The sequence below is a fragment of the Sorex araneus genome, chromosome 5, assembly GCF_027595985.1.
Source record: "Sorex araneus isolate mSorAra2 chromosome 5, mSorAra2.pri, whole genome shotgun sequence".
In the NCBI taxonomy this organism is placed as follows: Eukaryota; Metazoa; Chordata; class Mammalia; order Eulipotyphla; family Soricidae; genus Sorex; species Sorex araneus.
Window position 1 is genome coordinate 154,976,441 of NC_073306.1, and position 72,089 is coordinate 155,048,529.

At 38.5% G+C, this 72,089-nt stretch overlaps 1 pseudogene; it reads left to right on the forward strand.

Moving 5' to 3' along the window:
• Positions 1–32,160: 32,160 nt before the first annotated feature.
• On the forward strand, positions 32,161–49,459 carry LOC129405025 (uncharacterized; annotated as a pseudogene).
• The last annotated feature ends 22,630 nt before the right edge of the window (positions 49,460–72,089 follow it).

The window sequence follows — 72,089 nt, forward strand, 5'->3', positions numbered from 1 at the left end:
ACCCTCCCATTTCCAAAACATAGCATGCCCAAGGTCAAGGTGAATCAAGATGATTCCAGACACCACAGGGCAAGGTGTGTAAATTCATAATAAGTCTTTAGGGAGAAAAGAAAAAAGACTTGAGATAAGTAATTCCATTTGTCCTATAACCCATTTCATTTCAATAAAGTATTCGACGGTTCTAACACTTGGATTCATGTCTGGTGTTTAAGAACACCTGAAGACTAAATTTGAGCAACCCTTTAAATCCTAGGGTTTTATAATCTGCATCTATATAGCTTGAGTCGACTTTATTTTTTAACATAGTTTTTTTTGTCTACTTTGATTTTTTTTCAATCATTTTAATATGGAGGCAGAGAGAGCTCTGGAAAGAATGCGAGTGGGAATTCAAACACCCAGGATCCAGTTCTGTGCCTGCCACTAATTAACTCTGAGATCACAAGCAAATTATCTCAAATTCTTTTGACCATGTTCTCGTTTTCTGTAAAATGAGGGTTTGGACTGGAGCACTGCATTTTCTTCCATCATTAGAACTGAGTATGTGTTTACTGACATGGACAAGGGCCAAGAGCCCTTCTCTCATCGTTTGCTCCTTTTAGAAATTCTGACTTTTTAGCCTGTAAGGAGTGCCTAGCCCCCAAAGGTAGGGGTCTTGTGTATGATCCAAGGTAAGGGTCATCTCTAAAGTCCCGGCAACATTTAAACATTACATCTGTGGACCCAGAACAAAATGATCCCTCTCCATGTCCTGCTGATTTAGTGAAAAGTGGGATGGATCCTGGAATTTAAGATAAAAAACACACATATTCACAAACTTTAAATGGTGTCCGGAACAAAGGGGATTTGCAGAGCTGGGAGGAATACACAAAACATGCTTTTCATACTTCTCAGGTTCAAATGGACGTGTTGCAAATGGGATGGTATTTGTCTTTCTGAAATTAGCACAAATTGCATATGTTTGTTTGGGAAGTTAATTATATCACATACGCTGGTGACAGTGACATATCAGCAAACTGTTTTTATAAAGTGCAGCAATGCTCTTTCACCAAGCCACAGCTGAGGGGCTGAGTCAAGCTAAAGCCCCAAGTGACTATAAACCAAACAATTATTTTTTTAATCCTAATGTGTTTGCTTCCTAATGACCCATAACCTGAAACTCACACTAGGCGGGACGGCAAAACTTTCCTTTTTCAATGCTCCAGGCCCCAGCAGGGCAGAGCATACCCTGGAAGACTAGTTGCAGGCCACCGAAATGCAATTTGAAACATCAGCAGCCTTTGATCAGAGCAGCCTGCTTACTTTTAATTGTTTCCAGAATGCTGGTTTGAAAATTTGTTAGATTACACAGCACATGCAATGGGAATTGAGGGCTGAGTTCGCTGCCTTAACTCTTGGCTCGAAAGGAGTTGTGCTTACTTCAGTTACATGTAGGAAGCTGAGCTTTTGGCCTCACCACGTAAAGGTGATTTGAGTTGCTGTCTCTTTTCACCCAGATCCAAAATAACAAGAAATTAACAGAGAGTCTGTTTGGAAAAAGTGAAACTCTAGGCGCTTTCTCTCCAGCTGTACTAACCTCAATCAAAGGTTGTGCCTTTCTTGTCCTCCTTCTTGGTAAGTTTTAATGAATCTGGGTAGCATCAACTTATCTCTTAACACATCTGGACAGTCAAAATACAACTAGCATCAAAGAAATCTTTTTTTCTGAAACTAGGTCGATAAAACTATTTTGATAGTTATATGTAAGAACCAGTCACTCCTGAAACAAGGTTAAATGAAGACATGCTGGGGGAAAAAGCAGCTCAGATAGAGAAGGGAACACCAAGTAGAGGATGTTGGGAGGACCCGTTCAGGTTGGAAGATGCTAACTAAAAGTAGACTATAGCCCGAACATGAATGCCACTCAATACCTCTATTGCAAACTACAACACTCAAAAGGTGAGAAAACAAAAGGGAATGCCCTGCCACAGAGTCAGAGTGGAGTGCTGGGGGATGGGGTAGGGGTGGTGAGAGGGATGCTGGCATCATTGGTGGAGGTGAATGGGCACTGGTGGAAGGATGGGTAAACAATCTCTGTATGAGTGAAAAGCAAACACAAAAGTTCATAAGTTTTTAACTACATCACAGTGATTCTCTAATAAAAAAAAATTTTTAAAGTAAAAAATGGTGGCAGACAAAAACAAAAAAAATAAAGTTCTTTAAGTTCTTGGTTGTTAAAAAAAAAAAGAAGTCAGTATTCTCTGAATAACACGGTCCCCTTCTTAGTCTCCTGCCCTCTTTGGGGGTGAGCCCACCCTCACACTCTATGGATACTCCGATGTTTGCTTCATTTCCAGCCTCGTATGCGGCTCTTAATTTATTTTAACATTTTTAATATTAAAAAAAACACAATTTACAGTTATTGATAATTGATATATGTGCATGACCAAATCAAAACAACAAATTTTCTTTACCACCCCGTAACCCAGCCTCAGTGGGAATGGGTCCAGACTTCGAATTCACTAAGACCACTGTCAAGGTCTTAGGCATCATGTTGAACCACTTCCTGTCCCCCAGAGCCTGTCACTAAGCATTATTTTTTCCACCTACACAGCTTTTCTAAATGCACCCGACTCTTGTCCACAAAGCCCTAGGACAGTTCAGTCCATCCTATTTATATCTCATTTATATACATTCCCCAGGGAAGGGGCAGAGGCCAGGAGGCAGGCAGTGTTCAGGCAGCATCAGCTCTTACCTGTGATACTCAGCCAGTAGATGGAGGTTGAACCAGGGCCCAGGGGTGCTGTCTTGCATAAGCCCTGCAGTGCCTGGCACACCTGGTCTACCCCAGCTACATTGGGGACATTGAGGGACACACCTAACAGTGTTCAGAGACTTCCAGGACTGCACCTGACTATGGTGAGGGCTACATGGTGCCAGGAAGAAACTGGGCCAAATCCACATGCCTGATAGCTTTACTATCTTTGAGCCTCTTGTTCTATAGTTAATGTCAAAATGGTCATCATAGCCCTGTTTAGTTGCATCAATTCCAAGTTAAAGTTAGTTGATATACTCTATAACCTATACTTTAAAATCCTTAACATTTCCTCTAGACTAATAAAGGTCACCCCTACTCAGTCCTAGACTGGATTCTGAACTTTGATTTCTGCCTCTTCTACTAGAAAGCTGGAGTGATAGATTTCTTGGACACTATTTGATAAAGCTCTCATATCCTTGATCTTCAGCATCTGTCCTTTACATAGTTTTGATTGCTTTAAATTTTTACCTCAGCTTCAAAAATTCAGTTCCAACGTGATACATTTTTCTGGATCTTTAAACGCCTCTATTGGGGCTGGAGTGATAACACAGTGGGCAGGGTGCTAACCTTGGACACAGTCAATATGGGTTCGATTCATGGCAACCCAGATGATCCCTGAGCACCATCAGGAGTCATCCTTGAGGGCAGTGCCAGGAATAACTCCTGAGTAACTCATGGTATGACCCTAAAAAGAGTAAGAAAAAAAAACAATAATAACTCCACTGTCAAAATAGATTATCTTTTGTACTCTCACAGAATCTAGTAGAAGCAAGCATCTGCACAACCCCTGATTATACGTGACTTTCTCTGTCATAACACCCAGGGACTTGGGTTGGTCCCAGTTCTTATTTGGGTTGCTTAAGTTGCTTGGTCCCAGGCAAGGTCTGCTGTTGTTCGATCTAGACACTGTGTTAGTCTGTAGTGTATCTTATCAGATGGACTTTGAACTGTTTCAACTGAGGAAACAATCTAATACAACTTTGTAGTCCTAGAAGTGTCTGTCCATAAAATTGTAAGTACTATTGTAGATTTGACAGAGCTATAATGTTTTGCTATTTTTCGTCTAGTGAGCAAAATTCTGAAGGATGTAGAGTTAATTCAAAAATTTATACATGGAAATTTAATAATAACATCCAGAAATCCAGGAATCTGCTCAGCACTGGCAGATGTTTTATTCCTGATGACTAAACTGCTTATTTCTCATTTAAAACTGAGTTAACTATTGACTGAGATACACTATGATGTGTTAGATTTTGTTGCATTTCTACATACAAACTGATTCAGGGAGAAAAATAATTAAAATCAGATAAATCTTTAATTACCAGTCCTTCCACTCAATTAAATTTTGAAATACTTATTTATTTGAATTAGATATCTTCAAACACGATTGACTTTCTAGATATAGCTAGTACAACCCAAACACTAAAAATAAAATAAATGTTATTTTCACAAGACCTAAATTGGATAATTTAGAAAATGAGACTATTGCAATTTTTAAGTTAATATATTAATAAATCTCAATCACACACCTATTGTCTAACATGCTTCTCAGCTAGGGGAGATTTTGTCTTAAGAGATAATTGGAAAGTTCTGGGAACACTTTAAATTTGAATGTCTGGGAGAAAAGATAGGGTCCAGAAATTCTGCTTAACACCCTACAAGGATAGAATAGTACCAAGTGACATTTTTTCTAGAACTGAATGCCAATAGAGTTAAGGTTGAATAATCCTCACTTAAACTAGAAAATAGAGATGCTAGTGCATGTCTATTTTAATTAACTCTGTTACAGGAAATAACTTGATGACAGAAAATTCCAGATCTATTCAAAATATTGCCCTATGTTTACCAAATTTTGCCTCTGTGTGTTTGTTTGAAGTACTCATTGCACTGCTACAATTATCCCATGGACAGACTTGGAGAGCTTTTTCCTTTGTCAAGTGAGTGGGTCATTGCCTGGCAATTCCCATAATTTGTGCTTTCTTAATCCACAGGGATCACTCCCCTTTACTGGGTAACAGTATATAGTGAATGAAGGAAGCACAGATTATTCAGTCTGGTAGCACAGAGTCTAGACATCTATAAACATATGTGTATATATTACTTTTTAATGAAAATAATGCTTGCATGTGTTAAAATATATTTTAATGACAAAAAATGCAGATGAGGGGCTGGAGCGATAGCATAGCGGGTAGGGCGTTTGCCTTGCACGAAGCCGACCCGGGTTCTAATCCCAGCATCCCATATGGTCCCCTGAGCACCGCCAGGGGTAATTCCTGAGTGAAGAGCCAGGAGTAACCCCTGTGCATCGCCGGGTGTGACCCAAAAACCAAAAAAAAAAAAAAAATGCAGATGATGTTTATATTCAATGCTTCCATGTCAACAGACAAACTTCCCATTTTAAAAATTGAATATTTTCTTATTCTAATAATATGGCTACTTAGGCTTATAGCAGATATTGTTACTGAAATAGGAAATAGCATTAAAAGTTCTATAGTCCAACTATTGACAAAAAATGAAGGCCTTTTACTATATTTTTAGTCCGTAATTTAAAAACTTAAAAAAATGATTAAACTTACAAAAACAGTTTTGAATTGTGCTTTCTTTACTCAACATTTTATCATAAAAAGTCTTCTATACATGTCATTTCACTACTGAACAAATTCCATCATGTGAATGGACTATAATTTATTTAATAAATCTCTAAAAGTTGGATGTTTGGGATTTTTCATCTATGTTTTGCTATAATAAATAACACCATGATGAACATTCTTGCACATAAATTCTTAGCCCCTTCTCTGATTATTTACTTGGGATAGATTCCATGAACTGAAATGTTGGGGTCAAAATGAAGCCATTTAAGGTTTAGGATTTCAGTGATACAATTCATAAAACAGAAATAATAAACTATGGCCTCTCCCAAGTCCATAGTATAAAAGGGTCACGGAACAGTGACTTATTAACATAAACCATAGACCAGGCATCTGACTGTGAAGTTATCTCTACATGTGCAAACTTAGGTGGGGAAGAGAATACACAAAGCATTATTACCAAAATAGACATATTCATGTTTATTTTTCTCTGATTCAAAATCTAGGAGTAATATAAGATCTTTTTTAGGTGGACCATGGCAAGCAAATTGTTGTGAAGACAACTGTGAGTATAAGTCCCTCTTTCTGTAACGAAATCACAAAATAAAAGTGCATTATCCAATTTCCCTTATTGTAACATGCACTGCTTAGTACTACTTGGAACAATTTAGTGAAGTCATCTCAGATATTGTGCTATTTTACTTTTGTTTTAATATGTTTTGCTTCTTGTTCTAATGACAGTAATGAAATCGCTCTCAACTCCATTTTCCATATCAGGATCCCGGAATCTGAGGGTATTTAGTAAATTGGCCAAGGAAACTGAGATGTGATGTTCATAGCACCACATACAGTAGTTTAGAAAGATAATAGAGACCTATATCATTCGCACTTTCTCTTCTCTGTAAAGGCAAAGGCTATCCATCTCTGCAGTTCACTAAGTTACACGAAGCCCTCCCCTAAGATTTGGCAGGCAGAAGTCTCTGACCTTGTTTGCAGTGTAGTTGATAGCCAATGGAAATATGTTCAAATTCGTGCTTTAGAGATCTATCTGCTGGACAAGGATATAGGAACGGCATTCCAGTCAGTTAAAGCATTAGTAACATTCTCAGTACCTGAACTCCACTGTCCTGATGCTGAGAAACCACCTTATTTCAAGAGTGCCATCATCAAATGCAAACTGTGTACAGGCTGTCAAATTCAAAGAGCTACATAGAGGCTTAGCGGGGATTTGTTTGGTTTTTAAATTGGTAGCACTCAGCATGGTTTCTCTTCTGAAATTGACCTTCACAGATTTTTCTCCTGGCCAAATATATATGAGAAGTATGTTGGCTATTGGATCTTCCATTATTCGTCCTGTCAGTATAGGGCACTGTGACTTCCTCAATGGTTTCCCTCCATCTACTCATTTATTTCTCAATTGGGGTGAAGAGGACATTGTCCATTTCTAGCTGAGTTCTTCAGGAATTCCCAAGGATACGTTGACATAGGACATTTTGTGAGTGTAAAATCTCTAATAATTTTCTGACTTATTATATCCACTACAGCCTTCAGTTTCACACATCTGGTTTAATTAATCCTAGGTTTCTTCCTAAACTTTACTTTTCTTGGGGGGTCATACCCGGCAATGCACAGAGGTCACTTCTTGCTCTGCACTCAGAATCTACTCTTGGCAGTACTCAGGGGACCATATGGGATGCTGGGAATCGAACCTGGGTTGACTGGGTTCAAGGCAAACACCCTACCTGCTGTGCTATTGCTCCAGCTCCTTCTTCTTAAACTTTAAATTCTTTCACAAAGGCATCTCATTTATCTCTTACTTTTACTAGTTTCAAAGAACACCTGTGATACTTATTAAAAATATTTTTCAGGAATCACCTCTTTCCCCCGAATAATTGCTTTCTGATCACAGTTTGACCTTTTATAGATATAAGTGTTTTTTTTTTTTAATTGAATCACCATGTGGAAAGTTACAAAGCTTTCAGGCTTAAGTCTCAGTTACACAATGCTCAAACATCCATCCCTTCACCAGTGCACCTAGTCTACCACCAAGAACCACAGTAAACCTCCTTCCCACCCCCCACCCCCCACCCCCCACCCACCACGCCCCAGCCCCCCACCCTGCCTGTATAGCTGATAAATTTCACTTTACTTTCTCTTTACTTTGATTACATTCAATATTTCAACAAAAATCTCACTATTATTGTTTGGAGTTTTCCCCCCCCCAAAGTCGGACCTGCTGGAAAGGAAGCATTTGATAATTTGTTTTCCATTGCTGAGAATGAAGAGATATGAGGTCGTGTGGCCACAATAGGTTTTGGATTTCTGTATTTCAGTATTTTAGTAACTAAGTCCAGAGAAATTTCTGCCAGAAGTTGCGTCATTGCTAGCTCATACCTCTCTGCTACTCTATATTCCACATATGAGTGTAATTTTTCTATGTCTGTCTCTTTATTTCTGCTCATATTACTCAACATGATACTTTCCATGTTGATCCACTTATATGCAAATTTCATGACTTCATCTTTTCTAACAGCTGCATATTATTCCATTGTGTAGATGTACCAAAGTTTCTTTAACCAGTCATCTGTTTTTGGGCACTCCGGTTTTTTCCAGATTCTGGCTATTGTAAACAGTGCTGCAATGAACATAGAAATGCAAATGTCATTTCTACTATACCTTTTTGTCTCTCCAGGTTATATTCCCAGGAGAGGTACTGCTGGGTCAAAAGGGAGCTCAGTTTCTAATTTTTTGAGAATCATTCATATGTTTTCTAAAAGGGCTTAACAAATCGGCATTCCCACCAGCAGTGAAGAAGAGTCCCTTTCTCCCCACATCCATGCCAACACCAGTTGCTTTTGTTTTTTTGGATGTGGGCCAGTATCTGTGGTGTGAGATGATATCGCATTGTTGTTTTTATCTGCATCTCCCTGATGATTAGTGATGTCGAGCATTTTCTCATGTGCCTCTCAGCCATTCAAATTTCTTCTTTAGGGAAGTTTCTGTTCATTTCATCACCCCATTTTTTGATCGGGTCAGCAGTTTTCTTCTTGTGGAGTTCAACTAGTGCCTTGTATATCCTTGATATCAACCCCTTATCAGATGGGTATTGGGTAAATATCCTTTCCCATTGTGCAGGCTGTCTTTGTACTTTGGTCACTGTATCTTTTGAGGTGCAGAAGTTTCTTAGTTTAAGGTAGTCCCATTCATTTATCTCTGTTTTCACTTGCTTGGCCAGTGGAGTGTAAGCTTTGAAGATATTGTTGGATACAATGTTGTGGAGGGTTTTGCTGACCTTGTCTTCAATGTACCTTAAGGATTCTGCTCGGATGTTGAGGTCTTTAATCCATTTTGATCTGACTTTTGTACATGGTGATAGGTGGAGATCTGAGTCCATTTTTTGCATATAGCTGTCCAGTTTTGCCAGCACAATTTGGCAAACATGCTTTCCTTGCTCCACTTCACATTTCTTGCTCCCTTATCAAAGATTAAATGATCATATATTTGGGGTGGTGTGTCAGGATATTCAACTCTGTTCCATTGGTCTGCAGCTCTGCTTTTGTTCCAGTACTATGCTGTTTTAATTACTACTTGTACTGAGATATTTGATCATTTGAGGTACAATTGTGAACGGGATTGCTTTGTAGGAGAATTTGAAGTTGGGGAGGTTGATTCCTCCCATTTTCTTTTTCCCAAGAATTGCTTTAGCTATTCATGGGGGCTTATTGTTCCATATGAATTTCAGGAGCACTTGCTCCATTTCTTGGAAGAATGTCAAGGGTATCCTTATAGGGATTGCATTGAATTTGTACAATGCTTTGGGGAGTATTGTCATTTTGATAATATTAATTCTTCTAATCCATAAGCAGGGGATATCTTTCCATTTCCTCTTGTACTCTTATTTTCTGAAGTAGTGTTTTGTAGTTTTAATTATACAAGTCCTTTACCTCCTTAGTTAAGTTGATTCTGAGATATTTGATCATTTGAGGTACAATTGTGAATGGGATTGCTTTTATCATGCCACTTTCTTCTCTCTCATTATTTGCGTATAGGAAAGCCATGGACTTTTGGGTGTTGATTTTATAGCCTGCAACTTTACTATACAAGTCTATTGTTTCTAAGAGTTTCTTGGTAGAGGTTTTAGGGTTCTCTAAGTATGGTATCATATCATCTGCAAATAGTGAGAGTTTGATTTCTTCCTTTCCTAAGTGAATGCCCTTAATACCTTTTTCTTGGCTAACTGCTATTGCAAGTACTTCCAGTACTATATTGAACAGGAGAGGGGAGAGTGAGCATCCTTGTCTCATCCCTGATCTCTGAGGGAAGGCTCTTAGTTTTTCCCCATTGAGGATGTACTTGCTGTAGGCTTGTAATAGATGGCTTTGACTATATTGACGGAAGTCCCTTCTATACCCATTTTGGCAAGAGTTTTCATTATAAATGGGTGCTGGATCTTGTCGAATGCTTTCTCTGCATCTATTGATATGATCATATGGTTCTTATCTTTTCTTTTGTTGATATAATGGATTATGTTGATTGATTTCCAGATGTTAAACCATACTTGCATCCACGGGATGAATCCCACTTGGTCGTGGTGTATGATCTTTTTGATGTGATGTTGAATTCTGTTTGCTAATATTTTGTTGAGAATCTTTGCATCCGTGTTCATCAGGGATATTGGACTGTAGGGTTTTTTTGTGTGTGGTGTCTTTGTTTGCTTTTGGTAGTAGGGAGCTATGAGCCTCGTACAAAATGTTTGGGAGGGTTTCTGTTTTTTCAATTTCCTGAAAAAGCTTGAGAAGAACTGGCAACAGGTCCTCTTTAAATGCTTGGAAGAATTCGCTAGTGAATCCATCTGGACCTAGGCTTTTGTTTTGGGGAAGACTTTTGATTACAGTTTCAATTTCCTTGATATTAATAGGACTGTTCAGGTATTTGTGGTCTTCTTTATTCAGCCTTGAGAGATTATAGGAGTCCAGGAATTTATCCATTTCTTCTAGGTTTCTTGTTTCATGGCATACAGCTTTTTAAAGTAGTCTCTGATAATCTTTTGAATTTCTTTGGTTTCTGTTGTGATGTCCCCTTTTCATTCCTGATTCTGTTTATAAGGAGTCTCTCTCACTCTTTCTTTGTTAGTCTTGCTAATGGTTTATCAATCTTGTTAACTTTCTTGAATAACCAGCTCTTGGTTTCATTGATATTTCGGATTGTCTTTTGGTTTTCCATGTCGTTGATTTCTGCCCTAAGTTTTATTATCTCTTTTCTTCTGCCTGATTTGAGCTACTTTTGTTGGTCCTTTTCTAAAATCTTAAGCTGTGAAGTCAAGTTATTTATGTGGGCCCTTTCTTCCTTCCTGAGGAATCCTTGCAGAGCTATAAATTTTCCCCTTAACACGGCTTTAGCTGCGTCCCACAGTCATTGTTGAACATCGAGTTGCTTAATTTCCAGGTGTTTGATTTGGTTTTCTGCGTCTGTGTGTGATTAAGTTCTATCTTCAGCGCATCATGGTCTGAAAGGATAGCTGAATACAATGCCTATCTTCCTGATTCTGTTGAGCTATGTTGTGTGGCTTAGCACATGGTCTATTCTGGAAAATGTTCCATGTGCACTGGAAAAGAATGTGTATTCCTTTTTGGGGGGGATATAAAGCCCTGTATAGATCTATTAGCCCTATCTCTTCTATTTCTTCCTTCAAAGCCAGTATTTCCTTGGTGGGTTTTAATCTTCTTGATTTATCCAGGGGTGATAGGGCAGTGTTGAAGTCTCCAATTACTACTGTGTTGCTCAAGATGTCCTTTTTAAGGTCTGTTAGCAGTTGTAGGAATTTGGCTGGTCCCTCACTGGGTGCGTACATGTTTAGGAGTGTGATTTCTTCCTGCTGTACATATACCTTGATTAATAAAAAGTGTCCTTCCCAATCCTTTCTAATCTTTTTCAACCTGAAATCTATGCTGTCCGCTACCAGTAAGGCCAGCCCAGCTTTTCTGAGAGAGTTGTTTGCTTGCAGGATTGTTTTCCATCCTTTGACTTTGAGTCTGTGTTTGTTCTGGTTATTCAGATGCGTTTCTTGCAGGCAGCAAAATGTTGGGTTCAGTCTCTGAATCCATTTTGCCAGTCTGTGTCTCTTAATTGGTGAATTTAAACCATTGACATTAAGAGAGATTATTGTTTTGGGATTTTGCACCATCTTTCTGTAAGGGTTTGTTGTGCTTGTAGGGGTTCTTCTTGTCTTACAACAGCCCCTTTAGTCCTTCTTTTAGGTTTGGTTTTGAGTCTATGAAGTTCCTGACCTGTTGTTTATCCACAAAATAGTGAATCAGTTTGAATAAGAGTTTAGCTGGATAAAGTATTCTTGGTGAAGCGTTCATTTTATTGAGTTTTTTCATTATATCCCACCACTGCCTTTGGGCTTGGAGGTTTCCTCTGATAGGTCTGCTGTGAATCTAAGGGGTGCTCCTTTGTATGCGATTTCCTTCCTTGACCTTGCTGCTTGCAGTATTGTATCTCTATCCATGACGTCCATCATTCTAACTATGATATGTCTTGGAGTTTTTCTGTTAGGGTCTCTTTTGTTTTATTTTTTTTTTAATTTTAATTTTTTAATTTTTTTGTAGTGAGTCACAGTGAGGGTACAGTTACATATTCACACAATTTCGTGCTTGTTTTTCCCTCATGCAATGTTCGAGAACCCATCCCTCCACCAGTGTCCATTCTCCACCACCAATGAACCCAGTATCCCTCCCCCGCCCCCGATCCCTTCTCACCTCTGTGGCAGGGCATTCCAATTTGTTCTCTGTCTCTATCTAGTTTTGGGGTGTTCTGTTTTGCAGTAGGGGCACTGAGTGGCCATTTTATTCAGTCTCTAGTCTACTTTCAACATGCATCTCCCTCCCCGAGCAGGATCTCCAATTATATTTTACTTGGTGTTCCCTGGTCTATCTGGGATGACTTTCCCCCAGCATGTGAGGCCAGCCAGCTTCCAAGCTATGGAGCCAACCTCCTGGTATTATATACCTATCCTTGGGTATTAGTCTCCTACTATGTTGTTTTATATTCCACAGATGAGTGCAATCTTTCTATGCCTGTCCTTCTTTTTCTGGCTCATTTCACTTAGCGTGATACTTTCCATGTTGATCCACTTATATCCACTTATATGCATCTTTTCTAACAGCTGCATAGCATTCCATTGTATAGATGTACCAAAGTTTCTTTAACCAGTCATCTGTTCTTGGGCACTCGGGTTTTTTCCAGATTCTGGCTATTGTAAACAGTGCCGCAATGAACATATAAGGGCAGATGTCATTTCGACCATACTTTTTTGTTTCTCTGGAATATATTCCCAGAAGTAGTATAGCTAGATGAAATGGAAGCTCAATTTCTAATTTTTTGAGAAGCGACCATATTGTTTTCCAAAGGGGCTGGACCAGTCGGCATTCCCACATGCAGTGTAGAAGGGTCCCTTTCTCCCCACATTCTCTCCAACAGCGGTTGCTTTTGTTCTTTTGGATGTGTGCCATTCTCTGTAGTGTCAGGTGGTATCTCATGGTAGTTTTGATCTGCATCTCCCTGATGATTAGTGACGCAGAGCATTTTTTCATGTACCTTTTAGCCATTCGTATCTCTTCCTTGGAAAAATTTCTGTTCATTTCTTCGGCCCATTTTCTGATGGGGTTGGATATTTTATTCTTGTAGATTTCAACCAGTGCTTTGTATACCTTTGATATCAATACTTTATCGGATGGGTATTGGATGAATATCCTTTCCCATTCTGTAGATTGCCTTTGTATTCTGGTCACTGTGTCTTTTGTGGTGCAGAAGCTTCTTAGTTTAATGTAGTCCCATTTGTTTAACTCTGTTTTTACTTGATTGCTTATCTCTGTGTAATCTTTGAAGATACCTTTAGCTTCAATATCGTGAAGGGTTTTTCCCCGCTTGTCTTCAATGCACTTTATAGATTATGGTCTGATATTGAGGTCTTTAATCCATTTTAATCTGATTTTTGTGCATGGTGTCAGGTCGAGGTCTAAGCCCATTCTTTAGCATGTGGTCCAGTTATGCCAGCACCATTTGTTGAAGGGGCTTTCTTTGCTCCACTTCACATTTCTTGCCCCTTTATCAAAGATTAGATGCTCATATATTTGGGGTTGTGTGTTGGGATATTCCACTCTCTTCCATTGATCTGTGGCTCTGCCTTCGTTCCTGTACCATGCTGTTTTAATTGTTTGTAGTAAAGTTTGAGGTTGGGGAGGGTGATGCCTCCCATCATCTTTTTCCCAAGAATTGTTTTAGCTACCCATGGTCGTTTGTTGTTCCATATGAATTTCAAGATTACTTGATTCATTTCTTTGAAGAATGTCATGGGTATCCTTATAGGGATCGCGTTGAATCTGTATAATGCTTTTGGGAGTATTGCCATTTTGACAATGTTGATTATCCCTATTCATGAGCAGGGGATATATTTCCATTTCCTCATGTCCTCTTTTATTTTATGAAGTAGAGTTTTATAGTTATCTTTGTAGAGGTTGTTAGGGTCTCTTTTAGCTGGCACCCTTCGGGCTCCTTGAATCTGGATGCCTGCATTCTCCAGCTCTGGGACCTTTTCAGCAATAATTTCTTTGACTGTGGCTTTTTCATTGGGGTTGGTTCCCTATCCTTCTGGTACTCCAATGATTCTAATGTTGTTTCTCTTGAGATCATCCCCTAGGACTTTGATTCGTCCTATAGCTATTTTGAGGTCTCTTCCAATTGTTTGCTGTTGCCTGTAGGCTGCCTGCACCTCATCTTCAAGCTCACTGATTCTATCTTCCGCTGCAGTCATTCTATTGTTGAGAGAAGCCACGAGTTTTTTTTTTTTTATTTCATCTACCGAATCCTTCATTTTTTTTTTTGTAGGTTTTTTTTATTTCTGCTCTCATTTCTTCCCGTATTCTGTCAGCTGTCTGTTGTACTGTTTCTGTCAGGTCCTCCTTTGACTTGCCAATCTTTCCATTGAGTTCATTGAACTTCTTGAGGATTTCAACTCCGAATTCTTCATCAGAGAGCTCAAGTTTGCAGGAAATGCCTATTGAGGTTTCTGGGCTCCTTTCGTTGTCCTCTGCTTGTGGTGGAGATTTGCGCTGTTTCTTCATGTTGTTGTGGTGGTATAGAGCAGGGACTTTAAAGATCAGTATCCCTGTTCCCTCTTGTTGTGAAAAAGGATTCTGAATGGGCTTGGTCAATGGTGCTTTTCTTTTTATTTTCCCCTTCTAGAACATGGCCTCCCACTCAGATGTTCCTTTAATCCTTATGTGAAGTCTTGTGTTTTGTTCCTACTGTTTATGGATAGCTAGGATGTTACTCTTGGACATGACATAGGTAATGAAGGCTGAGATGTAATAACATATTGATGGGTTTTAGGAGAATATCTGCAGCCGAAAAGAGGCCACACCCACTTTGCCTAGGCCACACCATTTGACAATTAGGCCACGCCCCTTCCCCCACAATAGCACACACCTGTGCTGGAAGAGCGGTGGCCCGAGGTGCTTGGGGGCTGCGTGCTGACCACTGGGCGTCAGTACAGAGGGGTGGGAATGCTGGGGTGCTCAGGGGCCAATGAGCAGGCTGGGACACAGGAAGGGCAGGTCGAGGGAACGTCACACACCTGTGCCGGAAGACAGACCAGCTGCGGTTTTGGGGGGCAGCGTGCTGGCCACTAGGGCAGCAGTCCGGAGCGGGGCGGGGGGAAGGCTGGGGTGCTTAGTGTCCGAGGAGCAGGCTGGGATGCGGCAGATATGAGTGTATTATAGATATGAGTGTTTTATAATTACTGTAATTAAAAATTTTGAGGAACTCCAAGTCTTCTTAAAATGCAGTCTTAATATAAACAGATCAATGTAAACATTCTTCTAAACCTCTTAGCTATTCAAATTGTAAATATTGTATCCAATTTCCCATCTCCCTTGTGTCTACCATTTAGAAGGAGATGAGCTGAGCATTGCCAATGCAAACAGCCCTCAAACAAGGTAAAGAATGGTGTGCAGGAAGGCGAAGTGGCCTTCACCTTCACCAAAACCTTGACAGCTACGGTCTTGTAAGTATGGCTTTACTTCTCATTTAGGCTTTCAGAAACAGTCACCACAATTGTTTTCACACATATGGTGTTCCTGTCCACTCTCTCTCTTCATAGTTGAATTAGCATCACTTTTCTTCCAAGCTGTCTTTTACCTGCTTGTCTCCCTGTCCATCAGGAGAGTCTTTGCCATCCTTTCCTAGCAGTATAAATCTCTCAGAAAGCAGGAAGAGGAACACGGAGGACCATGTCTATTCTCAACGTCATTCTTCCCCATTAACCCCCCTTAATTTTGTTTCCTATTTGTTCAGCAAAGTAATCTGTAAAAGACATTTTCTTAGATGAAATACCTGACATAACTGTTTAGCATTCAAAAGCTACTGAATAAAAAATTGACTCTTTTTAAGATTATTTATCTTTTGGAGTTATATAAAGCCTGTGTCTTTAATATCTGAACTGTTTGTTACAAAGTAGACTGTATGCTTTTGTTTCTTTCATTCTGATATTCAGGTAATGGTTTCTGACAACTTTTCTGGTTTCCTGATTCAGTCATTTACCAAATTTGCTGAGTAAGGACATAAAATCATTCATCCGGGGGAGACATTGTAAGTGTGATTCTAATTAAATGGCCAGACTCAGTTTCTTCATCTATAAAGAAGCCTGGTACTCTCCGCACAGCTCTTTGTACATAATAGTGCCTGGTAAGCAACAATTAATTTTGGGGGTCCCAAAATTAATTGTTGTATTTAATTAACATGATCCCAGAACCCTGTTGGTCCCCTAAGATATCCAGAAGTAAGCCCTGAGTACTTCAAGATGTGGCCCAGAAGCAAAGCAAAGTGAAATCTAGTTATTTTTAGTTGGCATCTAAATTGTGAAAGATAAACATTGAGCTCTCAAAAATTTCCACATTTCTATGTCCAGGATATGTTGCCTTCAAAAAAGCACTTTATAGTTGTGATTAAGGCTAAGACCCTGGAGGTGAAGAGATCTCCAGGTTCTTCAGCTAAATAAATTCTTTACAAAAGGGGAGAATTTGAGTGACTTTAGTAAGAAAAAGAGGTGGCAAGTGAAAAATGGTCAGAGACGTGTCAGATGTCTGCCTTTGAAGAGAAAATAGGGGTAGCCCCTTTAAGTTGAAAAAGGTAAATAAACCAAGTCTTTCCTTCAGTTTCCAGAAATGAATGCAGTCATACTAATATCTTGAGTTTAGCCTGTGTGATTGCTGTCAGACTTTTGAGTAAAGATAGTATATGTGTGTTGTTTTAAGCCATTAAGTGTGGTAATTAAATGGTTCTCCTGACCTTATTTAATAGCTGCTTTATCATATAGGCTGCTAATGAAAATGGGAATGGCAGGCACTTGAAGCTTATAAAAAGTTCATGAACTATATTTTTATCTAGACTTGACTATTCAAGGGAACAATTGCTTAACTTAATGGAATATAGACTTTTTCAATGATTATTTTAAGCTTTTTCTCTCATGGCTTGCATTAGGGATTGGTTGCAAAAAGTATTATATTCTAAAGAACCTAATGTTATTCACTAGCTGAAGTGATGAATATTAAAATCCAATTATTCACATTATTTATTATTCACTTACCCTTCTACAAATACCAATTGAGAATTTACCCAGGGAAAGCAAGCATTAAATATTGAAAAATGCCCTTAGTAAACCATTTTGCCTTCATGAAGTATACAGACTAGCAAATTACAAATGACAAAATGTAATAAATTTAGAATTTTGTGGGTCAAAGCTTGGCCCTACCCATATATCAACATGGTTTCTGGTCTCACCACAAAGTAGATGCATATAACATAATTGGGGAATGTGCTTTGTATTGACTGCCTTTTGTTTTGTAAGTATAATTTGGTAACTTAAAGTAGGGATGGACAGCCAAAAGTTCAAGAATGCAGCACAAAGACACCAAAATAAACAAAAAGCTTTCAACGTTGCGTAGAAACTGAGAAAGAAAAATGAGCAATGTAATGAAGGTCCAAGGCCAAGGAGAAGTGAGAAGGCCTTAGGATCACAAAAAAAAAATTAAATTTAGGTATTGTATGTAACAGTCATTAAAAAAAATAGGACCTAGAGTAAGATACAGACAATTCAGAAGAATTCAGGTTTCAGGACACAGTTTTAACACTAAAATTTCTAACAGAATTTGTACATAGCAACAATAAATCCTTCTGAAGCCAAATAAATTTGACTGAATTGGAAAATCCAAACAAGTTTTCAGTGAAGTGCTACTTTAGGCTTCACTAGATTAAAGATTTTTTGTTTAATGTCTACATATTTTCTTTGAGTTTTTATTTATTTTTTTAGTTGAATCACAGTGAGATACACAGTTACAAGATTGTTCGTGATTGGTTTTCAGTCATATAATACTCCAGTGCCCATCCCTTTACTGGTGTACATTTCCCACCACCAATTGGCCATTGGTCACTAGACTGTTAGATAACTTCGAAACTAAAATATGATTCTATCCAGCATCTCCTTCTCTGGAGAGCAATCTTTTAATAACCTTTCAACAAAACATGCTTTGCTCTTCCTCATGACTCTGGGATAGTCGAGCAGCTCATGTGTTCACATTTAGCTCTAGAATAGACAAGTCTGAGCTTGTCTGTGTGCCTGGGATATTCTCTACAGCTGGGCATTTCTCAATTTTTGGTTTCTTTTTCTGTCTATTTAATTTTCTTGATTTTTTTAAAGTCTCATGTCCTGAGCATGATGGCAGAAATGTACCAAAACAGGCAAGTGTGGAAATGACAAGGTTTATTTATAGATATATTTGTCGCTGTCACATGCCATTGTTCCACATTGTAGTGGTCAAAAAAATTGTAGGGCTGGTATCAATCAAGAGAATGGAGACAAAGGGGAAGCACTGCTCTAGTATGTATCACAGGATTCTCTAGAGAAGAAATGGGATATATATTATTTGGCTCATGGGATTTTGGAAACTAAGAAATTCCACTATTCATCATTTGCAAGCTGGAGTTCCAAGAATGTCAGTGCCCCATAGTTCAATTCAATCTGAGTCAATAGACCTGAGAGCCAGGTGAGCTGGTAGTATAAATCGCAGTCCAAGGTCAGGAGAAGAAATGATATAGCGCAGCTCAATCAATAAGGCAGAAACAAAAGGGTGGTAAATTCTTTCTTTCTACTCATTGCTCAGGCCATCAATGTATTCGTTGATGCTCAACAACATTGCTGAAGATAATTTGTTTTGCTCTATTGAGCTCACCTATTTAAATCTAATCTTGTCCTGAAACACCTCCAAAGCATACCATAAATAATTCTTAATCTTAGAATTCCATATCCACTCAATCTTAGATTACAACAAACCATTACAAGAAAGTACCAACAAATGTAAGGGGATGTGCATAGAGAATAGCATTATTTATGGTCACAATTTAAACTTATATACATTTTGTATTTGTTTTCAGGTCACAGAGGGCTTACTCCTTGCTCTGTGCCCAGGAATCACTCCTAGCAGATCTTGGGGATTAGATGTGGTGTCAGAGATTAAACCCAGGTTGGAAAATATTTTAAAATCCCATGTCTGATAGGAAATTAAAATCCAAACTTTTTAAAGCAAAAGCAAGAATAAAAAAACAGAAAGAATGTCTAATTATAAAGTTTTTGCATAGGAAAATCCATTGTTGCAAAAACAAAAAAAGGCATTTCACCGACCAGAAGACATTGATACACCTGACAAACGATTAATATTCAAAATATATAATGAGGATATAAACTTAGCAGCAATAGTAAGCAATGTATCACTGTATCACTGTCATCCTGTTGTTCATAGATTTACTCAAACAGGTGCCAGTAACATCTTCATTTGTCCCTGTTGCGTGATAGTGTAGCCCAATGATGTCTGCTTGTTCCAGGAACATGAAGAGCACGTTTTTGTTACTGTTTTTGGCATATCAGATACGTCATAGGTAGCTAGCTTGCCAGGCTACCTTGCTGTGTGGTGTGTGTGTGGGGGGGTGAATTAAAAAAAAATAAAAAAGATGTTGTGTGGCCACGAATGCTGCTGTGCGCTCTAGGAAAAATTGCATTGCTCTCTTCTGAGAGCTTTGTTTTATAGTCTCTGGATCTTGGCCATTGATGAAATTACATGGCATCAGGGGGAGTTTGTGAGTGTGACTGCCGAGCTACTGGAAAACTGGGGATCTGGGTGGAGGAGGCCCCACTCTCAATCCAAGCTGGCTTAGAGATCTCAGCCACGGGTCCCATACACCTGGGTTCCTCTGTCAGTTCCTTCGTGGGTGAGGCTCATGCGAGTGTGTGGAGAGTGGCCGTGAGTATGGCTGTGGCTGGGTTCTGGAGGTTTTTGGCTGCTGAGGCTCTGTTTGGGGTGGGGAGGTAAACTTAATCTGCCCACCTCCAAGGGAGCCCAGTGAAGACAGGCTGGCATGAGTGCAGGAGATTCTGCGTCACTCTCTTCCAGGAGCTTTGTTTTATAGTCTCTGGATCTTGGCCGTTTATGAGATTACATGGCTCTGGGAGGATTTTGTGGGTATGATTGCCAAGTTAGTGGAAAACTGGGGATCTGGGTGGAGGAAGCCCAGTCCCGATCCAAACAGGTTTGGAGATCTCAGCCATCGGATCTCAGCTTACTCACCTGTGGCTGAGTAAGCAATGTAATACAAAATATTTTTCAACAGAAGAGCACTGTAGCACTGTTGTCCTGTTTTTCATCGATTTGCTCTAGCTGGCACCAGAACGTCTCCATTGTGAGACTTGTTACTATTTTTGACATATTGAATATGCCACAGGTAGCTTGCCAGCTCTGCCTTGCGGGCAGAATACTCTTGGTAACTTGCTGGGTTCTCCAAAAGGGATGGAGGAATAGAACACAGGTCAGCCGTGTGTTAAGCCAAATGCCCTACCCGCTGCGCTACGGCTCCTGTAAAAATCTAGGTGATGAATATACAATAGAATATCACTTTCCCATTCAACTATAAAAATGTGTCTTTGAAGAGAAAACAATGGAACTTTTAGGTGATTATGCTAAGGAAAGAACAATCAGATAGTTTCACTCATTCCTCATTTGTGGAATATGAATTGCTAAAGCAATGAGCTGGCAAGAAACAAAGAAAATGAAATAGAAGTTTGGCAAGTGGTATGAAAAGTCTTTTTGGTGGTGGAATTGATGACTCCTTTACACATCATGGAATTATGGAAATTCCATGATGTGTAAAGAAGCTAAGTCCCTGAAATTCCATAATTCCAATTGAAATTCAATAAAAAATTTAATACAAAACAACAATATACATATATCATGCAGCTGAATGCTCTATGTATTAGTTTTTAATTGCTGACAAAATAAATGATCACAAATTAAGTGACAGTGAGTTGCATATATTTATTATGTTATAATTTCTTGAACTTGAAATCTGTCAGGCTTCATATATTAAGGCATCCCTGGACATCTTTTCTTTTCAAAAGCCTTTCAAAAATCCATTTATTTGACTTCAATTATTGCTATTTATTATTTGTACAAGTCCCTGAAATTCCATATCATTCATATTGTTATTATTTTAGATTTTATCAGTTACCCCATATAGCTTATGTAGATATTAAATTAGAGTGACTCTTTCTTTAAATGGACCATTTTCACCTGGTTTCACTCACCTAGATCTTCCTTATCAAGTATTGTCTCTTCCTCACCAATTTATGTGTAAAGTCTCTCCATGTTTTCATAGTTATCTCAACTTATAGCGTTTTGTGACAAGCTCACTGAATACCCACTTATCTTCTACATTTTCCCTAGTACCCTGACTCTAACTGGATATACCAAGATACATGAATTGCTCTTCCTGGAAACTTTTGAGGTTTTTGAAGGTACAGTTCAGTATATCCTACATCCCCCTTGGATGTTTGGTGATCATTGCAAAACTGAGTCAAATCAAAGGAATAGTGACTGTGGAAATTATGTCTTCAAAATCACTCAAGTTAAAAAATTGCATAACAAAGATATAATAATTTCAGAAACTACATAAAATAATTCATTATTGGTTAGGTGGAATTAAAATTGAATAAAAGGAATTGAGATTAAAGCACCAAAGCTTTGAGTTATGAGAAAATCTTATTAATTTTAGGAAATTTAGGATTTTATGATAGAAGAAAACTTAAAGGTTTGCATACCACTTTTTGTAATGTAAAATGAATTAGCTGTTTTTATCAAAACACCTCATTTTGTAAGCAATGCATTTAATATTATTTGCATAATTTTTTATAATATGCACAATTAATTTAATATATATTATTCATGCTGATCTCACAAAAGAGCTTTTGGCAAATTGCTACTCTGATATCTTTTTTCATTTGTAATACATATATAAAAAATTAACATTCAGAAGCTAGACACTACTAAGACTGTGACAGCAAATTCTTAAAGAATATGGGTTTTAGAATCATCAAATATTTTCCTAAAGAAGCTGCACATAATACACTTTATCCTTTAAATCCATCAATTTAATTAGAAGAAAATCATTGAGATGACATTGATAGAAATAAAATAGGCTCGGGAAAAAGGAAAATAAGGAAGATACTAAGAATCAGGGTAGCATGAGGTAAAGAAAATGAAAACAGAAGCCCGTGTGTGGCTTCTGACCAAGGGAGAAATGCTGTCAGGTGGAGAAATCTTGCTTTATGAAGAAGGAAGAAAACTAAACTCTAGACTTGTAATGACTGCAACCCTACTCCTTGTCCAGCAGACACATCCCTCCAAGACAGTGCTGAAGAAAAAGCCCAGAGTTCTGTCTTCTGTAAGACTAAGATTCCCCAAGTCCCCTTTCACTGTAAAATCAGTAACCTACAACCAAGCTGGTGACCGAGCTCTTATGTCTCCAGTCAGGGACCCCTCTAGTGTTTGCACCACAACCAAAAGCACCAAGGCAGTTTGGAGTTCCCACAGATGTGTGAAACAGGGGTAAAAGCCCTCCAGGTAAATGGGATGCAATTTTCAGAAAGAAAGATGCCCTTCATCCCAGTTGTTGACTCAGATAGCTTGCCCCTTTATTACATAACGGAATGAGACTAGGGCAGTCTACTGTCCAGCTACTCACTTTTATTTCCATGGCATGTCTCTTGCTCCTCCAAAATCTCATTTGGTATGAAGAGTTGACAGGAGGGTTCATACATTCCTTCTCATTTTTCTTCAAGAGCTTCTTCCCACCCCAAACTTTGGTGTGTCTTTTGTCTCCAGCTTTAGTGAACCTGTTTAAGTCACCATTCAAAACTGTAACCTCAGTTATTCAACAGATGAAAATTTTCTACTCAGCTTTCTTCTACTGCAGTATCCTAGAAAACTGAAGAACTTTCATTCCCCCTACACACTTTCCAGTATTTAAATGTTTATAGGTGTACATATATGCATAAACATACATGTATGTGTATACATGTATGTGTATACATGATATATTCATGTATATTATATATATGCACACATTCACATAGGTACATGCATACATAAAAAGATAAATGTGTATGTGTCTGATAAATATATATAAAATACATTTACATTATCCTGAATTAATTATTTGTGGATAGGTAACAATTTTCCATTTATTTTTGTCTCTTTTAGAAAACACTTTGAGGAAACACATGAGTTGTATAATTTATCCTTTTGCCTGAGTGACTTGTGGATATAATTCAAAGGCAGATTGGCATAGGGGAAAGAGACTACAAAACACCAATTTAATTATCTGCTCAACTACTTCCAGAAGTTTGGTTTGAGTTATTAATCTGTTTCTCCTCCAAGCTCATTTGCTTCCTTGTTAATATAGCTCTCGGCAGAGGTAGGCTTATTATAACTCTCTGGAAGCTTTTGTTTCAAGACCTCTTTTGAATGGAGAGTCCTCTGTATTGAATTAAATAATCCCCACCCCTTGCACACAGACAAAACCTGTGTATGCTCCCCAAATAGGAATATCAATGGCTTGGTACCTGGACCATATGAATGTGGCTTTATTCTGAAAGGGAACCTTTGCAGTCATATTTTAGATAAGAATCTTAAGGGAGTTGAGGACACTGGATTAATGGCTCCCAATTCTGTTCTTGCTTCAAAACACACAAAGAAGAGGCGTGCAGATAAAGACCCACCCAGATAGAGGTAGGGGAAGACCTTAAGAGTTTCATAGCTATAAGTCCAAGAATGTTAAGACCATCAGGAACCAGAAGTTGCAAGGAACAGTTCTCTCCTGGAAGTTTAAGAGAATGTTTGGCCCTGCCAACACCTTGAGTTTGTACTCCCGTATTTGTGTGGTAAGAGATCAAATGCCTCCTGTAACAAGCACTTTACATTTCATTTTGTTTCGAGTTCCAAATGCTGAGCACAGTAGCACATGACCATGGTTAGAAAATACAAATCTGTATTAATTTAGGGCAACCCTTGGAAACTAGTGAATCTTCCCAGTTCCTGCAAGTCCCAAGTCAATAGTGTTGACACATATATGTCTTCTAAACATTCTCTCCACTCCCTGTTTCCCATTTATTATATACTTTGACTTTCATCAGGTGATATGGATGAAGGGGAGGCAACCTTTATCTGTGTCCAGCCAAGAGTAGATTGACTTGGGAACACATTTTTTTGGTGTATGTGTGGGGTGTGTTTCTGTGTTTCTGCCTAAGTAGGACAAGGCTATCTGTCCTATTGTAATAACACCTTCCAGATACTTTCCCACCAAAATGCTTACTTGAGGGCAAAGGTACAAGGACAGAGGTCAAATGACTCTCACCATGTGCTACTGTGCCTTAAACTACATTTGGAACTAGTTGGGAGTTGGAGAAGAAACAAAGTTTGAAATGCTAGTCTGGGAAAATTCTTCTAATCATGAGACATTTAAAATTAAAAGCAGAGTAGTTAATTACGCCTGCCTCCATAAAGGAGAAGTTCAGGACCAGTACAGAGAGTGTTTATACAGAGTCTGTGATGATAGTGATCTCACTTACTTTCCCTTTTATGACAGGTATCTCTTGAGAAAAAATTAAGAGGAATCATTTTGAGACACTGGTACTGGGAAATGTACTCCAGTGGGTGTAGGAATAATGTATGACTTAAATCCAAACACGGACAGCTTTGTAAGGGTCTATCTCACAGTGATTCAATTAAAAGGTTTTAAAAAAAGAATCATTTTGGTCTCCAAGTAGAAGTCTACAGTAATCTCTCAAAATATGAGCATATCTCTATATGTGCATGAGCTTATATTCTGTGTATTCTTAACTAACTTCAAAGATAAAATCAAAAAAATTTTAACAACTATATTTGAAGACTGGCCTAATTTTATATTATCTCTATAGAAAAGGATACCACAAAACAAACTTATGACAAAGAAATCAAGGAATATACTGTTGGATATCATTGGTTTGTCCTTTCCCCCTTGCCACTAGGAGCTTAGGTTTATCAGTCACACCCATCAAAGTGCTCCCAAGTCACTCCCATTCCTTTGTTTATCTGTAACCATTTCTATCAGTTTATCTGCTCTTCCCTTAATCAAACTCTGTTAATTGGTAAGGTCAGAACTTTCTAGGACACTGAATATTACAACATTGCCTTTCTCTCCTCTTTATGCCTTTTGAATAATTTACTTTAAAGCTATGTCTTTTTTGTATAGACACAAGAAGACAATATTATGTTTTTATAACTTAAGATTTAATTGGCCTCGAATATTATTCCCTTCTGGGCATCTGCTTTCTCCACTTAAGCCTCAGTTGCCCTCAGTTCCTAGCACCCCAAAGTAGAGTCCCCGACGTGGGACGGGAAGGATCCAGGGCAAGCGATGAGTTATGTGCTACCCTGGCATCGAGATGGGCCTGGCCAAAGTGCCTAATTCTTAACTATAAGTTAAGAGCTTGATCATAGACAAATGCTGTCATGATCCAATAGTAATTATGAGACTGGGACCCTGCGAGGGATAGGAAAGACTGATCTGGCCTGAGCACTGTAGTCTGAGATTGAGATGGCCCCAGGAGAGCAATTCTATAAGTTTTAATGCATCTCTTATTGTGTCCATACAAAATAATTAATATTATGAATTCTTATATGTTTGCTGGCTGAGGAGAAGAGAAACACATTCATGGGACTCTGCCCTTGGGTGGATCCTCTGCTGATAGAGAATTAAGTCCTAGGAGAAGCATCCCCTGAGGGAAAAGAACCTTACCCTATTGCTGACCACACCTATGTGTATGCCCCAACCCCCTCATGCTGTGGAGATTTAACTAGGCGGTAAGAGTGGGTTGGGGGCCAGATCCATGGGAGCCAAATCCACGGCGCCAGATCCACGGCGCCAGATCCACAGGGCCAGATCCACGGGGGCCAGATCCACAGATCGAGAGAGAGACCGAGAGCCGGGAGAGAGGCAGAGAGAGAGAGAATGAAGTAGGATGGGGGAGAAAGAAGCAGGAGGAGAATCAGAGGAGAATGGAGATGGACATGAAATAAACCTATCGAGCAACCAGTTTGGCCTTCTTCCTTCCTTCGCCTGCCTCGCCGCCTGCGCGCCCTTTCTTTTTATTTTTATTTTTACACAATATACTGCCAAAAATCTAATAACAATAGCATTACAGTGTCATGCTTGCAAAGTCATTGATATATTTACTCTCTTTTTTGTCTGAGTCATTGATACAATCATAGTATTTGTTTATTCATATATAGTTAGGCTTTTAAATAAATGTCTAATTTTATATGTTTACATTCAATTTTTTATACTTATTTCCTTTAAGGACTATTACCCAACTGATATTTGTGTGTGTGCTCTGCAAAATATCCACTCTATTGTTTCATTTTCTTCTGAACCCATATAACCAAGTGCACCATATAATAAATAGAAATGAATGTAGAGATGCTTCTAGAATTTTGCCTTCCACAAAGCATGCAATTTATAACAGAAATCAGTCAAAGAAATACAATTATAACTGATTATCGAATTCCAGATAGAAATAACTGTGGCATGTCCAAAAATCTGTCACACAATCAGAGTAGAACAATAGCACAGCAGGTTGCCTTACCTGTACCTCACCTGGATTTGATCCCTGACACTCCAGTGGTCCCTCAAGCCCACCAGGAGTCATCCCTGAGTTCAGAGCCAGGTGTTATCCCAGAGCACCAGCAGGGATGACTGATAAATAAATAAATAAATCACAATAAGAAAGAGATGCAGATTTTGCGCGGTATGAAAAAAAATGGGAAATCCACTTAGGTAAAAAAATACAAAATTAGGTTTTGACTATTAGATTTGAATTACATAAACAAAAATTTGCTATACTTTGGATGTGGTTCTGCAAGAGAGTTCCATGAAGGGCTGGAATGATAGCACAGCAGGTAGGGCATTTGCCTTGCACTCGGCCAACCCGGGTTCAAATCCCAGCCAGGGGTAATTCTTGAGTGCCTGAGCCAGGAGTGACCCCTGTGAATTGCCAGGTGTGACCCAAAAAGCAAAAAAAAAAAACAAAAAAAAGAGAGAGTTCCATGAAGTATAAGTTTCTGAGTTGCAGAGTAAACTCACCTCAGTTTACAAGGAATAAGAAGCACGTAAGGAAATAGGCACATTAGACATTTATAATGTACTTCTGGTGTACTTATTTATTAAATTAAATTAAATTTTTAATTATTTTATTTAATTTTCATATAAAGCAGCATGCTAAAAACATACCCCAAAATTTTCATTATCATTTTAATAATATGAACATTTGTAAAAATACAAAATCACATTTAGAAAATCAATTAACCCCCTTTTATTAATACCTATTTATATGAACTTGCAAATATTTCAAATGACATTTTATATTTTCTAAAAATCTGAGAAAAATCTTTCACATAAAACAACATCATGTACCATGACTTTGTCTCCTCTGTGTATACAGCAAGATTTGAAGAAGAAAACTTTAAAATATTTTTCTTTATGTGGTGGAAAACCTACTGGTATTTTCTTCTTTCCTTTTATTTGTGTTTTTGTTTTATTTGAAATAAGAATTATTATACATTCTATAAAAATGTTATGATTATAGGAATAATCCTGATTTTTTAAATTTTATTTTATTTGGATGCATAATCACCTACCCCCGCACCAGGATTTCTTCACTGAGGACCCTTGCAGGGGGGCGGGTTGAGTTTCCCTCCCCGCCCCAAAGCAGAGTCCTGGCAGCTGAAAACCTCTGGCAGCCACAGTCATGCTCAAGGCCACTCTCCACACATGAGCCTCAGGCATGAAGGAACCAACAGAGGAACCCAGGCATGCAGGACCAGGGGCTGAGATCTTCAAGCCTGCTCGGATTGGAACTGGGTCTCTCCAACCAGACCCCCCATTTTCCAATAGCTTGGCAGCCACACCCACAAACTGCTCCCAAAACCATGTAAGCCCATCAATGGCAAGATCCAGAGACTACATAAAGCAAAGCTCCTGGAAGCGCACAGCCACTTCATGGCCTTCGATCTCTTATTATAGTCTAGCCCACTGATGTGCCTAAAGCAGCACACATGTGTTTGGTTTTAACATACTTGCTTGTATTCTCTGATATACATTCTCAATCCCTCTCAGAGAGCCCGGCAAGCTGCCAAGAGTATCCTACCTGCATGAAAGAGCCTGGAAAGCTCCCTGTGGCATATTCCATATGCCAAATACTGTAACAATAACAGGTCTCATTCCCCTGATCCTGAAAGGGCCTCCAATCGTTGGGAAGGACAAGTAAGGAGAGGCTGCTAAAATCTCAGGGCTGAGACGAATAAAGATGTTACTGGTGCCCATATTAAGGAAATCGATGAACAACGGAATGACAGTGATACAGTGATTTATTTTATTTATTTATAAATCCTGACTTTTCATTATGTGACTTAAAATTATTTTTAAAAATCATTTAAACATCATTTGCTTTATAAATAATTTCATAATATTCTGAATAATTTTTGTTATTGTTGGTTGATGTCTTCTAGCCAAATAGATTATGATGTCGTGTCATGATTTCTAGAAGCTCAAAAGGAAGGTATTAAGAAAACAGCCAGCAAATATGGGACTTTCTGAGTTATTGAATGTTTTATCATGGCCTCACTTCAATCTTACACACCTCCTTAGTAGCCACTGGAAGTCTCTACTAGCTCATTGAACTCTTAAAAATGTTGTCTTTAAAGTACCACTTGTTACTAGGAAGCATAAGAATGGACAATTGGGGTAAAAACATGCTCACATTCATAGTTAATATTCTCATCAGCTCATAACTTCTTGTTCTATTGTAATTGGTTTGACTTAAAACTCTCATGTGAGAATTAGTTATATCCAACCAAGTTTGCCTGATTTCAAATTCCATTAATTTGTTTTTCTGACATGGGACCAATTATGGCTCTTTCTCCCTTTAAATTACATTTCCTTGTCTTTATAGAGATCTAGAAAGATGTTCTCCAAGGAACACTAAGCCATCTATGAGGTAAAGTAGTAAAAGTGCTTTATGTAATAATTTTATGATAAATCACATCATCTTTACTGTCTTTTAATGTGATTAAAATGATGAACTATCCATGACATTTTAAAAATAAATTTGCTTTGTTATTTAATTTTCTAAGTGGGAACAGCTTGAGGTTAGGGAAATGTTATTTAGGGACACATTTCCTCTTTAAAATTTTTATATTTCTTTCTTTTCCTCTCTGCATTTCTCCCTACCACCTACCTTCATGTCATTATATAAACATACATTCTCATTCTTGTTCTTGAAAATTTCCTTTGACTCCAATGAACTTGATCTCACCATATTCTGTCCTTCTCACTTTCTTTCTGTGTGTATATTTATGGACACAGTTGCACACTCACCTTCACATATGGCAAATTAGAACAGCAGAGACAGAAATGACACTTGTCTTCTTAGTCTTTTTTTTTTCCTTAGGCTATTGCAAAGAATGTTCTAGGACCGCAGAGAGGGTCTACTAGGTAAGGTGCTTGCTCTGCATGCAGCTGGCTTGGTTCAATTCCTGGAACCCCATATAGTCTCCTGAGCACCTCCAGGAGTGAACCTTGAACACTGCCAGAAATAAAACAGGCTACCCCAAATCCATCAAAATGTGGTTATATAAACTTACTGGAGTTTTCAGTGAAAAAAGCAACATTGTACTGTTTGTTTTCAACCTCCCCTCAGTGACCTGGGCTCAGTTTCTATATGAATATTCAGCATCTGGTAATTTACTGGACATTTATAATCATGGGTGCCATCACTCATCCTTCAAAATCATAACTCACAGGTGGATGCAGTCAGCTGAATTTTAACCAGGCTTGAGGTAACTAAGCATCCCATGGTTTGAAATCCTCTCGGATAAATGCCCTGTTGACTCCATCATCTTAGGATCACTAAGATAGACTACTGCTTACTGGCCTGTCTTGGTCAAAATTTATTTTCCCAAATGGTGACCACAATCAGTGATTTATTAATTAGAGAAAACAGTCCTTCTCAGTAAATTTCTATGGGAAACTGATGAGGAGTTGTAGTTCATTTGTTTTACTAAAACATGCAGAAAATTTAGAACAAATCTAATTAGAGGTTTTTGCTTCCACAGATTGCCAAGAAAGAAACAAACAAAGCAAAGAGACAATAAAGAAAACAAATGGGCAAGAATCATTTGACTCCTTTGGCATTTTAACCAGGAAAACAATCAAAAAAGCAAAAGAACATTTTAGCTTCATATTACACGTTTTGTGGATTCCCTTTTACAACCATCCTTGGAAAATCCAGCTGTATAATGAGTTTGGTTTTTTTTTTAAGAGAGTCTGGTTCTTTTTAGTTGAATTCTAGTCATTAATATTCCTCCAGTAAGAACAGATGGTTCAAAATTTACATATCCACTCACTCCTCTAAAAGTAGAATGTAGGTTCCATGAAGGCAAAATTTTCCCCTTCTCATCTTGTTCACTTCTACATTCCAAAGACTTTCAACATACTGTAAACACGTAGCAACTATTTATAGATGAGTTCTTGAGCTCAAACTCTGTTTGTACAAATTGTTATTTTCTTTTGTCTTTCCACTATCCACAGAGTTGGACCCATGAACATTTAGTCAGAGTGATAATGAAAATCCTAAAACTCAAAGAAGAGTTGGCCTTGGTTTGATACTTTTGTTACCAGTTTTAAATTTTAGATAATTTTATCTTTGAAAATGAATCTTGCAAACAAGTTTCTATGAGATAACATGTGTCAGGGGGAAAAAAGGATATCTGTGAAACTGAGCATCTATAATTATTTTATACTTAATATAGTGCTACAGGGCACAAGGAGCAAAAATTCTCATTGATTTGTGACATATGGAAGTTCATTAAAATTTAACTTAGCTGTTTCAGTTTCAACTTTGGGTTTTTTTTTTGGAGGGGGCAGATGTAGGGTGTAGGGAGCATATTCAGCAGTGCTCAGGGATTACTGCTTGTTGGAATATTTCCCCTTTTCCAGCTGCCTTCTGGAGTTTTGTCACAGAAACCTTTTGTCACAGAAACCTAGCTGATCTTTGACCCCGCAGATCTAAGGTGCTAGCCAGGCTTGATTTGACATTGTAGATTCCAGGCTGCAGCCCAGCCTGGCCTTTGGGATGTAAATCCGAGTGCTTTCAGCCCAAAGTAAGCTTCGGTTTTGTTTTTGTATCTTCTTTGGGGGGGGGGGGGGGGCTCAATGTTCTTCCTGTAAGATCTTTTGGTGCTTTTGGTGACGTCAATGTATTGCGCCCTTTGGAAGGGCCATGATCAATAAAAGGGGTTCCGGGAGAAGGTGGTGGGGTGGAAAGTGTATAGCGGGCGGAAAGGTGTAGAGAGGACGGAGAGTGTATAGAGGGAAGACTGGAATAAACTGCAAGTGAGACCAACCATCATGGCTCCGTTCCTTCCTTTGCCTGCCACATCTTCGCCATCAACCTCCCCGGGGTGGGGGAAGTGGCCGGAGGCTACCGAACTCGGGTGGCGGGAGAGACAGCTGCTGCCCTAGGCCCTGTGCCTGGCTTGGTGCGGTGAGGCGTCCCTTCCCTCGCCCGCGCCTTTTCTTTTTATTTTTATACAACTGCTGACTTTATGCTCAGGGATAACTCCTGGTGAGGTATGGGGACCATGTGTGGTTCTGTAGTTTGAGCCTGGGTCCGACCCTTTCAAGGCATGGTCCCTATCAGTGTACTACTGTTCCAACCCTACAGAGTAAGTTATAAAACAAATGTGTCACTTCTGTGACTAAGAGTGGCTGGCCCTGGTAACTCAGAAAGGCCATGTTTTCTGTTAAATTAGATCTGTTCTCTGTCAAAAAGAAGACAATGGTGTTGCAATAAAGGAAAATTCCAAGCAATGCTATAAGATCCTTTTTTATTGACACTACATCCCCACATGTGTCCATTTAGTATCACAGAAGGAATAGAAGATTGGAGTAACTTATATTCATTTCTTAAATATTTTTCCCATTTTTTCAGTAACCTGAAGATTAGGCAGTGGTTGTAGAATGTGACTGTTCCAAAGAGTGTGATAAAAACAGTTATTTTTGTGTCTGCTATTATAGTAAGGACAATATATACTGTATGCATGAGTCACCGGGTGTCTGACTTTGGTGATTCTACATGTTGATTTTTCTTTTTTGTTAGGAAGCAGGCTTTATTGATCTGGATGGGAGATGGAGGGAGTGGAATGCTGGAATGGGGGTAGTTCCAAAGCTCTCAGGGAAATAGAACCCGCCATTTGTCCAGAAGCCCACGATTTGTGATGTATTTGATCCCAATTTGGGATGAGCCGTTTCTCAAGTGCCGTGTCTTCAAACTCACCTGCATCACACTTGGCAGAGTCACACTTCCTGGACATAGGGATCAACCAGGAAACGTCAACAGGGCCTCGATCATATGCTCCTTGTTCCGAAGTTGGTGTGGATGAATGTGATTACTTGGCCAATGTAGGCCCTGGCCCTGGGGCTCTGGAGCTTTCCAAAGCCTGAGCCTAGCCCGCGGACCCATACCTGTTTGGAGCTGAGATTTGGCCCAGTGTGAAAGCAGACAGAATGTCCATGGCAAAGGACTTGCTCCAAGATCCCTTACTACATACAGCCCATACCAGCCACAGGAGTCTGCTTGTGCTTGCCAACATGGCACATGGGTCCCCAAGGGCTAGATATTCTCTCAAGTTTCAAATTGGCATTCTCTAAGGAAAAGAGAAGTAGGACATGCCAAGCATATATTTCAAATTGTTCAATTGAATTTTAAACTGCTAACAATGATATTCAATAGCAAATTTAAAAGCGCAATTATTGAGACACTGAAAGAAAGATTTTTTTTGGGGGGTCACACCCCACGATGCACAGGAGTTAGTCTTGGCTCTGCACTCAGGAATTATTCCTGGTGGTGCTGGAGGACCATATGGGATGCTGGGAATTGGGAATCAAACCTGGGTCGGCCACGTGCAAGGCAAACGCCCTACCCACTGTGCTATCACTCCAACCCCAGGAAAGATAATGTTATATGCCAATCCTCAACAACAACAAAAAAACATTTCCAGCTATTTTATTTTCTGCACAAAGTAGCCTGCATTATTATGTTTTACACTATAAGGCTGTTGTCTATCCTCTCTAAGTTCTACAATGCAACTCCCTAAGCATGCTTACCCTCTCCCTACTTCTTTATTTGTACATATGTAATTTCATATGTCTGTAAGCTGCCTGGGGAAACGCCTAGTTTTAATGGCTAACAGATTTAGGATTGCATCCTAACTGCTATTTTTAGAGTTACCCTTTACCTACTCTTTGCTTTTACTTCCTGTGAGTGGAGACTTACTCATCATCTTCTTCTCTGGGTTGTTCCAGAATAAAATAAGATATTTTATGAGAAGATAAAATAAGAGGTCTGTGTGAAAACCGCTGTTGTAATGGTCTCTGAGCCAGGTAATCAGGCAGTATGATAGACTAAGTCGTTCAGTCTTATCAGTAGGTAATGTTGGTGTCCATTCACTAAGAAATGAGAATGACAAGCCTTGCCCCAAGGAATTCCAATTTTTCAAAAGTGCTTAAAGCATTGTGTATGTCCATCCATTTCCACTGCAATGGAAAGTTTAAAAGACTGTGGACACCAATGTCTGGCACCAATGTGAATCAGTTGGAACTCTCTAGCACTGCTGCTGAAAACATAAAATTGTATAACCACATTGGAAAACTACTAGACAGTTCCTTTCAAATGTTCTGAAATGAATTCATGAGAAAGAAACCAAAGCAAATGTTCCCATAATGACCTGTGAACACCAGTCATAGGAGCTTTATTTATGGCAGTCAACAAGGTGACAACCCATTTCAGACAGAGAAATTGTGATTCAATATATTTTTTAAAAATAGAAGGATGAACTACTGATAATAAAATTTTAAAATCATGCTAACATACCAAACAAAGACACAATATTTCAATGTTCTGGGATTGGACACTATCAATACAAAATTATAGAAGGTGACAACTATATTATAGTGATAGCTAGAGTCACCAGAGATTGGAGTGGAGAATGAGGGGGTTGCAAAAAGTGGGAGGAAATTTTTAGGGGAGTTAATAGGTATTGTTCTCATAAGTGTCATGGTGGTGGTTTAGGACACAATTATCTGTCAAAATGGAACTAACTGTACACATTTGGAGTTTCTTCTATGTAAGTCAGATTTTTATAAAAGTCTCCAGAATTCCATAGTTCTGAAATTATGAATTCCATAATAATGAAAACATGAAAACAAACAATTGAAAGAAAAAGCTGAAAAATTGTAAAAAACTAAAGCACACCGACGGGCTTGTGCACTTGCGGGCTCTCTGGGCGGCTCTGTCTCACCGCCCGCATTCGGTGCTCTGGAACTGCTGTGTGTGCTGTCGGTCAAGGGTAGGTGAAGGAAGGAAGAAGGCCAAACTGGTTGCTCGATCAGTTTATTTCATTCTCTGCTTCTCTCCTGGCTCTGGATCTCTCTCTGGATCTGTGGATCTGGCCCCCCAACCTACTCTTACAGCCTAGTTAAATCTCCCCAGCATGAGGGGGTTGGGATGTACACATAGGTGTGGTCACCATCAATAGGGTTGAGGTTCCTTTCCCTTAGGGGATGCTTCTCCTAGGAATTAATTCTCTTTCAGCAGGAGGATCCACCCAAGGGTGGAGTCCCATGAATGTGTTTCTCCTCTCCTCAGCCAGCAAACATATAAGAATTCATAATATTAATCATTTTGTATGGACACAATAAGAAATGCATTAAAGCTTATAGAATTGCTCTCCAGGGGCCATCTCTATCTCAGACTACAGTGCTCAGGTCAGATCAGTCTTTCCTATCCTTAGCAGGGTCCTAGTCTCATCATTACTTTTGGATCATGACAGCATTTGTCTATGATCAAGTTCTTAACTTATAGTTAAGAATTAGGCACTTTGACCAGGCCCATCTTGATGCCAGAGTAGCACATAACACACTGCTTGCCCTGGATCCGTCCCGTCCCTCGTCGGGATCCTGCTTTTGGAGTGCTAGGAACTGAGGGCAACTGAGGCTTAAGTGGAGAAAGCAGATGCCCGGGAGGGAATAATATCCGAAGCCAATTAAGTCCCAAGTTACAAAAACATAATATTGTCTTCTTGTGTCTATACAAAACAGACATAGCTTTAAAGTAAATTATTCAAAAGGCATGAAGAGGGGAGAAAGGCAGTGTTATAATATTCAGTGTCCTAGGAAGGTCTGACTTTACAAATTAGCAGAGTCAGATTAAGGGAAAGTGGATTAACTGTTTTGGGGGAAGAGAGCATAGAGAAGTGATTACAAGCTAAACAAAGGGTTGGGAGTGACTCGGGAACACCTTGATGGGTGTGACTGGGGTAAGCCTAAACTCCGGGAAAAACCAGGATGAGCTCCTTGAGGCAAGGGGGGGAAAAGACAAAGTAATGTCATCCTACAAAAAATTATCGAATTTATGAAGTAGCCCAACATCATGGGACCAACTGACAGAAGAATCAAGAATAACTTCCATCCAACCTTCATGTATCCTTGGAATATATATCAAAGTTATGCCCTTGGCCAGACACATGCTAATTTACAATCTCTACAAAGTCGCTGTGAGTATGGACCCCCTTTCACATGCTTCACATCCCACTTCATCTAAAGCACCTTTATGTGGAAAGCGAATTAATTTTCTAGAATTTATTTAGACAAACCATTTTCACTTCTTCCAAAGAATATTTACTGACCCTGCACCTCATTCTGAGTTCCTGCCACACAGATTTTTCTCTACTTATAACCGCTATATGAACTGATAGAAGATATCCTGCATCTGAATTTTGGCCCAATTGTGAGTCATCTTTCATAGATCCCAATGCAAAAATATAGTGATAACAATATATTCTAATAATAATATTTGCTGGAGGTTGTAGAAATATTAAAACACAATAGGAACTTGGGAAAGATTCTGCAAATGAGAAAACAAATCCAATAAATATTTATTTGTTTCCCTCATTGTCATTGCCAGCATTAGCATTTTGAAATTCATCTGTTCATGCCTTTCACATCTTTCTAAGGATTCATAATGCTCCAGGAGTGTGTCTTACTCATATTGTGCCCATATTCTGCCCAAAAGTGCTATGTAAGTGTCCAATGAATCAGAGAGTGAGTGAATCAGAACCTGAGCACCTATTCACGTTTCCTAGTTACTTGAGAGTGACTAATAGGAACTCAGGTGCACTGACCTTCACAAGTGCCAAGGAAATATTTTTCTTCTTTTCCACCAAAGCAGTCAAGCTTAACCTTCACTTGTTTGGCTCCCTGCCAAGAAGAAGGCTCCAAAGAGTAGTTTGTGCAATTTATGAAGGAATAGTAAAAAGTAAGACCCCACAGAGATCCCATGGGCTCTGGATAACCTTCCTGGGGCAATGAAAAGCCTGGCAGATGCTCAGTCATCCTTCCGGGTACATCACACCCATCACAGGTGCAAACACAGGAGAGACGGAGAGCAGTCTTCATGGATTTCACTTTAGTGCTTGCTGGAGCACAGAGTGATTGATCTCCAGGAAGCAAGAGAGGCCTCATGCCATGTCATCATCACAGAGCTGTGAATCAGTTAGGCAAGTGATGGCTCTTTAGGGCAATGTCATGAGTGATACGGGCAGAAGCAGTGGCACCAGGGAAGTTTTCTTCATTCCACTCAGTGTATCTCTGAAGGATGTTTAGCATTCAGTATTCCTCTGCTAAGACATGTGTGCCTCAGGAAACCTGATTTCTTCATGACTTTATACATCGGTGATTGGGGAAAAAAATCAGATGGTTGTTGTGAAGCATGCAGAAGTATCTTGTTGATGAAAAAACTTAGCCCCCACTTGTTCAGAAAAGTGTGGAAATCGTGGTGTGTAAGCCTAGTGTTTCCCGTAATTTTTATTTAATTGAAGAAAGCAAAATTTAATGAGTTTCCAGATATCTACTTTTACAGATTCATTTAAAGAGGCTTCTGTGAGCCTGGAGAGGCAGTACAGAGGAGAGGCTCTTGCCTTGCAAACAGCTCAGCCTACTTCAATCCCCAGCAGCTGATCTGGTCTCCTGAGTCCCTCTGGAATAAAATTGAGTTCAGAGCTGCAGGAATAAGCCCCTGGAAGAGCCAGGCATGTCCCGACCCCTTCAAATGAAGACTCTTGTGTGAGGTCATCCACTTTTCATCTTCTCTTTTGTTTCAGTACTTTGTGGAATGTCCACCTTTCAGAACAGTTAGAACGTTGGAAATTCCAAATGAGCTAAAGGGAAGGACCACAAGAAGCAGTTTTGGCTGAGTGGGTGGAGGGGAAATATTTGAGAAGAGATTCTGGAAGGAGGACAGTTAAAGCTAAGCTTGGGGAGAGAGTGAATGGTAAAGGAGCTTCTAAAGCACATTGTTTGGTGGGATGATATATTTATGGATATTAAGAAAAAAAGTTGAGTCCCTGAAAATTAGAAAAAGTAGAACATTTGAGTCCCTGAAATATTATTACTTTTTATAATTCTGCCTTGGCCTGGTTATTAACCCAGGTTATTAAGGGTTCCTAACCTGGCTTGGGCTGAACTATAACTCACAAGTATCAACATATTCATGTTATAAACGAAGGCATTACATTTAGTGATGAAGTAAGAACATGATAGGTGTAAGAGAGAAGTATAGATGTGATTATATATGAACATCAGCATCAATGTCAATACTAGTAGAGCTTAAGTTGAGATCTAGATAGTGTGAGAGAGGTTTGAAAGCAAATTATACTCTTTACACGAGGGCTTTTGTTAGCAAACATCAAGTAAATATGATTGCATATCAATAAATCTTTTAACTAAGGTTTTCTTCAGTGAAGATCAGTTATCTGTCTAAACTAACACATTTAACAGATTGTTTTAAGATGTGTGGAGAAGAAAAATAATGTATTTTGTTCTATTATCTAAAAGCTGATTACTTAAAAGAACAAAGAAAATGGATTTACTGGTTTACATAACTCATGAGTCCACACATAGTCAAGATACAGCTATAACTGATTATGTAGTCACATTATATTAGAATTATCTGTTGGCCTTAATTTCTCAATTCCGCTTCTTTTTTTCTTATGTGCCATCATCTTCTTCTATCCCTGCCATTTGGAAACAAGAGTGCTAGTCCCTCCCTCACCGCTCCCCTCCCAAAATATTATTCAGACTACCAAGAGAAAGCGCTAAGGCAGAAAGAGCGCCCGTCTCCTTGAAGGGCAACAGAATTGCTAAACTTGCCTTTGATGGGCCCAATCTGGCAAGCTCTAGGAGGGAAGGGACCATTGTACTAGCTAATCTGGGGATTCTACTCATGGTTTAGCTTCATTGAGACTACCTACATGTTTGCCAGGGAATTAGACTAGTTGGAATCAGGACAGGGATAAGTAAGAGAAGGGGGAAAAGACACCTACAAACTGTAATTGCAATTTAATCCAGAACTGTTGAGAAAATGTGGGCAACACTGGAAAGGCACCAAAGGTGCCTGTGCCAGGGTTAGCTCCAGACTCTCATCGCTACTTTTAGGCCCAAGGAGGCAGAAGTTCAGAACCCAAAGAGAGACGTGTAATGAAAGGGCTTCCTGCCAAGCACGGTGTCCTTTAATAGAGGGCTGTAACCAATTCATGGTGAGCTGACAAGACAGGGAGCATTGGAACATCTCTCGGCTCAGTCCCTTGCATTTGTTGTGAGGGTCTTGGCTGCCTTCCAAACTTTTTGCAAGCCAGAGGGCAAGGAGGTTGAGTGTTGGTTTCTTTTTATTTATTGTGTATAAAGTTAAACAAGATAATCTCCCAGAGAGAAACACTTCTGAGCAGTGCACAAACCTCCAAACTTTTTCCTACAAAGCACCCACTTACAAACACACATGTACCTACCCATGTGTATTTATGTTCTATGCTAACTGACACATCTATACCATCTTAATGCAAAATCACATACAGGAACATATGTTGGGTACAATTTACAAAATAGGCTCTTATAGTATATAATATTCTATAGGTTTTTAGTAATATCATAAATTTTAATTATCCTTGCGATTCCATATATTTGCATTTTAATAACTATTGCATTAGGCATAACATCTACATAATCTCATCAAAGCTTATTAGTTGGTTTTCTTTCGGGGACATTTTTGCTTTCTTCCCAGTTTCTGGTATTTTGCAGATTCTTCCAATATATTTCTTTGAATTCACAAGGGAATAGAGCCATTGTGATATATATTATTATGACACTACTTTTTTCTAATTATACTCTAACACTCAGCTTGGAATACTTAAATGTAAGATAGTGCAATCCATCCATCTTTAAATAACCTAAACGGTAGCCATCTATATTCATTTCTTTGGGTTGCTGTAACAAATTGCACACACTTCAGGATTTAAACAAATTCTCCACAGTTCTGAATATCAGAGTTTGAAATCAAAATGTAAATAATAGGCTAGTTTCTTCCAGAAGACTGAGGGAGATATCTGATGGCACTGCCCCTCCCAGCTTCTGGGGACTCTGGGCAGTAGGTGGCAATTTCCTGACTTGTGGGTGGATCCCTCCAATCTCTGTTAACATTGTTTTAACTATTCCATGTCATTTTATCTTTTCTAGTTTAATAAGAATGCCTTATAACGACACCTTATTATATTTGTTGTGGCCCCTAAACTAAAGTGCTCTCATCTTAAGATAATGCAAAATCCTAATTTTATTTTTATGTTTAATTTTTATTTATCTATATATATTTAAAATTGAATCACCATGAGATACAGTCACAAAGCTTTTATGATTGAACTTCAGTCATAATTATCGAACACCCATCCCTCCACCAGTGTAAGTTTCCTACGAACAGTGTCCCCAAATATCCCTCCTTTATGGCAGGCACTTTCCTTTATACTCTCTCCCTACTTTGGGGCATTATAGTTTACAGTACAGATACTGAGATTTAATACAAGTGTCTGTATTTAAATCATTGCCACATAGCCCAGTACTCTTTAAAATGTAACATATTTTGTACAATTTTATATAATGCATTGCTGTTGATTATAGATACAATGGGTAGATATCTGTAGCCTATTCATCTGGCTTAATTAAAACTTTATGACCATTAATTAATAATATAGATAACAGCATAATATTACTTAATAAGTGATAAGTATAAGATGTTGCCAATCACAAGTGTCATTACCAAGTATCATTAACTTCTTTCAGTATTTCCACCAGAGAGAAGTCATATTCTTTATAACTGGTTGAAAAATTGAAGCTCAGAACAGACGGCAAATTGAGCATGATTTTCCAGATAATAATTATCAGTTTCAGAACTGGAACCAGGATTTGTCTCTAACATCTAAGGGCATCTGGCTGAGTATAAGACTATGGTATTCAGTTGGAAGTCTGCCTTATGACTTGGGGGAGAAGGCAGCTAGAATAGAGAAGGGATTACTAAGTCAATGATGGTGAGAGGAATTGTTCAGGATAGGAGATATGTGCTGAAAGTAGATAAACATGATAGACTCTCAGTATCTTTATTGCAAACCGTAATACCCAAAAGTAGAGAGAGAGTAAGAGGGAGATTGCCATGGAAGCAAGAGAGGGGTGTAGTAGGGCAGGGGGGCTGGGAGGGGGAGGATACTGGTGATATTGGTGGTGGAAAATGTATACTGGTGGAGGGGTGGGTGTTTGCTCATTGTATGACTGAAATTCAAACATGAATGTTTTGTAACTGTAGTTCACGGTGATTAATTTTTTAAAAAATAGACTATGGTATTATCTCTTGTTCAACTAGGAGTTCTGAAAATATGTCACATAATTGTGGGGTGGTGTTGACAGTAAGTTCCTATTTTATTCTGAGTTTACTGAAATCTATCCATATGCTTACTACGTTTGTCGTTGATGTCAAGCATCAATACTTTATCAATTTTAAATGACATTTTGTTTTATTCCTAAGCTTTTATATTATAAAACAAAGGAAATCAAACAATAAACAAACAAAATCACTGCCTGGACTGGCTCCTGATCATCAACAGTGATGTCCCCCAAAGTAAAATAGAAACAAATGTAGGCTACTATTAATTTATATGTATAGGGACTTATATTACTTATTAAAACTCCAGAGTAGGTTGAGTAATTTCCTAAAGTTTGCCATTTGACCTCACCGGCCGACCCTCACTACCTCCACTACCCAGCCACCGCCATGCTCCAGGCGGCTCTCTGGACACTTGCGCTGAACCTCACACACAAGTGAAGCCCCACAAAACCCAGTAAGCAGAACTTTGCGACCTTGGACTACAGGCTCAATGAGACCCGGAAACAAGATCCTCTGTCTGCCTCCTCCAATCCCCGGCACCTTAGAAAGGGGGTCAAACCCAGACACCCCACCCTACCCAAGCCAGATAAATACCTCGCCAGCCGACCCGCACTACCTCCACTACCAGCCACCACCACGCTCCAGGCCTCTCTCTGGACCAAAGGCCAAGGCCACAAAACACACCATAAGACACTTAATACCCATTTTCCATAATTTCTGCACCATATTTGATAGGATTTAAATATGGTGTGAACCATGGGAACACCTCTAAGGATGATTGGAGGCTGCTCTAAAAGCCTACATTCCTCCCGGAGAGCCTGGCAAGCTACCGAGAGTACCCCGCCCGCACAGCAGAGCCTGGCAAGCTACCCATGGCACATTCGATATGCCAAAAACAGTAACAACAATGGGCCTCATTCACCTGACACCGAGAGAACTCCCTATACAGCAGCGTTAAGAAAGATGAGCAAGAACAGGCTGAAAAAATCTCAGGGATGAACTAGGCTGCCAAAACGAAGAAAGACTAAAATGACTGTCTGTACTTTAAACGCACGTATGCTGGCATCAGAAGCATCCATCAGTACCTGAGGGTGCAAGCGCAGAAGATCAAGTATGACATCATTGGTCTGACCAGAACAAGAAGACATCAATCACATCACGCCATTTTGGACACTGGAGAAGAATTGTTCCTTGGAACATGCGACAACAGAGGCATCAGTGGTGTTGATTTCCTTGTCAACACAAACTTGGCCATGAGCATTGATTCATTCGAATGCCTAACAATCCGAATTGGATGATTATGCTTGAAACAATGTGGCTCACTGCCGGCAGTTTCTATCTTTGTCGTCTACACACCAACATCCAACTATAATGAAGAAGAAATTGAGAAGTTCTACAAGAAACTGGAGAGGTTCTATAAAGACCGCACCTTCTACAAGATCATTGTTGGTGATTTTAATGCCAAGATAGGACCATGAAGGTCGCCCAAAGAACTCCACATTGGGACCCATGGCCTAGAATGAAACGATCAGAATGACAGACAGTTCATCATGTGAACCAAGACTATCCATGGTAACACAGTTTCAGAAGGCCGAGCCTTAACATTGGACATGGGAGTCTCCCGGTGGACAGTTCCACAATGAAATTCACCACATCATAGTCAATCAAAGGTTTTGCCTGACTGATGTCCCTGTTATTCCAAAATTCCGAAGGGGATCGGACCACCATCTCCTTCGTGCAAAATTCTACTTCACAGAGCGGGGAGAAAGGTCTACAAAGTTTAAGTTTAAGAAGAGAACTCCCAGAATAACCACCAACTCTTTGGCACAATTGCGGCAACATAGGAAGATGCCATCCTTGACAACACCGACAAGGAATATGATTGAGTGGTTCAGCACCTCCATGACTGTGCCAAGAATGCCGAGAGTGAGAAAACTACAAAGAAACGCCTGTCTTTGGAAACTTTCGAGTTCATTTGTCAACGTGGATTGGCAGGAGTCTCAGGCAACCACAAGCTAAAGTCGAGCTCACAAAGCTGTGCAGAGAAGCAATAAAGGAAGACCTCAAAGAGAGAAGAGCAGCAGTGTTGGCCGATTTGGCAGAAGCCGGGAAAATATTCGCAACGTTCGCCTGTCCTTCACCAACTACAAGACCAAGATGACTGCCCTCCGACATCCTGATAGATCTATCACATCTTCCAGAAATGCAATGGAGAGGATAATTCACAACTTCTACTCAGATCTCTTTGACAGCCACATCCACCTGCCCATGTACCAAATTCCGCAGGATGGATATGTAGTTCCCAACGTCCTCCCTTCCAAAATCCGACACACCATTTTGTCATTAAAGATGCTTACAGCATCCGGTCCGGACAAGGTCAGACCTGAACACCTGAAGAATCTGCCACCAGTACTCATCAATACACTGGCTCGACTCTTCACACACTACCTGTCTGAATTCAAGGATCCATCCCAGTGGAAAAACAGCAGGACCATTGTGTTGTACAAGAAGGGAGACATCCACGACATCGGCAACTATCGCCCAATCTGCCTGTTGTCTGTTGTCTACAAGTTGCTCACTCATGTCATCCTTGAATAGAATAGGCAGAACACTAGATGAAGGACAACCTTTCGAGCAAGCCGGGATCCGAAGGGGGATTCAGCACGATAGACCATATCCACACAGTGACCAAACTCATTATGGTTTTTTGAGAGTTCAATATGCCGCTCTGTCTAACATTTAACTTAAAGAAGGCCTTAGATTCTGTTGAGACTGAATCGGTCATCAAAGCCCTAGCCAAACAGGACATTGAAACTCAGTATATCAAAATCTTTCGTGAGCTGTATTGAGGATTCACCACCAGGATCTCACCATTCTACAAGGAAGTGATCATTGATGTAAGGAGAGGGGTGCGGCAGGGTGATACCATTTCACCAAAACTCGTCAGTGGCACCCTCTAGAACATCATGTGACGACTGGAATGGGAAGGAATGGGAGTGAAGATAGACGGTCGGCAATTACACCACCTCTGCTTCGCTGATGACATCGTTCTCATAACGCCAAACATTAGTCAAGTGGCACAAATGCTGGCCGACTTTGACCGAAAGTGTGAAAGGTCAGAATGCAGCTGAACCTCAACAAGATGATGATCATGAAAAACAAACTAGTCCCTGACACTCCATTTGCTCTCAGTAGAACGAATATCTCCGAATGCAGCAGCTATGTGTACCTGGGCCGAGAACTCAACATGAGGAATGACTTGGCACCAGAACTGTGCAGGAGGAAGAGAGCAGTGTGGAACACCTTCCAGAGCGTTGAAGAAGTGGTTAAGAGGACAAAGGACCTCCAACTCAGGGCACATCTTTTCGATTCCACCTTTCTTCCTGCACTAACGTATGCTTCAGAGACCTGGGCCCTGTGCAAACAGGATGAGAACGCTATTCTGGTATCCCAAAGAGGAATTGAAAGAGCTATGCTAGGAACTTCACGTTTCACTCAAGTAAGAAAAGGAATTCAGAGTTCCAACCTCTGTCGAAAGTCAAGAATCAGGGACGCTGTCTCATTTGCCAAGACATCAAAAATCAGATGGGCCAGACATGTAATGCAATTCAGAGATGACCACTGTATTAGAGCTGTTACTGACTGGATTCCACGGGATGTCAAAAAACCATGTGGCCGCCCACCAACGAGATGGTCAGGCTTCTTCGTCAAAACCCTGAATGAACTATTTGAGACTCTTCCTGTCCCGGGAGTGAGCAGATATCATTGGGCTACTCTAGCACGTGACAGGGGCAAATGGAGACGTTTTTGGCACCTGCTCTAGCAAATCGAAGATTAATGGGAAGACAAGTGATACAAGTGATAACATTTGACATTCCTGGAAATCTCTATTGCCACCAAGCATGTATTACTCTTTTATTCTTAAGTTTTAAATGGTAACTTTATAATATTTTGATATTAGTTACTTTGGAATGGAGCAGATATTAGGTTCATTAGGAATGGAGTTGTTACTAATGCCCACTCAAGAAAATCGATGAGAAAGGGGACGACAGTGATACAGTAGTTAGGTTTCTTTAGTTTAGTAAGATGATCATAATGACACAAGAAACATATTTTCTAAATCCCCAAGATTTGACAAATATAAAACTGTAAATTTATATTAATATTTATAGTTTTTTTAAATATTGGTAGGCCCTAAGAAACTTGATAACTTTTTATAACAATTCATTGTTTTTAGCTTTCTAACTCTTTGATATGATTTCAGAAATGCACGAAATTCTAAAACAAACTTTTTTTAGGTTATTTATATTTCATTTTCATGAACCCATAATAAATTCCTTTCACTGCTTACTTAATTGAATTTTTATCTCTGCTTATTCTCTTTATAGACTTTAATCTGCTAAATACCTTTGTTATTGTAGTTATTGCAATGGCCACTTGTAATTCCTTTTTGTTTGTTAATTTTTTTTTTACTTTGTTTCAGGACCATAACCCTAGGTTCTTCAAGCTTTCTCCAGGCTTCTTGCTTAGGGGTCACCCTTGGAGGTATTGAGAGATCAAATGTGTTGTATAGTTGAACCCACATCAGCCACATGCAAGGAAAGCATCTTACTCCTGTTTAGCTTATGCCTGTACCATCCTTTCTCCTGTACTATCTACTCAGGCATTTGTGGTTCTCTAATTTTTGTCCTGCAAATATTTTTTTCTCATACAAAATTAGAATTATAGCTTTTATTTTACCAAATTTTGTTAGAATTTATTTTCTTTAGTATTTTCTGTTCACAAAAGTTATTGAATTATTCTATTTCTTTATGATTTTTAAATTTTCTGGTTTGCTATTAGCTCATTTCTTTTTATCCTTTCTTATTTATTTACAAAAATAATTAATGGATTTAATTTTTCTTCAGAATACAATTTTAGATACATTCCACATGCTTTTAGATTATTATTTAATTAAGCAATTTATTTATTGCTAATCTCTAGGTGACTTGAAATTAGGCATCTATTTCATATATATTTTTATTAAAATTTATTTTTATTGCAAACCATTTAAAATTCAGCTCTTGGGCCACTCTGGTGGTTTTGGGGGGTCTCTAGAGTTAAGCCCTATGATACTACAGGAGAATATGTGGTGCCAGAAATCAACTGGGGCCCAAACATGCCAAGCATGCATTTCAGCCATTCACTCAATCTTTCCAGCCTTGCATTCCTTTAGATTTTACTTCTGGACCTTTAGGAGGGGTGGAAAGTACACTCTGAGTTTTCTACAGCTTAATATGTATTGACTTATTTTACAGCCAGTTCCATGCTATTGCTTATAGAATCACTTATTTTTATTTGGGTATGGTATTGATTCTTAGTTCCAAGGGGAAAATAGGTTTTTGGTGGGAGGTTCCCAAATGGTCCTCAAGAGGTCCAAGGCACGCCCAGTGGTGCTTGGTTAACCTGGCTGGACGGTCCATGTGATTGTCTGAGGATGTTGCCATGCTCACGCTCTGCCTGCAGTGTTGGGGGACATAGGATTCCACCTTGCCACGCCCAGGAGACCATGTGGTGCCAGGAATCCTACTGCATGCTTCTGCGTGTAAGCCATGTGCCTTTACCATGGTAGCCTCACTCCAGCTTCCAAAATACACGCATGTATAAAGTAGTAGTTCTATGTGTGACAGTAGCCTGGTCACTGTTGTATTCTAAACTTGTATGTCCATAGTTTTCAAATCTACCGAATTTGTTCAATTCTGGCTCTTACTGTGAGTTTTTCTTTGTTTTGGTTTTGATAGCAAGTATCAAGTATTTTGACCTTATGTGAAACTTTTATATAAGTATTAAATAAAATAGTTATTTATTTCTGTGTGTACATTTTCCTAACATCTAAACTTATGGATAGTGTATGTGCTTATAAATCAAATGATACATATTTTTCTTAGTTACAATTCTGATTCTTTATTGTATAATTTAATTTTAAGCAAATCAAGGAGCATACAGAGTCTATGTATATTTTATATTGAGAACTATTTTATGATCTTTGAATTTTAATTGTTTTTATATTTTTTGATGCAGGTTGACTTTAGATTGGCCTTGCAACTACTCACTATAGCACAGCAGGTAGGGCATTTGCCTTGCAGGTGGTCGACCAGGGTTCAATTCCCCCGTCCCTCTTGGAGAACCCCAAAAGCTACCGAGAATATCCCGTCTGCATGGCAGAGCCTGGCAAGTATCCGTGTCACATTTGATATGCCAAAAACAGTAACAACAAGTCTCACAACAGAGATTTTACTGGTGCCTGCTCAAGCAAATCGATGAACAATGAGATGATAGTTCTACAGTGTTATATTTTTTATACATTTGGCAAGCTTGCCTCAATAGATTGCTTAAGACCTATAAGTAATAGAAAGGAATATATGATTCCTTATAACATTTCTTGTACCATCATAATCTGACTTTATGTAGGACAGAAACAGAATTTATGTGTTTTCCTTGTTCTGTGAGAGGGGGCAAATTTGAGGTTCTCACACATATATGGCAAATACCTTATCACTGAGTTATGTTTCTGGCTCAGTATAATATGTGGATTTCTCCCTATAAAGACCAATTTACATATAGTCATTCTGAACAACAACAAAAATACACAGAATTATACAATTTATAAAAAAACGATGTCTACACAGAGAGAATGTCTTCATGGTTTTTAATCTTCCCTTTTAGCTTTATTTCCTGGCAAGTCCTTCAGAGAAATTTTATTTTCTTTAACTTTGTCAAGATCAGATCGGGATAGTGAAACAGAATGGTAAGAGCGGGAAAGAAAAACTTGCCAATACAGCAGGAAACTGAAACTACTCAGGACTGAGAGTGATCCTTGGCAGTATGTCTTACAACTCTCTGATTTTCCTGATGTGGAAGTTTAAGTTTCTAAGAGGTTAGACAGCTTGCCTGAAGTTAGACTGTTTCTGTGAGATTATTAAGCTTATAATCAAGAATTCGTTTTTGTGATAGATAAACCTGGCAAAGAAAATAGTTTTGCAGTCTTCACTATTTTCCAGCGTGGAGAGATCCTGATATCAAATCTCCACCTCTGTGTTTATTAGTAGTGAAAACTTGGTAAACGCACTTTTCTTCCAAGTCTCAATTTCCTTTTAAATGGGTTTAGTTATTTAAAAATGACCTATTATCAAACATAGGCATTGATTGTTCTAGAAACACATTAGGCTCTATGAATCAATGTCTAGCATTGCATCTAGCAACTAATTACCCCCCAAATAATGTTTCTTGCTCCGCTCCTTGATTAAATGGATGAAAGAGGTTGTTTATAGGTCAGATTAATTATAAAAATGATGAAAAAAATCAAAATCAATGTTTTTATCTCTCTGTTGAAGTACTCTAGATGTAAGAGTGGAAGTCTTCTAAACATATAATACAATATTGAAAAGTGGATGGGAAAGAATGTAATAAGCATGAGAAAGTTAGAGGGCTCTAGTCTGCTTCTTAACTAATTTCTAGGAAATGGTCTGTTTATCTTCCTAAGGCACATAAGTGAACATGACTTTTCATTTTTCATACCCCTCTGAAAAACCTAGTGGTACCAGCGGGAACCATCAAAAGGAATTAAATTGTTATGTTTCCCAGGATTAGAAAAGTTGGAGGCAAATGTATATAAAAAGGCCTATTTCATATAACCCTGCCATAGCATTATTTTCAAACAATCACTTAAAGTCTCATTAGAATGGCCTGGGAATAGATTTTGCTCATTCTAACATAGCCTGAACCTAACCCTTAGGTTAGGAGCTCATTGATTTTTAGCTTCTATAGCTCTGCAGAACACATCTGGATTCTTAATTAATAATGTGCTATCTTGGAGACCAATTCGCTATTGTTTGAACATGCTTGATTGAAAGCCCAGACATAATGCCCATAAAATGTTTGAGGGGTGGGAAGTAATTGAAGAAAAGATTATAAATTACTCTTGGCTTTTGGATTCCCTCAAGAACTGGAAGCAAAAACCAATTATTTATCTTTGCAGATGGCATTACTCTCTCTCCCACCCCCATACAATCTAATCAATGTTGATGAATCACTCCAGCCTGGTTCTCCCATTGGTGAGAGAAGTTAAAAAGACATCCCCTTTCTCCAGCCACTGAGTCTGTACTCCCACATTTAAGAAATAATAAAAAATAGTGTTTCTCAGCTTGCACTTGAAGACGTTAGGCAAAACAGTTCAATGCCTGTAATTAGTGACCTCGTTTTTGCTTAAGTCTCCCTGACGAGTGAGAATTGATTTTCTGAACGCTCCAGTTTGCATTCAATTGTGGAGAAGAGAATCAACAGTGGGCATTTTAAAATGCATCCGGAAAGTTCAGGCGTGCTTAGAAGCCGTGGCACTATGCGTGCATGCAGTCATCATGGAAGGTTTGGCAGTAAGCTCTGGATATTCCTTCTGTGGCCTAGATGTCATTTTGAGGCTGTTTGTTTTTTCTATCACGGGAACCCAAGTGACACTGGTAAGGATTCAAATCCCCTGCAAGGACTTCATTTCCAGCCTAGATAGGGTGGAAATTAGAATGACACGTTTAAGGTAGTTCAGCAAAGCAGAATCTTCTTTTCTGATTCTTTATAGCAGCCCAGCTCTACCTTAAATTAATGATTTTGCCCTCTTTATTTCTCTAACACCTCTAGCCAGTGGGAATCCAGAAGCCAAGTGTTAGTCGAAGATTCCCTCTGAGAAACTCTGTTACACCAGAGGAGACAATGAAAGTTTTCTGGACTGTGTTTCCTCATGTTCATTAAAATGCAGTAGCTGAAGCCTCCTACACTGGGAAGAGCCCTCCCAGACTGCCCACACATGCCTCTGCTCAGGCTGTTCATTTCCCCTGCAGTGAACAGGACCTTTCTCTGCTTCTCATGGGGCATGGAGGGATGGTTGGGTTCCATCCTCCACAAGGTAGAGGATGAGTGCCATCTCTTACCACCCCGTCATCTGCCTACTTAAAGACCCTCATGGGCCCAGTCTGTGACACACACAAATCAAGCAACAGGAGCCTGTGAAATAAGCGGCTTTTGCTGCTCTCTCGAATCTCAGCGTTTCCCAGTTCTTGAGACATTACCACAGGCACACATCACCTTTGGCAGGCCAAGCTCAGAGTTAGCTGGGAACATGCATTGGGGGCTATTTTTTGTACATTCATTTTACCTATACCTACATCCCCTCCATTCAGGCCTCTCCCTTTGTGCCTACATGACCTAATCCATTATGTCTCAGAAACCTGTGAAAGACTAATAAATTATTTTTACCAAGACAAAGTTGGAAAGAAATTGTATCCACTTCCCCTATGATAAAATACCAGTGATAACCTTTTTGGTTAACCGCAATCTCTCTTCACCAACAGGCTTCGCCTGTCCCTACCAACTTGTTTGTTGAAGCATTGCAAACATTTTATCATTTTTGGTACATTAAGAAGTACATAGTAAAAGTACAGTAATGCCCCAAAGCCAGATTCTTCCCAGTTTTCAAAAATTAGCATGAAAAAAACAGACAATTGTGTCCTATTAGAAGTTCTCTCCTCAACCTTGGATGGCCCAGGTCTTTCCCCAATGCCAAAGTAACACCAAAGCAGACGCATGTAGTGCCTCTAAGGGAGTGAATCTGCTTTGTATCAAGTCTGCATGGCACTGGGAAGAGAGCTGATGGGCAGAAGACAGGAAAATTACTGGAGTTTGAAGGACTCTATGTGATACCTTTCTATTTTCTTAAATGAGAACTGCAGGATCAATTGAAAAATAGATAGAAATTAAGCACCAAAATTCCTAGACATGCAGGCAAGTGGGCCTGTTAATAATAATGAACTCTCCTACTGAAGTTATTTCCTCATCTGTGTAGGCCTCTATCCCATCACTGCCCTTCCCCACTGGGCTTGGGCCTGATGAACAGTGCTAGGATGCTCTCTGTAGGGAGGATTTCCTACAAAGAAAAACGTACGGGTATTATTAACTGTTTTAGAATGCTGACATGAAGCCGAATCTACTCCACATGGCTTAAATCAACTACTTCTCCACTGGGCCTGAGCCTGATGAACAGAGATAGGATGCTCTCCGTAGGTAGTATGTTCTACAAAACTAAAAAATAAAAAAGAAGTATTATTAGCTTTTGTGAGAACCCTGACAGGAAGCAGAATCTACCTGCATGACACAAGTCAACAGATTTTAATGTAGGCATGACAAACAGAGGTACAGTCGGTGCGTAACAAAATGTGAGTAGGTACTCAGATTGGGATAGAAGAGGGAAAAAGTTACCTCCAGCTATAATAGAAGGGACAGGCCGGAAGACCATGTACCTGAGCCCAGTGAGAAATAGACCCCCAGAAAAAGGTTAGCAGTGGTAACTAGAGGTATCAGAAAACAGCTCCTTATGTTCAGAGACATGTAGTCAGGTAGGAAGGAACTTAGGCAAACGTCTTTCTACTAGTCTTCTAATCTCCTGTCAGTAGATGCCACTGTCCAATCACAACCAGAAGCCAGTGTGTAACACTTACTCTCCATCCCAACCCTCATTGGTACAAGGAAGACAGAGGAAAGATTAAAGGATTAGAGGGTTTCTTTTTTCTTTTTTTTTTTTATTAGTCAATCACCATGAGGTACAGTTACAAACTTATGAACTTTCATGGTTGCATTTCAGTCGTACAGTGATCATTTACATCAAGAGGTTTTCTTGAAGGAATGAGAACCAACTTTATGAGGACACTGGCACATAAGGAGCAAATCGTTTCCACTGAAATAAATAATGGGGTGAGAGAACAGGTAAATAACCCACCTGAATCTTGCTGTCTCCAGCACACCGCTCTACCCCAATTCCTAAAGGCAAGAATGCCAGAAAATTCTGAGTTACATACAGGTAAGAGTAACATCCCCTGGAATCCAGTCTCCGTCAGAAATCCCGACTCACAAGCCACATCCTCCATTAGCGTTTTCCCTCGTGTAGACTCATCAGGAGCCTTTGCATGTCCCTGGGTCATGCCCTTGAACTTAATTCCACCTTTTGACTCTGTCTTCTATATAACTCTCAGAGACCCTTACTGTTGAGTGTCACCAAGAGCCTCGCTCAACCTTTCTGCCTCAGACACGGGCCTGTCCTACAGAGCTGCTTCTTCCAAACTAATCTCAAATTAAACCACCTCTTCAATGAAGGTGCTTAAGGCAGGGCTGAGAAAATGTAAATGTTCTTCATAAATATACAGTCATGTAACTCTCATGCCACATCTGTCTATTAGAGATAATCTCTCAATGTTCAAATCACTGTATGGACTAAATAAGATAATTATGAGCTACTATATCAACTCTTTAGTGTGGGACTCACACAAAGGAAACCGTCAATAATGAGTATTTGTTATCTCGCACCACCCTTTTAATGTGGCATGTTCTTTATCCAGAAGCCAAATCCTTTTTCCTTTCTTGCAAAATGTGATGAGTGAATGCAGCACGGGGAGTTTTACACATTCAGTGTGGGCTAGTCAAATTGCTCTCATATTTTCCCAGTGTAGATATAGGTGAATGTACTAAAAGTATGATGCAGGTATTTTGCATCTTTACATAGAAAATTTATGGTTTACACCAAATTCACTTTTCTTGTCATTTCATTAACCTCTGGTAGGTTAAACCCCCCAGAGTTTCTGTGGGTGTGGATGTGGTCAGCATAGACCAGTTAAAATATGACCTTAGAGACTGTTTCCTGTCTGTACTCACCAGAGCCAGAAATTCTTTTGATAGAACTTATCATAAATTATTTATGTTTCTCTCAACCTCTGATGCAAATCTATGAAATATAATGGAAACATCCTGTATATCACAGTGATCTCTTATCATTCTGGGTCTGCCACAAAAGACTTATAAAAATACTCTGTACACTAATCTGATATCCACTATTACAGTTCAGCTGTAACTCCTAGACTGAAAACATTTCAATTCTTTGCTTTACCTTCACTGTACAGATTCTATAACATCTTTCACTGTGCAAAGGTATGCATTGTTAATTTTGATGATAGCACCGTTAGAATATATCTCCATTTAAAGTAGGAAAAGTATAATATGAGTTTTCTTTCATTTATGACTGAAAATTGTGGGAATAAAAGGGCTTCAAATGATTTTTTTGATACAATATTTTAAATTACCATGGAGCTTTCAGTAATTTACACATCTTTTTGTTCTAATTGCTAAAGCCATGTTACATGATGAATAATTAGGGAACTGTCCCCAAATAAATAATCATAATCACTTTATTCACTAAATATCAAGCTTATTCATTCCAATTTAAGGTTTTTCTCAACTTATAAATTCGATATGTTGAGAATGTTATTTAATGTATAATGTTATTTAATGTCTTCTTATGTAACTATTATTTTTGCATTGTAATATTTTATCAGTTGATCATCAGTTTGATAAAGTCTGTAAATACATAGTGAGTGTCCATCCATCCATTTATTTTAATGAAACAACTCACATCACAATATCTTATGACTTTTAACAGAATTCTATGTCATAGATGCAGATCGTTTGCGATTTCAAATAAGGAAATTGAAGCTATTTTTTTATTTGTTTGATTTGGGCCACTTCCAGCCATGCTCACTGCTTACTCCTGACTCTGTAATCATGAATTATATCTAAACTCCTGATAGTGGTCAGGGTGACCTTATAGGGTACCAAAAATTGAATGTGGGTCAGTTGCATGCAATGCAAGTACCCTATCCATTGTACTAACTCTCCAACCCCAATACTATATTTTTAAGTAGAGAACTTTTGTTGCTCCAATACCCATCCCTTCCCCAGTATATATTTTCCACCTCCACTATTCTCAGTTTCCCTCCTACCTCTCCCTACCCCATCCAGCTTGCCTCTATGCAGATGGCAGGCACTTTTCTTCTCTCTCTCTCTCTCTCTCTCTCTCTCTCTCTCTCTCTCTCTCTCTCTCTGCCTATCTTTGTCTCTGTCTCTGCTCTGTCTCTGTTTTTCTCTCTCTCTCTCTCTTTCTCTCTCTTGCTCTCACTATCTCTCTCACTCTCTGTTTCCTTCTGGGCTAGAGGGTTTGCAATACAGGCACTGGCAGGTTAGCTTGTCATGTATATCCCTTCACCTTCTTTTAGCACTCAGATCTTGCTCAGAGTGATCAATTCCAACTAACATTGTCATAGTTGTTGTGTCTATATCCTAATTGTCCTCCTCCTTATGCTTTAGGCTGTGGCAAGCTTCAGGCTAAATTTTTTTTCTTAATAAAAAAAATTATTGAACTGACCCATCAGTCAACTCACCAAAATGTTTATTGTACAAGATGCACACACACACAAGACTTTTAGCAATAAATTATCAAGCATAATAGAAGTAATTAAGTAAGAACTATAGTTTAAGGCATCATTGTGAGACTAAAGCAATATTACAGCAGGTTGGGCTCTTATCACGCATTTGACAGGCTTGTGTCTGATCTCTAGCATGACATTTGGTCTTCTGAGCCACTCCTGAAATAATTCCTGACCATAGTACTACATATACGCCTTGAACACTCCTGGCTGTGTGTGCCTCAAACTAAAACTAAAATAAAGTAAATATGTCAAATATGTTGTGTGATAATAGGCATAGAGTGATCAGCCCTTCAACTGAATTTTGAGGACAGAGGAAGACTTTATGTGAAAATTGAGGATGTTTTTGTTTCATGATGCAGAAGTCATGCCCTGTAAAAATAAGGGCTTATGCCATGGATTTAAAGCAGAAAATTCTGACAGATCCAAAGATATGAATCAAATAAGACACATAGGAGGAGGGTAGAACTCAGACTAGACTGGAGGAGCAGTCAGCGAGTCACATAATGCTTAATCTTATGAACACTATTGTGAGTAGACTTATGGCACATGATTGATGACAAAAAGTCTGAGTTGGATGGAAGAAGAGCAGGTAGAAGAAAGTAAGACTGACTATAATGAAATACAGCACTCGTGTGATCAGAGAGGGGGCAGCTAATTCCCTTGCATTATTTTGTTCTTACGTCTCTCCGAACCTGTTTTGTTCAATTAAATGTTTTGTTGTTGTTGTTGTTGGTAGTTGTTTAGTCCACACCTGGCAGAGCTCAGAACTTACTCCTGGCTCTGTGCTCAGGCATTACTCCTGGTGGGACTCAAAAGACCAAATGTGCTGGGAACAAAACTGGGGTTAGATGCCTGCAAGGCAATCCCTTGCCTGCTCTAGTATGCCCCAGCCCTAATTTTATTCTAAGATAAAGGCTCATTTTTTGAGTTTTAGTTTTAACTGGTCAAAGTTCCGAGGTTCCAGAAATTCCAGTACAGCAAACAACATCAAAATCTTTATTGCTGTTTTATTGCTGTACTATCCTTGTTCCCTGAGACAAAAGAATTTCAACTTGTTTCTATTTACTGAAAGCTGTTAATGTATTTACTGTTATGAGGAGGCAAAGTATCCTTATGATTCAATATGCATTTCCTTATGTCTAGAATTTGGCTCTTCTTTCTTTGATGAATATCTTTGAAAATGAGGAGATATAGAAAACATCTTTATTAATTTCACAATCATTGAGCTTGTAAGAATGGGCCCTTTCCTCAGATATGCTTAAAGGCATTTTTGCAAAAATATAGGAGCAGAAACTTCCTTTCCCAATCCTCTAGCTCTCTCTTTTGAAAACTGGAAAAGGGAAATATTAGTCTTACTGTAGAGAGAAAAGATTCATTTTGTAAAGCTACAATGAATTATAATGACCATTAGTCCCACTTCTGATGTTGCCTATTGATATGCTAGAGGATAAATTGTCTCCATTTTTGGTTTTTGTTTCTCACTATGCCGCATAACACTAAGAATGGCCAGACATTCGGAGCTTAATGAGAACTGCATCAAAAGGCTTTAAACTAGGATCACATATAAAAGCTCATTAGATAATTGTCATAATAGCAGCAGCAGTAGCAAAAGTAGTAGAATAGCACAAAGTAATAGAATGGTAGAGATATTTTGAGACTTCGGCCAATACCTGTCTGAAAAATGACAGAAAATGTATCTTGTCCTGTTTCTCATAGTTTCTAACAGGATAGTGATATTTTCTTTATCACAGTAGATGAGTATAACACTGGTTATGCCCTTTTGGGACATATATCCAGTATAAATCACGCAGAATGTTTTTAGCAAAACATTCCTTGCTTTTCTCGATGTTTTTTTTTTGTGTGGGTGGGTGGGGAAAGGGTGTTGGAGGCACACACAGCGATGCCCAGGGTTTACTCTGCACTTAGGAGTAACTCCTGAGTTTAGGGGACTATATGGGATACAGGAGATTGAATCTGGGTTGGCTACATGCAAGGCAAGCACCGTCTACATCTCCATTCCCAAGGCAAAATATTCTTTTTGTTTTCTTACATTCTTAGTAGACCTATGTCCAGTGAAAGGTATCCTTGTTACTGGGGATTATTTCTGCTATGGAGAATTATTTTTGCTATAACTAAAAAACACATGTAGTCTCACAACCAGCCAGGAATGTTTCCTGAATGCAGAGTTGGGAGTAAATCCTGAGCAGCACTGGGTGCAATTATAAATAAACAAATAAAAGAGTAAAACAATGCTTTAGAAGCTGTTAAATGTTACTCCCTGGTAGGCCTGAGTGATAGAAGGGGGGGTAGAGTGCTTGCCTTGCATGCAGCTGGCCCAGTTCGATCCCTGGCATCCTTATGGTTTCATGGGAGTGATCTCTGCACTCAAAGCCATGAGGAAGCCCCAAGCACAGCTGTTGTGACCCAAAAGCAAAACAACAAAAGATAATTTAGTCCATGGTATAGTTAGAAATAATTAGTTTCATGGAGAAAGTTTCATGGAGCGATAGCACAGCGGGTAAGGGCACTTGCCTTGCACACGGCCGACCTGGATTTGATTTCTCCGTCCCTCTCAAAAAGCCCAGTAAGCTACTGAGAGTATCCTGCCTGCATGGCAGAGCCTGGCAAGCTACCCGTGGCGTATTCAATATGCCAAAAACAGTACCAACAAGTCTCACAATGGAGACATTACTTGTGCATGCTTGAGCAAATCGATGAACAATGGGACGACAGTGCTATAGTGCTACAGTGCATAGAGAAAATAGTAATGTCCCAAGGAGTTCATTTGTTAACCATTCACCTAATATTCATTTAACTTCATATCCTGCTTTTTTGTTTCCTTGTTTGTTAGCCACACTAGCTGGGCTAATGGCTAGTCCTGACTTTGGAATCACTCCTGGCACGACTCAAGGGACTGAATATATACAGTTACAGGATCAAATTCAGTTTGACCATATCTCATGTAGGACAAACACCTTACCCACTATACTATTTCTGCAGATACTAGCATACTTTGATTTTGCTTACCAAATCTGGCTACCTGAGGATCAAGAAGAAAGAAACTTTAAGCCAGACTTACCCTGGTAGTATTGGCTTCTCTCAGTTTCTCAAAATTCATTTTGACATCACGGAGTAGGTGGTTGAAGTATCATCTATCTAAGAAGATCTGTGAATATAAGTATGAATGCCCACACATGTCACAAATTCCTCCTCCCCCTGGGAAACTGAGCAGTTAGTCTAATTACTACCATTGTAGCACGTGTGACCACTGTGAGCTACAGTGTACCTTCAAAGCAACGGGAGAATCAGACCTGTTGATACACCATTTGTTCTTCATTTGGAAATGTCTATTTACTCATTCCCTTGGAATGTTATTTAGCACATCTTATACATCTATACTACCTTATTTGACTCATAATTCTATTGTGCTGGGAACTTGACAAACATGTATTAAATTAGTGAGTGAAAGAATGATTGATTGAGCAATATCTCTTTAGCATATCAGTTACAAAACAGGGAAAACACATTTTAAAACAAAGAGAACAGAGTATCACTAGGCAATTTAAACCTTTTGCAGTACAACTCACCATGGTTTTGTTTGTTAAAAACCAAATAAACCAAAATAAACCAATAAGATATAATTTATTAGTAGAGTTTAGTGGTTATAAAAGGACTACCTAAGAAAACTTCCAATTTTTCTAATCATGTATAAATAGTATTCATGAAATATAATCTTTATTCCTAAACTATCAGGGTACCACTAACTCTACAGTTAATTTTCACAAATGCTTATTTTTATTTAGATTCTGGCTATACTCAGTGGTGAATAAATCAAGATCAGCTTATGCAAAACAGTGTCTTAAGCCCTATACTATCGCTCTGATCCATATGATCCTTCCTATTAACACCAGATTCATTTCTCCAAATCTTCTCCCTGTTGTGGGACACGGTCTCAAATAATGAACAATTAAAGACTTGTGGATAATAAATCATGTCCCATGTGTGGGTCCAAATCATTTCTATAGAACCTTGGTCCCAAAAGTCTACATTAATTCTATGTACATGGAGCTTCTAATATCTTTAGCTCTCATTGGTAATTACAATGTATGGAAAGTGAAAACACCCAACTAAGTACATGTTTTTTCTTTGTACTCATATTTTTTCACAATGAAGCTCATTAACTTCCTGACTTACACATTTTACTGCATCCCCTATGCCTAGATATGGACAAGGTGACTCCTTATTTAAAAAATTAAGCAGTATGTATCTAGAATAGGTGCCACCCTATGGATTAATATTTCCTCGTTTCATCTCTGCAACAAAGTTTTCATAAACTTACAAAGCTTTGTTATCTCCACTATTTCTTCCTATATTCCTCTAGTCTTAAATTTATTGGCCAATAAATATTACAACTGTAGTCTTATCCTGATGTATGAATGGCCAACATGAACTATTTCCCTCATAACTAGTAATATTTATCAGTAAATTGTCCCATGGCTTAAAAAATGATATAGTATAATTTATGAACTAGATGCACTGCCTTCAAAAAAGTATTAATTTTGGAAAATGACAACACTACAATATAAATAATTGTAAATAATAATGTCTCAATCCAATAAAAGGCATTTGTCTTTTCCCATAGACAAGAGCTATGGTAAATTTGAAAGTATTTATAAAACCTATCTCTATGCCTAAAAAGAAATGTGAAGACCATGTCCTAAAGAGTTTGGATTCAAGTTGCTGAAACTGTTGAAATAAATAGTATTTCAAAACAAAAAAAATCCTATAAAAAAACAAAACACATTTGCACAAGTAACTTTTTCCTATAGCCCTGTAGCTTACCAAAATAAATGTTACATGTCATAGATATGGCCCAAAGTATGAAAAAAACAATTGCACTTGTAAGCTCACACATTTGCACTAAAAAGCAGTTTTTCATAATTAAACCACAATAAGATATGGTTTACCATATCAGAGAGCTTTTCATTTGTTGGTATCTTCTATTGAAAAAACTATAATTTTTAATAGCAGTACTATGACTATTGTTATAGGGATCACACACAAAAAGAAAATTTAAAAATAAATTTTATTTATAAATAAAAATATAATTAAAAATAAAGTTTATACACTGTAGAGAGAGTATAGCAGAAGAGTGGGTAAGGTACTTGCTTTGCAAACTGATAACCTGGGATCAATTCCCTGCACCATCCAGAGTTCACTGACCACCATCAGCAGTGATGTCTGCCTACAGAACCAGAAGCAAATCTTGAGCAACATTGAACAATCCCTGTAGTATCTCCCACCCCACAACGGAATCTAAAAAGCAAGACTTATCCATTTATGTAAATTTATGTAAATAAATCCCTTTGCTATTATTAACTAATTTTTCAGACATTAAAAATGACACTTTAAAATTATAACCCACTGCATGGACAGAGTTTCAATTGTCTCTTCAAGTTCTCTAGCATTTAGTACATGCAAGACCGTATACGTAGGTGGCATTTGATTGTTTATTAAATTGACATCAGTCATATTTTATTATAACTTGACTAAGATTGTCACAATCAAATGCAATAGGCCGAGTGGCTTCAACAACAGAAACGTGTTGTTTCAGTACTGGAGAGAACTAGAAATGGTCTCTTTCTGCATTTTATGCAGAAAAGATCTATGTCATGTCTCTTTCCCTGGCTTCTTGTCTTCCAACTGTAACTGCCCATATCATTTTCCTTTATGTGTAACTCTGATTTATTCTTTTTATACAGACACCAGCTATACTAGGTTGAAGCCTATTCTAATGACCTCACTTTATTGGGATAACCTTTAGACAGACTCTTCAGAGATAATCCCATTCTGAGGCACTCAAGGTCAGAAAATAAGCATGGCTTAAGGGGAAAGGGGACAGAATTAAGTCCACTATGGTGTAATCTTTGTGCCTTCCCAAAATGCATGTCCTTCTCAGATGCAGATTACCTCTATTTCATCATGTCTTCCATCCCAAAGTCTTAAACCACTTTTTGCGTGAGCTGTGATTCCAATATCATTTTTAAAGATTTAATTCAGTTTAGGTTGACACTTAAGTTATGATTCATTCTGGAGCAAAGAACCACATCCTCTGGGAAGCCAGAGAAGCTGCATGCTTCTGAACCACAATGTCACAGTAGGCAGAGGACAGGCTTCTTATCACAGAAGGGAGAAAGGAAAATGTAACCCAACCAATCCTGGTTCCTAACACAGTAATCCCATCCAATAAGTCAAACTTGAAAATCTTTTTTGATGGATGCTCTGCTATTGAGACCAAGTGGGACGGCAAGATGGCACCCTTTGCCAAAGACTGTCACCTTCTGAAAATCGCAGCGATAACTTTGCCCCACTAGATTCCAGAGATGTTTTGACCTATATCCTCTGGGTCCCTACCAGCCTCTGCGTTTGAAACATTTCCCTAGAGTTCTTCATCATTTATCTCATCCCATTTCTGTTCCTTTTAATCCTAGCAGACAGTACTTCTCTGGTATGATTTTTTTTAAGTGTGACATCCCAAACAGGATTTAGGAGGCCAACAGGACTGACTCAGGGTCAGAGTTTGGGGGAGGGGGGCAGAGCTGCTGGACCCTGTGGTGTGAGCAATAACTCAAACCACTCTCATGGTCCTCAAGGACTTCAGGGCTTCACCCCACTATGTAATCTTGGGGACTGTGTGCTGTCAAGAGTCAAAATGCAACTGGTAACATGCAAGGCCTTCAAGTATGAACTATCTCTCTAGAGCCCATGTGAATTTCTTAAAATAGGGCTGGAGCGATAGCACAGCAGGTAGGGCATTCGACTTGCATGCGGCAGACCTGGGTTCGATTCCTCCACCCTTCTTGGAAAGCCGGGCAAGCTACCGAGAGTATCTCCCCCACATGGCAGAACCTGGCAAGCTACCCATGGCATAAACAGTAACAACGAGTCTCACAATGGAGATGTTACTAGTGCCTGCTCGAGCAAATTGATGAGCAACGGGATGACAGTGACAGTGACAGTGACTCCATGGAAGGCGATATGGAGGCTTTTTAAGAGTGAAGCTTGAAGGACTGGATCTACAGTACAGCGGTAGGACACTTGTTTTCATACTGTCAACCCCATATGGACCGTAAGCATTTTTAGGAGTGATTCCTGAGTGCAAAGCTAGGAGTTACTCTCAAGCATGGTTCATGTATTCCCAAAACAGAAACAAAAAATTTTTTAAAAGTTTAAATAAAGGAATAAACCTCCAAACACACAAAATATATTATAAAAAAGATACAGAGCTATATATATGGAGCTGGAGGGCATGAAGTAAAGCAAATTAAATCAGAAGGAAAAAGATAACAAATGATCTTAATAATCTCTAGAATATAGAGAGACAAGCAAGGGACTAGACAGCATCGATAATTAACACTTGGCTTTGACTTACAAAATTTACAGTTGGGCACTATTGGGAAATAAGATGTGGTGACACGGGCATGCTGGTTGAGGTTCTTGGTCCCAGTAATGGTGGAATGAGCAATTCTATGCATCAATGACACAAACTACTCAAATTAATAATAATAATAATAATAGTAATAGTAAATTTTTGCTGACCCCAAGGGAAATTCCTAGGAGTCCAAGCCTTGAGAGAAGACAGTAATGTGCAGATATTCCCTGGATAAAAGCATTTCTACTTTTGACTCTTCTCTAAGATGACAGATTGGATCCCCAAGTCATAAACCTAACCTACTAAGCAAATCACTGTCCTGTCCAGCCTTCTACACGGCTGTGTTTCCGGAATACAGGATTTAGATAAACCAAATAACTCCAGTTAGCTAAATATTACTTCTCTTTGCAAGAAAATCTTCAGCGCACTGCTGTTGTTCAGGGATTCACTGCAAACCACAAGGAGAATTTCCCCAGTTAAACATTCAAGTTCATTACTTATAAATTTTATATTTCTCCTGGAAGTGTGGGATTTCTTATTTTCAAGTTTTATTTAATTGTCTACATTTTAATTAAAAGCTCTATTTTATTATAGTTTGGCAATGTGATAGCCAAATTAATGTCTATGTTATTGATGCACAAAGTTACTGCATCTCAACACCAAAGTGTCCAAGTTATCCTTTTCCTTTGATGCTCTTTGGGGTTAATGGACTATCCCATTCTGAGAGACTAAAGACAAGAATAGCAAATGAGAACCTCCGTTCCTCAGTAGGTGTTTCTAAGTTTGCGTCAAAAATATGATTTTCTTTATGTGCACTGAAGTTTCTTCAGCAGATCTTGGAGGCATTTACAAAGCATGCTTAGGCTTTGTTCTTGTCCTTAAAATGTTAAATGCATTTTAGTGCATTAACCAGAAAAAGATTAAGAATTAGACTTTCCTTAGCAGTTGCTTTAAAAATAAATCTATTTGGAACAAAGTGATATCACAGTGGGGAGGGTGCTTGCCTTGCATGCAGCCCATCTGGTTTGATCTCTGGCACCCTTTTTTCCCCAAGCACTTCCAGGAGTAATCCGTGAACTCAGAGCTATGAATAAACCCTGAGAACTCCAGGGTATGGCCCCTAAAGTAACAAACAAATATGTAAATCTATCAAAACAGCTCAAATCTAGAAATATAAAAAACAATAGTGCAGCGGGTAGGGTGTTTGCCTTGCACGCAGCTGACCCTTGTTCAATTCCTCTGTCCTTCTCAGAGAGCCCAGCAAGCTACCAGGAGTATCCTGTCCCCATGGCAGAGCCTGGCATGCTACCCATGGCTTATTCAATATGCCAAAAATAGTAACAAGTTTCACAACGGAGATGTTACTGGTGCTCACTCGAGCAAATCAATGAACAACGGGATGACAGTGCAGCATATCTAGAAAATAAGAATGAAGTATCTATACAAAATTGAGATAGGGCTATGAGGAGAATACGGCATTGGCAGCAAATGCTGCTTAAATTTTTGGCATTGTCGGTATTATTTCATTGTCTTACTCACATCTTTCACCATATCCTACAGGTAAAGATGAGGGAGCCACTTGGGAATATGATTGGTCATGGAAAATGATAATGTTTATGCTGGCTGCATTAATCTTGAAATATACATACTGCATGTTACACAAAATGCGTGAAAGTCACGCATTTATGTCAACACATAAAAATATAGAAAATATGGGTCATATTTTTCTAATAAGTAAGATCTTGCTGAGTCACCTCTTTTACAAACATCTGTATTTATTACCATAGTGCTCTGCATATGGGCATTTGCATTTAGAAGGGATGAAATAAACTGGAATTATGGGCTTGGAGGATGATTCCAAGGGCTGGATGTCACATCACCAAATATTACAAACATTGTTAAATAACCGGCACCAAATGATGTCCTAAACACTCCAGAAGTAGTTTCTGGAATCTCTGGGTGTTAAAAACATGGGTTATAAAAAACAATTCTTCTTATTTTCTTTCTCATAAGTTATATAGATGAACACAGTGTTAGCCATCACCTTATAAAATATTTTCTTCTTTAAATAAATCCTGTGTCAGAGAACAAGTTTTGTAAATAGCATTTTACAACAGAGTAAATTGCCATTAATTTCATCCATCCACATTCATGTAAGAACAAGATAATGCGTGGCAAATATTGTGGTAAGGATGGATTAAAACTCAAGTTGTTTAAAGATTTTGTCATTAGAACTATGCCAATGTCCCCATTTATTGGTAAACAAAGTGCCCCCGACAGGTGACAGCCTTGAGTGGATTCCCCCTCCATGATGCAATGGAAAAATAAATAAATAAAAGTCTCTGATCTGTTTACAGTCTAACTAAGAAGTAAGGTACAAATCCTCTTGAGAGATAACATAGTCTTAGCAGTTAATACCCTTTTGATAAAGGCCTTGTATTTGATTGCAATTCTGCCTGGAGTCCTCGACCCTAATATCTGCTTCCTTCTGGTTGTTTAGGTTGGAATGAATCCCTACTTTAAGAGAATCTTGTCTCTGTGTCTGGAGAACCCTTGATGCTTGTTGAAGTATTACTTTAAAAGCATATAGAAGGTAGAAGGTTTTCAACAGTACAGATTCATCGTGTCTGCTGAAAATAATATGTGATAGTTATAACATGGTCATGTGATAATGTATTGCACCTAAATAAAATCATATTTTAGAACATATTGAATATCTTAATGAACCTTTATCTCATAAAAGCTCATGGTTTATAAAAAAGCAAACTACAAAGAACATGCACAGTTTGGTATCAATTAAAAATGTGATATGGTTCTAATCTCTGCAAATATGTCCAAAATCTAAGAAAAATATTGAGTAAATGATAGTTACACAGATCTCTGCATTTAAAAAAATGCTGATGGTGTTCAAGGCTTATTCCTGGCTCTGTGCTAAGGTGTCCTTTCTGGTGGGTTTAAGGAGTCTGTATGGGGTGCCAGGGATCCTAGTCACATGCAATGCAAGGACTCTACCTGTTGTACTATCTCTTTGACCATAAGCAGATCTCTATAGTTTGCTAATTTTCTACATGTACATGTGATACTTCTTGATTAAAGAAAAAGAAGACCTGAGAGGAATAATAATATTCAGATTTTCTGACAGTTTTAAGTATTGTGTATCTCAGTCTTGACAATACCTTTTATTTTTTTTAAATCATCGCTTTTCAGCTGGCTGTTCTGTTGTCACAGAGATGCCCTTTAGTTGCTGTGGTAACAAACGCATAATAACCTACACTTGGGTAGTGTTTCATAGCTCACACATTTCCTTTCTCATACAGCACCTCATTGTGGATCAACAGAAGCACAGATATTCTCTAAAGGTGACAGGCCTGATCTCACCAATTCACTGAGGAGAAATTAGAGACACAAGGATGTGAACTAAATTGCCTATGATCACACTGCAAAATATTTACAGAACTTGTATAAAAAATCCAAGTGTCAGTCTTCTGTCTATGTATCTACCTCTTTATTTTTATGTGGATGGATTCAAATTTAGAAAACTCCATCTATATTATAGAGTAGCATTGGTTGGTGGATGCCTCTATTTATTTGTCATTTGTAGGGTTTCTGAGCCCTGGTGTTGTTTGCAAAACACAATACCATCTTTTAGTGTCTCTACTATCTCACCCTTCCACAAAACCATAAGGAGAAGTAGCTTCAGCAGTTCAAAAAAAAGCAAAAAAAAAAGCAGTTATAAAAAAGCAAACTACAAATACATTTATCTATTTCAAATCAAAATATGTGTGCATGTGTGTGTGTGAATGCATGTGCACCCTGATTCTCTTTAGACTATCAAATGCCTGACAAATGTTCTTTCAACAAGAACAGGGATGCTAATTTCATAGACTTTGAATCCACATAATTTTTGAACCACTAGGCAGATTACTCAGTCTACTATACAACATAGTAGCCAATACTCATGTCTTTTTAAAATTCTAACTTAATTTAAAATAAGTACAAGATTAAAAATGATCTCAGACACATTATCCTAAATAATAGTTCATGTACACAACCATACAAGCTTACTAAATAATGTGTTGAATAGCACATAAAATTTTATTGTAATTAATTCAGTAAATTCTTTTAAAAAACCCACTAAATTATAGCTATAAAAGCCAAGTAATTAGCTCTTGACATACCTGTCTTAACTGAAGTTTATTAATGGCTCCCCTAAGCTTTGGAATCTTGATGTGTAATAAAAGACTGTTTGATTACACAGGTTAGAGCAGGTATATGGGTTATATAAGGTACATGTAATAGATACAGTACAGAAATGTTGGAGAAGGTATCAAGCAGATAACACTCTTTCCCGATTATTCTGCTCAACTGTTCTGCACCAATTCTTCTCAAACGCCTGCATTATAACTTGGTCTGATTTGTTGGCACACATTATATTAGATTAAAAAAACATTAAGCAGGGACCAATTTTCATAGTTACTATTTTTCAGGACAAAATGTGTTGACTTAGATTTTTGTGTCATATCAATGTTTCAAATTTAACACATAATTGATCATTCTCACGTTGTGAAAAACTAATGCATAATATTTCTTATTGGAAACAAATGCACTCAAGCAGGTGGTGTGGTGTCTCACTGTTTTTCCATTTTAAGTGCCTGTCTGACAGGATCAGTGAATGTGATAATGTTAAAAGAAATAAAACACTTCTTTCATATGCAGGTATTACTTAATTTTTCTCTATTTTTTTCTTGATATTGTACTTCTCTCGTGGGGGATTTCCATATTCTCTTCCATTATTAGAAGTTGCAAGTATGAATTGTTCAAATTCCTATGTGGTGTGTCTCTTTAAAAACCTTTCTTCTTCCGGGGCTGGAGCAATAGCTTAGCGCATATGGCGTTTGCCTTGCATGCAGCCGACCTGGGTTCAATTCCCAGCATCCCATATGGTCCCCTGAGCACCGCCAGGGGTGATTCCTGAGTGCTGAGCCAGGAGTAATCCCTGTGCATTGCCAGGTGTGACCCAAAGAGAAAAAAAAAAAAAGCTAAAAACCTTTCTTCTTCCCTTATATTCTTCTTTCTGAATGACTTTGATATCTGCTTCAAACTTTTAGAATTTAGAAGCAAAATAAAAATCTCTAGTCATATGCCTTATCAAACTCTATGAAGTCTCTATCTCAAGATTCTTTACTTAAAATTCAAAGCTTATAAATTTCTCTTTTAAAACTTAGTAGTAAGTAAGCGGATTTTTAGTATCTGGACTAACTTTACCACTGCAGGCACTGTGTTTTCTGTTTTCAGCTTCTCCCTCACTCTTTGTCTTCAATTAGAAGGCTTTAACCAAAGTTTACAGACAACTGAAAACTACATTTTCATCAACAAGAGGCTTTCTTTACACTACAACTGGAACATAGTTCACACTATGAGTATGGTAGCTATTATAACCTCAAAAAATGCCAGGAAATGCTTTATTATTAGCATCACTGGTAAAAAATTTTCTATTATAAGATGTACATATGGCATTACTGCAACAGAGGATCTGCATAGATATAATTTCCAAAAGGTGTGGATGCATGTGCCAAAAAGGAAATCATAGTCCTTCTACTTCTAAAGTCTATCCTGATGGCTTAAAATTAACTCTAAAAAAGAGGAGTCCAGAATTTTGCTTTAATAGTGTTGTCCTTTCAATGATCTGAATAAAAATCCTGCTGTGAAATTGTGTAATCAAGAGCCTTCAGTGTTATGGCTATATGATCTCACACAAATCACTTCCTTTCCCCAAGCCTCTGAGAAAATGACTGACTTGGGCGAGATCTGCTCTCTGACAACTTCATTCAAAGTATCAGGCCTAACACGTACAGTTTGCTTAGATATAAGGGGCTATTGGCCAGGAAAGAAAAAAGATCATGGAAAAAATAACTTGTCTCTTTTATGTGAGATCTATTATTCCAGCCAGCATTGGGCTAAATATAACCAGTTTTGCCCAGCTATGATAAATGGTCATTTAATAATTCCACATTAAATGTATTTCCTTTGTAATGTAAATGGAAATTTTGCATTAATATTCATAGAAATATTACTAACAGACATCACTAGGTAAGAAATACTGCTAGATCCAATGGTTGTACTAAGACCAGCCAGTACTGCTAATCTGTATAGTTATTTCTCTAGGATGCTAGTGTTTGAATAAATGCATCACTAAATTGCTTTCACTTTCCTAAAACCTTTGATTCAGAGTTACCATTACTTCCAAAGTTCTTAAAATATGCAATAGCATTCAAAGAAAATCCAGACCCTATTTAGACTGAACACATAATGACTTATTTGGGTGTCAAAGAAGCATCCCTAGAGAAAACAGTTATTAATAATTGTAATTAATTTTGGTGTGGCAATATCCACAAAGATATGCAACACTGAGCTCACTAATTTCTTTCCAGATAATTCTTTCTGACAAATAATTCATTTGGTTTCCTAAGATATGTTAATGAGCTAAATAAAGTACCCTGGAAAGATTTCCTAACTGGTATAGAAAATTAAAAATAGCTTCCCCTACATAATCCGGGTATTTATAATGACAAAGTTTTAATCAGTTCTATAATATTTAATTCTGATTCATTTTAAAGGTTTTGGTCTTCTTTTAAAATAATGCTATCACTGACATACTTTGTAAAACACGTCTCAATTTTATACACTTCTAATATTTACCTGTCTCCAGTATCTCACTCCTTTTTGCATTTATATACCTAATCCTGAGTGATGTTTGGAAGTGTTTCACAGGAATTGAATAGCAAGAGGAAAAGGGTTTAATGTTCTCTATGCAGAGAAGGGGCATTTTGTACTGTATTCTGAAGCTTTCCATGAAATTAAGACTGACTAGGGAGTCAAAAAAATATGAACTTGAAATTGACCTTAACAAACCAAAGCGACATGACTTGGAGGAAATTTATGTGACCTAACAAAGTCTTGAGTGACATCCAAAAAATAAAAATAACGAACTTGTCTGACCGATTTACAAAACTTCTAAATATTAACTATGCTTTGACTCAGCAAAATCACTCTCTGCATATTACAAGAGTTGAGAAACACAGTTCAAAACCTTATTCATAGTCTGGGAAAATATCAAGTAGAGAGCTGGAGAGATAGTAGAGTCAGCAAAACCTTACCAGGAATGGGGCTGACCAGGGTTCAATCCTTGACCTACATGCTGCCTTCTGAGCCCTGTCAGGCCCTCTGAGTACAGAGTACACCTTGAGCACTGCATGGGGTAGGGAAGAAATCCTTTTTGAACCAGGCTGTAAGGCCTATTTTTCTGGTATCATTCTCAGAATATTACTAGAATACTTAGAAAATTAAGAAATCTGAGGTCTGCAATAAACAAATTGGCTTTCTTTTTAGAGTTAAGGATATAGGAGTTTTTTCATTTCTCTGTTTGCAACTAACACAAAGGCTTAAATGCCTGATTTTATTTTTGAGAGTTACTGACATCATGCATGGCAAAGAACCCTTCATAATCTCTAGCAGACACCTAGCCCTGAATGTCACTGTCACGGTCACTGTCGTCCTGTTGCTCATCGATTTGTTTGAATGGGCACCAGTAACATCTCCATCGTGAGACTTGCTGTTACTGTTTTTGGCATATCGAATATGTCACGGATAGCTTGCAAGACTCTGCCAAGTGGGCAGAATACTCTAGTGACCTTTACTTCGATAATAAATCATTCAGACTGTTTTACCTATCAAATACCTTTTTAAAAAAAGGACTATTTCCCTTCACTGGGAAGGAAAGACAGGCTAGGGCTTAAGGTATATGACTTGCATTTGGCAGAACCCAGTCCAATCCCTGGCTCTGCAAGGCTGAGAGAAGCATCTTTGGGTCCCGTGGCAGCCTGAGAACCACTGAGGGGCCCTGGGCCTACTGAGTACCGCAACACTGCTCCAGAGACTCCAGATCTAATTTTAAAAATATTTTCTCTGTCATGGTAAGACATGTCACATATCATTACGGTACTTTTATCCTTCCCATTTTTATAGTCACACTTTCAAAGGTTTTCAAGCATATAATTCCATTGCTGACACCAACTGAAAGCAAGAATCTGGAAAACGGTCTACAAGGATCATACTTGCAAATGTACCATTATATTTTTAAAACATAGCAGGCATACAATGGTTTTTCCTTTTTTTAACAGCAAGATGCACAGAAAAAATGGTCAATTGGGTGCCCTCAATTTGCCTCCGAATTGTCCACTGTTGGCTTATACACAATGGTTTCGAAGACTGAAAGTTGGGCATAAGAGGTAGCAAAGGGGTTAAGGCACTTGCCGTGCATATGGTTAACAAAGGACCAATCCCCAGCACTCTACATGGTCCCCAGCACCACTAGGAGTGATCTCTGAGCAGTCAAGAGTAAGCCCTGAGTACTGCTGATTGTAGTCCTCAAACTGTAAAAGCAACAAAAGCATAAATGGAAGTACTAAAATTTTTGTTTGCATAGCCCTTAATGTAGAATAAATTATTTCTTCTAGTATACTGTGTCTTTAGTACTTCCGTTTATGCTTACTTGTTTTGGAAATAGTTCCTTCTCTTTCTTTTTTGGAAGTAGTTTCCTTCCTGACTCTTCAGTTTCTTGAGAATTGCAAAATTAAGCTTTCTCCAAAATCATTTACTGATTTAAAAATAGAGTCTATTTCAACATTCAAAGTCAGAGCATAGGGCATCTGCCTAACATATTCAATCAGAATATGAGTTCTCTTGAAATCAATACATTTTTCCCAGATGACACCTTAATCATTTATGAAATTTTAACTTTCGGCCATGTTCTGTTACGGTGTTCTATTACATTTGTGAATATTAACACTATTTTTCAGCAGCAGACTAAACTAAACATTTTTAATGTTTTATGTAAAAGTCTATTCAGTCTGTGAGAGAATGATAATTAACAGCCAGTGTGTATTTGAATTTTTCTATGATCTCATTATATTGGACAGAGAAATTGACCTTGAAGACACATATCTGGATTCACGGAGAGATAATTCTCAATAAAGCCTCAATCTTACAAGTCAAAATAATTTCCTGCTTGGATATTGACATTTCTAATGATATCCATTATTTTCCAAGACTATTTGAGTGATTATAGTTATTTGGACATGGATCTCATAGTTTGTTATGAGATAATTTATAAATAAGTAAATAAGAAATCATATGCATTCCAAGTGTCAGATCAAGTCAGAGTAGAATTGCAATTAAGATGAAGAAACTCACTAATGAAGAAGTGCCAAGCAATATCAGAAAGAATCCAAATAAAATCTTCATCTGTAGCTTACAAACATGCCCAATCACTCTTGTCCACTTGTCAAAAATAGTTATATTGTGATCAATATATGTAACAATTTATTCCTTTCTATATTTGTATCCAGTCTATATTACTTCCTTCATTTTTCCCAGTGCATATTTTCAAACCATAAATGAGGAATAATTAATTTCTAATTTTTAATTTGTTATACTCCAAGAAAGATGTCTTCATACCTTGACCTTTCCTAAACACAGACAACTATTTACTGTTGATGGAAAATATTACATTGTCTTCTGATCCTTGTCTTAAATTAAGTCAAGGTGATAAAACCTATTCCTTCTACACAATTTTGTGTATAGCCAGGGGATCCTCCAGCATAGGTTTAAACATACTGGAACTCCAGTGTTGGTCTTTCATACATCTTGCATAGATTGCTTTTAATGTGTATTATACAAAGTTAGTAAATATACAGCTGGCACACTGGGATATCTGTGATCATAATGGTAGCATAGCACTACTTATCATTCTTTGAGATATACAGGGAAGTAAAGGTTATCTATCTACATGTGTTTATATACAAACTAATGTATCACTGTATCACTGTCATCCCATTGTTTGTCAATTTATTCCAGCGGACTCCAGTAATGTCTCTATTAACTCAGACCTGTGATTTTAGCAGCCTCTCCTTACTCGTCTTTACCAATGATTGAAGGCTCTTTCATGGTCAGGAAAATGAGACCTATCGTTACTGTTTTTGGCATATCAAATATGCCAGGGGTAGCTTGTCAGGCTCTGCCATGCAGGTGCAATACTATCGGCAGCTTTCCAGGCTCTCTGAGAGGTATGTATATATCTGTTACTGTATTTGGGATATGAATATACCATATATTAATAAGCATTTACTAATGTATATGAATATATAATTATATTTATGTAAGCAATATTTGAGGATTGAGTCCAAAGTGGACTAGCACACACATTTGATCGCTTGTTATCCATGAAAAAGAAGTGAAGGCTAAGAGTACCCCATGTGAGCAGAGGGATAATTCATATTTATTGCTAGAAACCAGAGGTTAGACAGAAATTATAAAATGTAGCTAAAGAAAACAATCATATCAATTGAATTTTGACCATAGATATAGCAAGACGAATCCTCATAAATTCAGAAAAATTTAGATGTTCATTGTATTGAAGGCTCCAAAGTTATCTTTAGACAAAACTTTTGACTCAGCATTAGAGATTGTGATAGTGCAGTAAAGTTCTTGTGACTCATCTCCAAGAAGTTACCTGATCCCTTTAAATGCTTTGTGTCTTTGTCTACCCTTATATGTTAAATATGGGTGATATTGTAACCAATAA